The sequence below is a fragment of the Carcharhinus amblyrhynchos genome, chromosome 9, assembly GCF_965287045.1.
Source record: "Carcharhinus amblyrhynchos chromosome 9, sCarAmb.v2.hapA, whole genome shotgun sequence".
Classification (NCBI taxonomy): Eukaryota; Metazoa; Chordata; class Chondrichthyes; order Carcharhiniformes; family Carcharhinidae; genus Carcharhinus; species Carcharhinus amblyrhynchos.
The window spans coordinates 18040116-18112204 of record NC_137332.1 but is presented as its reverse complement, the minus strand read 5'-3'; the positions used below and the strand labels follow the sequence as shown (position 1 = coordinate 18112204).

The 72089-nt window shown below is 44.3% G+C and overlaps 1 protein-coding gene and 1 long non-coding RNA gene across 2 annotated transcripts; one reads left to right on the top strand and one right to left on the bottom strand.

Moving 5' to 3' along the window:
- Positions 1 to 44456: 44456 nt before the first annotated feature.
- LOC145347627 (uncharacterized) lies at positions 44457 to 46013 on the bottom strand. Its single transcript, XR_013887835.1, has 2 exons — positions 45689 to 46013; positions 44457 to 44736 (listed from the first exon to the last, which is right to left on the bottom strand). It is a non-coding gene; the product is annotated as an uncharacterized LOC145347627 (long non-coding RNA).
- A 200-nt stretch (positions 46014 to 46213) lies between these two features.
- Positions 46214 to 67548, top strand: f3a (coagulation factor III, tissue factor a). Its single transcript, XM_080195265.1, has 6 exons — positions 46214 to 46468; positions 47501 to 47612; positions 60052 to 60242; positions 63721 to 63902; positions 64588 to 64732; positions 66842 to 67548. The coding sequence occupies exons 1-6, from the start codon at positions 46396 to 46398 to the stop codon at positions 66985 to 66987; spliced, it is 849 nt and encodes a 282-aa protein (XP_080051391.1). The 5' UTR covers positions 46214 to 46395; the 3' UTR covers positions 66988 to 67548.
- Positions 67549 to 72089: the final 4541 nt, after the last annotated feature.

The following is a 72089-nucleotide window of genomic DNA, read 5'->3' as shown; positions in this document are numbered from 1 at the left end:
GGCGGCATGGTCAAGTTGGGCCAAAGGGCCTGTTTCCATGCTGTAAACATCTATGACTCTAAATAAATTTATCTATAGAAGTTTACAGTAATAAAACTTAAGCAATTTGTTATTTATTATCTTACTGCTGTTCCCAGTCAGCCTTGCTTCCACACAGCTGTTCTAACACAACACAATTATTGTTTAGTGCAGTTGAAAGGGATTTTATAATGAGTTTCAGTCAAGCATTATTCCTGGCTTGTAATCTGAAAATAATTAGGCTTGTTTGGTTAGAAATTCTTGACGTATTATGTTTTCTCAAATACTGGGAAATTTTAGTCTGATTATCATAACCGATAAAATCAACAAAGGCGCAATTACAATTCTTACAAAGCTGACTTCTCTACTGGTAATAAGTTGCTGATTTCACCCTCTCAGATCCCTGTCACACAAAGCACATTGGGCAGGGGTAAGAAAACATTAGCCATATTTGAAAAGGGAAAACATAGTAGAAAAAATCTTAGTGAATTTTAACATTTTAATATACTTTTCTTTCGCTAGCTGTGCTGTTGATATTGGGTGAGGGAAGGATTCATAGAATCATAGAATCTCTACAATGCAGAAGGAGGCCATTCAGTCCATCGAGCTCCACCAGCAACAATCCCATCCAGGCCCTATCCCCATAACCACACATATTTACCGTGTTCATCGCCTAACGCTAAGAGGCAATTTAGCTTGACCAATCAACTTAACCCGCATATCTTTGGAGTGTGGGAGGAAACCAGAGCACCCGGACGAAACCCACACAAACACGGGGAATCAATGCAAACTCCATACACTCACCCGAGGCTGGGTCTCTGGCACAGTGAGGCAGCAGTGCTAATCATTGTTCCACCCTAATTCAGCAGGTTGATGCATGATTTGATTAGTTCTGGACCTGGGAATAAAACTAGCCAAGACCAATGAAAAATCTACCCTCTATGAACTTGGGTGTCAGGAGCTTCTGTTGTGAGGTTGAGTTTATAAAGACGTTAAGAATGTAAAATACTAGCTGGAAACAACAGTGTGTGGTCCCTTTAAAAACTGGTTTTATGTCAGTCCCTTTAAAAGCCGGTTTTGTTCAATGCTGAGTTGTTCAAAATGCAGTTCCAGGCTGGGAGATGTTCCTTGGTGGGAGAGATTCCTGGTCAGCCTTATGATGGAAAGAAAATTGGAGCCTCTATCATCACAATCCATAGCTTTGGAGCGCAACAAGCAGGTTCTGTAGAGTGCCATTTGGTTGGGTTGCTGATATGGATCACATTGGTGCCAACAGCACTGGGTTTGATCCCCGTTCTGGCTGGGATGAATTCGGGGCTGCCCCCTTTGCCCTTCCCATGGTGGAGATCATGGTGCTGTGCATAGGACCAACCTTCAAGCAGAGAACTCAGTAAGACGGACAGTGGTATTAATCTTCTGTATCAATGGCTTGCTACAATACTCAGGTATTTTGCATATCAACTTCCCATTGACTGCTGGCAACCATAACCAGAAGATCATATACATTAGGAAATCACCCATACATATTTTCTAATTGCTTTCGTCAATCAAATTCCCCAGGATATTGAGCTACTTCTAACATTGGCTTAAAATATTTAACCTTCACCTCTTTGTGTACAACTTGTTTAACTGAGAAGAGAACAACCTCCATGAATTAACATGTAAATTGCTGTTGTTTAAATTACACATGCTGGAAACAGTCACAGCGTTTATACTGTAATATAAGTGGTGCATATTTTCCTTCTGAAGAGTCCCAGCTCAATTGACACGGGCTAAACAATTTATTGGCAGATATGTTAGAAGTTAGAATGACTTGGACTGTGTTGGAACAGCTATGGTGTCAGAGTGGCACTGAACTGGCTCTTTACTTCCCAAGATTGGTGAGCACGCTGTCTGGCCATGGATTGGTCACATCTTTCAAAGTTACATCACCCGACACCAAATCAAAACTTCAGCCCCACTTTCTAGGTCAACAACCTTTCATCAGAACATGGGTTGGTCCCGTATAACTTCACATAAACTTTCAAGAAATAACAAAAAAGAAATGTACAGCACAGGAACAGGCAACGTCAGCCTGTACGTGAGATCACACACCAGCCAACTCCAGAACAGCTTCTTCCTTGCTGCCATCAGGCTTTTGAATGGACCTACCTTATATGAAGTTGATCTTTCTCTACACGCTAACTAGGGCTGTAACACTCTATTCTGCACCTTCTCCTTTCCTTCTCCTCTATGTGCTCTATAAACAGTATGCTTCGTCTGTACAGCGCACAAGAAGCAATACTTTTCACTGTATACCAATACATGTGACAATAATAAACCAAATCAAATCAATAGGTGGCATGTGGCATAGTGGTTAGCACTGCTGCCTCACAGTGCCAGGGACCTGCGATCGATTCCCAGCTTGGGTCACTGTCTGTGTGGAGTCTGCACGTTCTCCCCATGTCTGCGTGGGTTTCCTCCCGGTGCTCCGGTTTCCTCCCACATTCTGAAAGACATGCTGGTTAGGTGCATTGAGCCCCAACAGGTGTTGGACTGTGGCGACTGGGGGATTTTCAAAGTAACTTCATTGCAATGTTAATGTAAGCCTTACTTGTGACTAATAAATAAAATTTATTTTCAGATCAGTTCAGAGTCAATCAACATTGTTGTGGATCCGGAGACAATAACTAGCTAAGGATGACAGATACCTTTTCCAAAGGACATAAATAAATCAGATGGGTTTTTTTTGGCAACAATTTGGTACTTACATGGACACCATTTCTAGCTTTAATTTTGATTCCAGATTTTATTTATGAGCTAAAATTTAAATTTCACAGCTGTTGTGATGGGATTTGAACAGCTCTGAGTCACCAGGCTAAGCATCTGGTGTTCCTATAACATAACCACCCAGCTCACAATCCCACAATGACTAAAAATGAGTTTTAAAATAACTCAGAATCATTTATGACTTCCATTGGTGTTCAGTGGGCAGTTTCCTTTTGGAAAATGAAACACGTTTTAATATTTGAAAGCATTTTAAAGTTTCTAGAAGAATTAAAACGGTTTGAAGCTTAAAGAGCCAGTAAAGGCCTTGCCCTGAAGGAAGAATTTAATTTTAAGAGCCTCTTTAAAGGGTTGTGAATTGAGAATAATTAATGCAGACTTGCCAAGGTGGGGGGATTGATCCAAGAGACGAGGTTAGCACTGCTGCCTCACAGCGCCAGGGACCCGGGTTCAATTCTGGCCTCGGGTCACTGTCTGTGTGGAGTTTGCACGTTCTCCCTGTGTCTGTGTGTGTTTTCTCCGGGTGCTCCGGTTTCCTGCCACAGTCCAAAGATGTGCGGGTTAGGTTGACTGGCCAAGCTAACTTGCCCCTTCATGTCAGGGAGCTAGCAGGGTAAACATGTGGGGTTATGGGGATAGGGCCTGGGTGGAACTGTGCTCAGTGCAGACTCAATGAGCCAAACAGCCTCCTTCTGCACTGTAGGGACTCTGTGGTTCTATGACACAATGGTGTGGCCAGTTTTGGGAAAAGGCTTGAGGGGCTAAATGGCTATTTCTGCTATTTTTCCTTTTTTTTCATTAATTATGCACCTCACACCCTAAAATGGATAAATGATGTGCCTGTGTTGCACCCAAAAACTGTTGAAGAATTGGTGGAATAAAAATTTGAAATGGGATCAGGTTATTTAGTCCTTTTAGTCTGCTTGATCTGGAGTCCATGTATGACCATTCTGATACAGACTTCCCACATTGCCTCTTGACATCTTTCTTTATTACTCCTAAGTTTCCTTCCCCAATCTCCCCGAGAATAAAATCAAGCATTGATGTTAAATATCTCTTTGACCCTCACTCTCCTCAACAAAGATCAATTCAGATCCTGATTTAAAGTGCCAACTGATACAGAATCAATTACCTTTTCTTGAAGGTAATTGATGTGGGGGTAAATGATTCTTCTAACAGTTAACCCAGATTGAGACTTAGAAACAGAGAAACAGAGAAATTAGGAACAGAAGTAGGCCACTCAACCCTGCTTCGCCATCCGTGGTTGATCCTCTATCCCAATGCCACATTCTCACTTTCTCCCCTTAACCTTTGATGCCATTAAACTCTACAGGATTATCTATCTCTTTCTTGAATACCTTCAGTGACTTGGCCTCCATAGCCTTCTGTGATAGAGAATTCCATGGGTACATATTCCAGGAAGTCTTCCTTCATTGCTAGTTTGATTTTTCCAATCTATATGTAATATAAAGCCATCCATGATTGCAGTTGTACCCTTATTGCATGCATTTCTAGTTTTCAATTTACATTCTAAATCCCAGTGTTTTACTTATGCGACCTCATCCCTTTGTTATTGATATGTACCAAAATCACTGGCTCTTCACTCTTCCTTTCAGAATGCCCTGCACCTGCTCTGAGACATCCTTGGCCCTGGCACCAGGGAGGCAGCACACCTCTGGTCCATTTGTCCAAACTACTCAGCTTCTCCTCATGTATGCCTTTCATTACTTTGAAGCCTTGAATCGAGTCTTCTCTGTCCTATTTACAGCAAAACAAAATGGAGTTACACCATTATCCTGAGAAGCGATCACTATGGTCATGGAGGAACCCTCATAGTTATTAGGAAATTACTCCACATGGGAAAAAAAAATGACAGTTACTTTCTCAATTGTGCTCCAAGTGTGAGTTGGGCAGCACGGTGGCACAATGGTTGGCACTGCTGCCTCACAGCGCCAGTGACTTGGGTTCAATTGCGGCCATGGGTGACTGCCTGTGTGGAGTTTGCACATTCTCCCTGTGTCGGCGTGGGTTTCCTCTGGGTCCTCCCACATTCCAAAGATGTGTGGGTTGGGTTGATTGGCCATGCTATATTGCCCCTTAGGGAGATTAGCAAGGTAAATACGTGGGGTTACGGGGGTAGGGCCTGGTGGGATTGTTGTTGATGGGTTGAATGACCTCCTTCTGCACTGTAGGGATTCTATGATAACTGGGTCAGTCCTGAATTTTATGAATGACGAGTAAAAAACATATCTGCATTCCCACATTCCTACCCGCCAGGGGAACTGACCTTCAACCAGACTTTGGATTATGCCCACCAGAACTTCATCGCTGTGAACGGTAAGCCCACCTGTGACCCTCCAAACTCCCCCACTCCCAACCCCCACTCACTAACTCTGGTGAATGTTCCTGGGGCAACAAATGTAAATGCTGGCCATTGGTCTTCCAATGGGATTTCCAACTGGTCTTGGGAGTGTGCCGCTAGCTCAGTGTAATTGATTGCACTTACCTGGCTGGCCATGCTAAATTCTCCCTCAGTGTACCTGAACAGGAGCTGGAATGTGGTGATTGGGGGATTTTCACAGTAACTTCATTGCAGTGTCAATGTAAGCCTACTTGTGACACCAATAATGAAACTTTAAAACTTTAAAATGTTTAAGAAGCAAACCAGTCCCTCGACAACATATTCTTAATGCCAAGTTTTGCTCAGACATTGCAGAAACAGAGGTCATATTTCCTCCATTAATACTGAATTTGAATGAATCCACTCAGGTTTGGGTGGATAATTTAACAGAGAAATATAGAAACTTGAAGCAGGAAGAGACCTTCAAGCTTATTCAGCCATTCATTTTGATCATGGCTGATTATCAAATCTTCCCACCAAAATCCCCTGATTCCTTTGGCTGCAAGAGTTACAGCTAATTACTTCTTGAAACCACGCAATGTTTTGGCCTCAACTACTTCTGTGGGAGTGAATTCGACACCTTCACCACTCTCTGGGTGAAGAAATTTCTCCTCACCACAGTCCTAAAAGGCTTACCCCTCATCCTCAAGCCATGACCCCCTAGTTGTGGACTCCCCCAGTATCGGGAACATTCGTATAGAATCATAGAACCCCACAGTGCAGAAAGAGGTCCTTTGGCCCATCAAGTCTGCACCAACCACAATCCCACCCAGGCCCTAATCCCATATCCCCACACACTAATCCTGCTAACCTACGCATCTCAAGACACTAAGGGGCAATTTTTTAGCATGGCCATTCAACCTAACCCACACATCTTTAGACTGTGGGTGGAAACCGGAGCACCCAGAGGAAACCCATGCAGACATGAGGAGAATGTGCAAACTCCACACAGACAGTGACCCGAGCCGGGAATCGAACCCAGGTCCCTGGAGCTGTGAAGCAGCGGTGCTAACCACTGTGCTACTGTGCCGCCCCTAGTCCTTAGTTCAACTCCTCATAGGAAAGTCAGAGTGATAGTGATGACCAGTGGAGGAGACAGTAATAACTAACAGGAAAGGAAAGGTGAATCTAACTTCTCATCTCATCATTCTTTGGCAGTGTTCAAAAATCAATAAAAGGTTAAGGCTGCACGGGTAATTTTTTAAAAAGTTCTGATGGTGAAAGGCAGAATCATGCCATAACTTACATCATGCACTTATGCAAATTGTATGACCACAAATATCATTTTCAGCTGGTGCTACAATATGCCCCAGGGAAAAAAAAACTGGATCCAGCTGCTCCCTGGTCATTTCAGAGGATTTTGCATTTTTACTTTCCCACACCCACACCACACGCACACGCACACGCACACACACACACTCCCACACATGCACACACACACACACACACATGCACACACACCACACATGCACACACACCCACACATGCACACACACACACACACACATGCACACACACCCACACATGCACACACACACACATGCACACACACACACGCACACATGCGCGCGCACACACACACCCCCACACATGCACACACACACACCACACACACCCACACATGCACACACACACACCACACACACACATGCACACACACACACTCACACATGCACACACGCACACACACACATGCACACACACACACACACACATGCACACACACACACCACACACACACCACACACACATGCACACACACACACATACACATACACATGCACACACACACCACACACACACACACACACACACACACACGTTTAGTTTTTTTTAAAGGACGGCTGCTGATGAGAACAGTGGAGTCATACAATACTCCGACAAGTAGTAGTAGAAGTGGATACAGTTATGTCATTTAAAATGCATTTAGACAGTTACATGGGTAAGATTGATGCATGGGCCAAATGAGGGCCACTGGGATTAGCTTAGTGGTAAAAATTGGGCAGTATGGACAAATTGGACCGAAGGGCCTGTTTCCATGCTGTAAATTTCTATGACTCCAATGGAAAAGGACACTGGAGATACCCACAACCTGCACAAAATATCAACAGTAAGAAGTCCCACAACATCAGGTTAAAGTCCAACAGGTTTATTTGGTAGCACAAACCACTAGCTTTCAGAGTGCGGCAGCCAACACCGGCATCTCCACAAAATGTCAACACCAGAGAGATGCATTTTTTTGGCAAAAATATACTTCATTCATATAAAATCTGAAAGACATACAACAAAAGATAGGCAGCATGGTGATTCAGTGATTAGCACTGCTGCCTCACAGCGCTTGGGACCTGGGTTCAATTCCAGCCTCGGGTCACTATCTGTGTGGAGTCTGTGCGTTCTCCCTATGTTGGCACCTCTGGGTGCTCCAGTTTCCTCCCACTGTCCAAAGATGTACAGGTTGGGTGGGTTGGTCATGCTAAATTGTCTCTTACTGCGCAAAAATGTATAGATTAGGTAGATGAGCCATGGTAAATGGATGGGGTTGTGGGGTTTAAGATGCTCTGTCGGGGTGGGGGGAGGAGGGAGCCTGAGATGTTCTGAGTTGATGCAAATGCAATGGGTTGAATAGCTTCCTCTGCACTGCAGGGATTCTGTGGAAATTGTTGTATCAGTGGAATGATGCAATGATATTCACATTTTCTACAGAGATCCAGATGCACTCTGAGGTGCTGCAATTCAATAATGAGAACATGACAAACATTTCAATATTTTCATTACAGAGAGTACAATTATTTTCAATCAATGCCCATTGGTCATGTGGTCCTTCAATCATTCATAAAAAATGCTCAGGTTCATTTCATGCAGAACTCTAACCGCCAACAGATAGAGGATATTCGTATTACATTAACGTGAGATGGATTTGAGCCAAAGACCAGCGCGTTAAATGCTGACATTGAATGTAGCAAGAAGGGAAGTGGAGACTGGTAATTCTGACAGTTATATTTCCACATTCCTCCTTTTTACACTTTAAAGCGTTACAGTTCCGTAGACGACAACTGTTCAATCCAGAAATAAAGACATTCACATTCAGAGTTCTTCTCGTACTGCTGAAACATCTCAAGAGGCACATTTCAGGATATAGTGAATACTATTAAGTGGGTGAGTGGAAAGATCGCTATTGTACTGTGGCACTCTGACAGTAAATTGTGGAGAGCTTTTCTCAACAAGTGGAATGGTCAAATTAGCATTTTCTTTTGAGAGAGTGCAGGAAGAATCCCATCACGTCATTTGACTGAAAAAGCATCAAGCTGAATAAAAACTAGACATTCTGAAAGGATAACTTCTGGCAAATAGAGCCCTTTATGCAAATTTCCATTAACTTGCATTCTTTTCATGACCCAATTAAACAGTGTAAGTCTACATGTCTGAAACATTTCCATGGATACAGGCTTGCTATTATAATGTAAGAACTTACCTCTTATTGCCAAATACTCTGACCAGGTCAGTATTTGATTTGATTTGATTTGATTTAATTTATTATTGTCACGTGTATTGGTATACATGGTTTTTGCACGCTATACAGACAAAGCATACCATTCTTAGAGAAGGACAGGAGAGAGTGCAGAGTGTTGTGTTACAGTCATAGCTAGGGTGTACAGAAAGATCAACTTAGTGAGGCATGTAGGTTCTGCATCAACAAAAAAACAACAACTTGTTTTTATATAGCACCTTCAGAATAATAAATCGTCCCAAAGTGTTCACAAGAACATTATGGAACAAAATTTGACACCAAGCACATTTCTTTTAGCCTGTGCAGTAATCACCAAGCCAGGCAATAGCTTCCACAGTGGCTAAATGGGGCTGTCTGAGCCTCTGCTGAATCTTGTTGGGGGTGATTGTCTATTATGATTTGATTTGATTTGATTTATTATTGTCACATATATTAGCATTGAGTGAAAAGTATTGTTTCTTGCGCACTATAAGAACAGAGCACACTGTACACAGAGAAGGAAACGAGAGAGTGCAGAATGTAGGGCCCAATTTTACCATCAAGTTGTGCCCATTTTCATGCGCGAAAACTTGGTAAAGTCGGGTGTGAGGCGAGTAGCGTGATCCGCGCCCGCCTCCGCGCCACTTCCCTCTTTACCAAGGTCCAAAAATGGCCATGATCGAGACCACACATGAAACAGGCACAATGGCTATTTAAATGCATTTAAATTGGCTTAGTGGACTGCACGCCCAACCTCATCGGCAATTCCCCCTTTACCACTGCGTTCGCCCATCCAGAATCGGCGTGAGATAGTCATGCTCCACATAAGTCTGATTCGGGCACTCCAGTTAGTGAGGAGGTAAGTGCTGAGCGTCTGATGGCTCTCTGCTGGGGATCGGTGAGGGTGGACTGGGGAAGGCGAGTCCGATGGCTGTCTCCTTGAAGTCAGTGGAGGAGAAGGTGGGGGGGGTGGTTCGCTGCCACTCTGTCTGAGATCATTGAGAAGGAAAGGGGGAGGGGCCTGTGATCGGAGGGGATGGGGGGATTAGGGGGTCAGTATTGTTGTGGGGGCGGGGCAATGTCTGTGGTGGCCAGGGGGAGACATTATCTGACCCAGGAGCGACATGCACACACGACACACGACAGCGCAGAGTCGCTGAGCAGAGACTGATATCCAAGTTCCGCACACATGAGGACGGTCTCAACCGGGATCTTGGGTTCATGTCACACTATCTGTAACCCCCATGACTTGCCTGAGTTTGCAAAACCTCACTTACCGTAATGTCTGGAGACAATACACATCTCTTTAACCTATGCCTAATGCTCTTTCCACTCACATTGTCGGCATCTTTAAGACTTGAAAAGCAGGTTAGCTGTAAAGACTCGCATTCTAATCAGTAATCGGTAAACTGTGTGTGCTGTTATACGCTCTGTCTGAGGCCAGAACTCTCCATTCACCTCACGAAGGGGCAAACCCCGAAAGCTTGTGAGTTTACTATCAAATAAATTGGTTGGACTTTAACCTGGTGTTGTGAGACTTCTTACAGGAGCGATGTGGCAAGGGAGCAGCCTTCTATCATTTCCTTCTCTGCATGCACAGTTGGAGGCTCCGATCGGAGCTGCAGGATTTTGGGTGCATTAAGTCCCGCCCACAGGCTGTGCCATGTAATTCGGAATTTCTAATATTTTTTCAGGCAGAGTGTGTATGGGGGCACCTGAGAACAGGTCTAAAAGTCGGATCTGAAACGCTCGCTGTTTCAAGTCCACCCAGCATTTAGGATCAAAATAGGGCCCGTAGTGTTACAGTCATAACTAGAGAAAGATCAACTTGATGCAAGGTAGGTCCATTCAAAAGTCTGACGGCGGCAGGGAAGAAGCTGTTCTTGAGTAGTGATGTGAATCATTGATTGGGAAACAGCTTAAGAACATAAGAAATAGGAGCAGGAGTAGGCCATCTAGCCCTTCGAGCCTGCCCCGCCATTCAATAAGATCATGGCTGATCTGTCGTGGCTCAGTTCCACTTTCCCGCCCTCTCCCCATAACCCTTAATCCCCTCGCTTATCAAAAACCCATCAACCCGCGTCTTAAAAATATTTAGCGAGGCAGCCTCCACCACTTCAACGGGCAGAGAATTCCAGAGATTCACCACCCTTTGAGTGAAGAAGTTCCTCCTCAACTCCGTTCTAAACCGCCCCCCTTTATCTTGAGGCTGTGCCCCCTAGTCCTACTGTCCTTTCTGAGCAGGAAGAGTCTCTCCACCTCTATCCTATCCATCCCATTCATCATCTTATACATCTCAATGAGATCTCCCCTCATTCTTCTAAACTCTAACGAGTACAAGCCTAGTTTATTCAGCCTCTCCTCATAGCTCAACCCCCTCAACTCCGGTATCAGCCTAGTAAACCTCCTCTGCACTCCCTCCAAGGCCAAAATATCCTTGCGTAAGTACGGCGACCAAAACTGCACACAGTACTCCAGCTGCGGCCTCACCAATGCTCTATACAGCCGCAGCAAGACCTCCCTACTTTTATATTCAATCCCCCTCGCTATGAAGGCCAGCATCCCATTCGCCTTTCTGGCCACCTGCTGCACCTGCAGGCTGGGTTTTTGCGACTCATGCACAAGGACCCCAAGGTCCCTCTGCACCGTCGCCTGCTGCAGCTTTTCGCCACGTAAGAAATAGTCCTTCCTACCGTTATTCCTACCAAAGTGGACCACCTTGCACTTGCCAACATTTAATTCCATAGCTTCCCTGTAAAGTCACACTTGTACCAATCTGCTGCATAAGGGCAATGACCAGGGCAGACACGGTTGAGGAGTCCCCAATGTTGATGCGGCAGATTGAAGCCAGGTGGGTTGGCTGCGGGATCTGAGATGAAGAAGTGGGTTTGTAATGGTAGCATGTTGGTCCCACTCCTGCTGCCAAAGAGCCTGTGCTGTTATTCCTTGGCACGGTGGTCTTAGCCGTACAGGCTGGAGTGATGGGAGGCGGGTAGTAGATGGATTGGCAAGGCTCAGGCTTGAGTTGATGCAAACCTTATCCAGGAGCTTCCTTGTTGCAATCTTCCTCCTTATGTGAGGGAGTGGGAAGTTCAGGATAGGGAGCAAGGGGAATGGAGCTGATTGGAGGATACTTGAGAAGAAATGCATTGTTGTGTTCATAGAATCCAGAGTATGCCTACACTGCGGAAGGAGGTCATTCGGCCCATCAAGTCTGCACTGACCACAATCCCACCCGGGCCCTATCCCCATAACCCCATGCAGTTAACCTAGCTAGTCCCCCAACAATAAGGAGCAATTTAGCACGGCCAATACATCTAATTCACAAATCTATGGACTGTGGGAGGAAACTGGACCACCCAGAGGAAACCCACGCAGACATGGGGAGAACGTGCAAATTCCGCACGGACAGTGACCCAAGCCAGGAATTGAACCTGGGTACCTGGCACTGTGAGGCAACAGTGCTAACCATTGTGTCGCCCCGTGTTGAAATGGGTATCCACAAGACTGCTATACCAAGCACATAATGATGCCTTTTAGGGAAGGAAATCTGCTGTCTTTACCTGGTCTGGCCTACATGTGACTCCAGAGCCATAGCTATGTGGTTGACTCTCAGCTGTCCTCAGGTAACTAGGGATGGGCAATAAATGCTGGCCCAGCCAGCGAAGCCCATGTCCCACAAATGAATTTAAAAAACGAGATATTAAGCTAAATCACCGAATGCTTGGTTAATTTGATTTTAACCAGTGACTTAGAAGGAGGAAAGAGAGTAAGAGAGCTGGAGAAATAAAGCGAAAGGTTTTCAGATCTTTTGATCTAAGCGACTAAAGACATGGTTCTTAATGTTTGTACAAACTCCACACAGACAATGACCCAAGGCCGGAAACAGACCTGGATCCCTGGCACTGTAAAGTAGCGGTGCTAACCATAGTGCCAACATGCTGCCCTCTTCCTGAGGGAAATTAGGTGTGGGTAATAAATGCTGGAGTAGCCAGTGACGTCCACATCCCATGAAAGAATACATTTAATAAAAGATAGATTTTTAAGGATGGCCTTTAAGGAGAAAATGGATGTAGAGGAGTATGGTTTAGTGAGGGAATTTCAGACATTAGTGCATTGTCATGGTAAAGTGGGTTTGAGAGGGGAGTGGTGGCGAGACACAAGCCAATAGAATGATTACAATCAGGAATATACAAGAGAGCTGAATTGGCAGACAGAGGTCTAGAGGGTGTTGTAGAATTCAAACAGATGACAGAGATTGGGATCACAGCTGAGTGCATCTACTGCAAAACTTTCATCACTCCAAATAAAGTCAAATAAATATTTTACCAACCATCGTAACTTAAAACCACTTTGTGTGCCTTGGAAAAAGATTAGAAAAATCCATGGGATAATTGAGAAATATGCCATTAAAGCTGGTGTAATTTGTCATTGCAAAATTGAAACAAGATTCTTGTGAAGCTGTATATCAACACAATGGAACAATGTCAAAAACACTTCCCACTTCTCCATGTCACTAACAGATGATTTAACCCTCTAGATGCCGTTGTTGAGAATGAATATGGTACAAGTTTAAATTTATTTATTAGTGTCACAAGTAGGCTTACATTAACACTGCAATGAAGTTACTGTGAAAATCCCCGAGTTGCCACACTCTAGTACACTGAGGGAGAATTTAGCACAGGCAATGCACCTAACCAGTAGGTCTTTCAGACTGTGGGAGGAAACCAGAGCACCCAGACGAAACCCATGTGCGCACAGGGGAGAATGTGCAGACTCCTCACAGACTGTGACCCAAGCTGGGAATCAAACCTGGGTCCCTGGTGCTGTGAGGCAGCAGTGCTAACAACTGTGCCACCAGTAATATGTGGGAATTGCATTTTATCCTTATTCTTACTTATTCAAATCATATTACACAAGTTGTATGTGTGGCTTATCTATGGGGTGTTTGATATAACTATCAGGGGCACTACACTCACTGATCTAAGACGATTATGGTAACCCAAACTGGACTTAGAATTTATCCAGACTGCTCAAACAGATTCTAGAATGTAAGAGAAATAATTTTTTCCATGCAGACATGTTATAATATGAAGACAGAATATTCTGGGAACATCGAGAGCTCTCATAAGAACATAAGAACATAAGAAATAGGAGCAGGAGTAGGCCATCTAGCCCTTCGAGCCTGCCCCGCCATTCAATAAGATCATGGCTGATCTGTCGTGGCTCAGTTCCACATTCCCGCCCTCTCCCCATAACCCTTAATCCCCTCTCTCATCAAAAACCTATCAACCCGCGTCTTAAATATATTTAGCGAGGCAGCCTCCACCACTTCAATGGGCAGAGAATTCCAGAGATTCACCACCCTTTGAGTGAAGAAGTTCCTCCTCAACTCCGTTCTAAACCGCACCACCCCCCCCCCCTTATCTTGAGGCTGTGCCCTCTAGTCCTACTGTCCTTTCTGAGCGGGAAGAGCCTCTCCACCTCTATCCTATCCATCCCATTCATCATCTTATATGTCTCAATGAGATCTCCCCTCATTCTTCTAAACTCTAACGAGTACAAGCCTAGTTTATTCAGCCTCTCCTCATAGCTCAACCCCCTCAACTCCGGCATCAGCCTAGTAAACCTCCTCTGCACTCCCTCCAAGGCCAAAATATCCTTGTGTAAGTGCGGCGACCAAAACTCTCTCTCTCGTATTTTAGAATCCTATGGTTTTCTATAGTAAATCATTCTGAGCATTATTCATTGTTGCATGGTTAACTTGTGAAAGAACAACATGCGTTAAACAGAATCACAGAATGGTTACAACATAGGAAGCCATTTGGCCCATCATGTCTGTGCTTGTTCCCCGAAGGAGGAATTTCCCTAGTGCCATTCCCGATCTTCTCCTCATAGCTCTGCACATTCTTCCTTTTCAGATAGCAAGACAATTCTCTCTTGAATCCTCGACTGGAACCTTCTTCCACCACATTGTCAGGCAGAATGCTCCAGATCCCAATCACTAGCTGCATGATAAAGTATGATAAATTTGTTTTTCAAAGATGTGGCACACAATAAATTCCTCACCCCACAGCAATTGGAACTATTGATTACTAAACTGCGTACAAGGAGGGAGATGGTGGCAAAGTGGCGATGTGTCACTGACCCAAGCTAATGTTCTGAGATATGGGTTCAAACTATCACCCCTCCCCCACCCCGCCCAACCCCCCCACCCCCAAACATGGGATAGTGGAATTTGGAATCCATTAATAAATCTGGAATTGAAAGCTTATGCAGGATTTTCTCATTTTGAAACAAAGTGCGGGATTTTCCAGCCATGCTCATCCCAAAACTGGGAAATCCCACCCGAGGTCAACAGACCTTTGCACGGTCCACCTCCCCTTCCCCCCACCCCCCCTACTCCCTCTCCCTCCCTCCCCCTCGCCTCCACCCCCGCCTGCTACCATTCCCATGGTGGGCAGGGTGGGAAAATTCCATCCAAAGTGTGGTAGTGGCCAGCTCCAGGGACACTTCCGGAATGATGGGACTGTGTGCCAGATTCCACATAAGGAACCTCATTCATTATACACAAGCAAATTTCCTTCTGACTCTCCGGTTGCCATCAGCTGATTCGTCCGCCCACTGTAAGCTGACATGTTTGAAGGTCTTGGCGATATATTTAAACACCACTCCAGCACCCTCAGATTGCTGACTAACAGAATTGTAGAATCATAGAATCCTACAGTGCAGAAGGAAGCCATTCAGCCCATCGAGTCTGCATCGACCACAATACCATCCAGGCTCCATCCCCATATATTTAATCTAGCTCATCCCCCTGACACTAAGGAGCAATTTAGCATGGCCAATCCACCCAACCCGCACATTTTTGGACTGTGAGTGGAAACTGGAGTACCTGGAGGAAACCCACGCAGGCACGGGAAAAAAGTGCAAACTCCACACAGGCAATCAACCAAGGTCGGAATTGAACCTGGGTCCCTGGCGTTGTGAGGTAGCCGTGTTAACTACTGTACCACCATGCCACCCTTAATTGTAACAAATAAGCATGTGAACATTTTATCACAAATGAACTACCAAGCCTAATCGATATAATATTGTGTCAATATGTTTATGTAAACGCCCCCAAGTTTTATTTTAATGCAGAGGTGAATCCTAGTTGTCATGCACAGTTACTAGGGCGGCATGATAGCACAGTGCCACAGTGATTAGCACTGCTGCTTCACAGCGCCAGGGACCCGGGTTTGATTCCCGGCTTAGGTCACTGACTGTGTGGATTTTGCACATTCTCCCCGTGTCTGCGTGGGGTTTCCTCCGATGCTCCGGTTTCCTCCCACAATCTGAATGACGTACTGGTTAGGTGCATTGACCCGAACAGGCGCCGGAGTGTGGTGACGAGGGGAATTTCACAGTGACTTCATTGCAGTTTTAATGTAAGCCTTACTTGTGACTAATAAGTAAGCTCTTTAATTTACTGGAACATGTTAGGCCATGAGAAATGCTGACCTCCATTGTTGGAAACCTAACATGCATTCTTTGGATACTGAGCACTCCTAGCAATCACCACAATTTATACAATGTATTTGCCTATTCGAACTGTCGGCAGCTTCACACTGTTAGATCAGGCACTGTGTGGATCCTATACTTCAGTTCAGGCGAAACGCCCCCCGCTCCCCCACCGAGTTCTGCACGGAAGGGGAACTCGATTTTATTCAGCCTTTTATTGCTGATAAACTGGTTTGTTGTTTGAATTCAATAGCTTTGGAGGCTCGCTTTAACATTATTGCTTCATTGCTGAATAAATCCTTAATCAGAATACCCAAACCTGTCAGTCGCAGCAACTCGAGATAGGCACAGATTAATGGGAAGTCACATTGTTAATCTGTACTAAAAGGAATGGTGATATTAAATTATTTAAGGAATTTGTTCCACAGAAGATATTCTGGAGGTGTGAGATAAGGCCAGACAAAGACTCTCTTGAGAATGGTATTTCTTCCTGGTGCACCAGATCATATTGAGATAATAAAGTTAACACATTCCTGAGAGGAAATTGGAACAGCTCCATACATATGAATACAGTTAAGATTAGATGCCAATGAGTCTGACTGATATCTCCTTTAAGTTGATTGACAGTTGTTATCCTCCATTAATAAGGTAGGGTGTTCCCTCTTTCTTAAAGGGGCACGAACAATAGACTTGTTCAAAAATTTAAAGGAAACTTAACAAATTAAAGTTATAATCTGGTTGAGTGTCGATGAAACCCTTCAGTTCACACTGATTGCTACGGAGTACTTATTGTTCTTTTATGTAAATAACTAATTAGGGACAAGCTTGCCATTATCAATAAGAGTTAACAATTGCCCCCCTTTTAAAGTTACAAACAATAACTTGCAATTTATAAATAAATTAAAGAAAATTTAACAAATTAAATCACAATGTGGTTGGCCTTTTTCATCATGCACTTCAGTCTTCAGTAAAAATAAATAAAATGAAAACAAAGGGGTCAGGGTGGAGTAGAGCTAATAATCTAAGGAGATCTCTTTCAGTACTCAGCAGAAATATATTCTGGTGATAAAGAAGGACTGTAAGAAAAGGGATAACCAGCCGTGGATATCGAACGAAATAAAGGAGAGTATTAAATTAAAAACGGATGCGTACAGAGCAGCTAAAAATAGTGAGGAATTAGAAGATCGGGAAAGATTTAAAAAACAACAAAGAATGACTAAGAAAGCGATAAAGAAAGGAAAGATAGAGTATGAAGCTAAACTAGCTCTAAATATAAAAAATGATAGTAAAAGTTTTTACAAATATATAAAGAAGAAGAGACTGGCTAGAGTGAATGTTGGACTCTTGGAGGATGAGGGGGGAATTTAATGGTGGGTAACAAGGAAATGGCTGAGACAAGAAGGCGAATGGAATGTTGGCCTTTATAGCGAGGGGGATAGAACATAAAAGCAGGGAGGTCTTGCTGCAACTGTACAAGGCACTGGTGAGGCCGCAACTGGAGTACTGTGTGCAGTTTTGGCCTCCTTATTTGCGAAAGGATATATTGGCCTTGGAGGGAGTACAGAGAAGGTTCACCAGGCTGATACTGGAGATGAGGGTGTTAGCTTATGAGGAGAGATTAAATAGACTGGGCCTGCACTCGTTGGGGTTTAGAAGGCTGAGTGGTGATCTTATAGAGACATATAAGATAATGAAGGGGCTAGATAGGGTAGAGGTAGAGAGATTCTTTCCACTTAGAAAGGAAAACAGAACTAGAGGGCACCGCCTCAAAATAAGGAGGGGGGGCTGCAGTTTAGGACGGAGTTGAGGAGGAACTTCTTCACTCAAAGGGTGGTGAATCTCTGGAATTCTCTGCCCATTGAAGTGGTGGAGGCTGCCTCGCTAAATATATTTAAGTCATGGGTAGATAGATTTCTGATAGACAGGGGAATTAAGGGTTATGGAGAGAAAGCAGGAAAGTGGAACTGATCCACTTCAGATCAGCCATGATCTTATTGAATGGCGGGGCAGGCTCGAAGAGCTAGATGGCCTACTCCTGCTCCTATTTCTTATGTTCTTATGTTAGGGGATAGGGCCTGGGTGGGATTGTGGTCAGTGCGGTCTCAATGGGCCAAATGGCCTCCTTCTGCACTGTAGGGGTTATGATCTGAAATTGTTGAATTCGATGTTGAGATCGGAAGGCTGTAAAGTGATTAGCCGGAAGATGAGATGCTTTTCCTCCAGTTTGCATTGAGCTTCACTGGAACATTACAGCAAGCCAAGGATAGACATGTGGGCATGGGAGCACGATCATGTGTTAAAATGGCAAAGCAACCGGAAGGTCAGGGCCCTGATTGCGCACAGACCAAAGATGCTCAGCAAAGTGATCACCCAGTCTACGCTTGGTCTCTCCGATATAGAGGAGACCACATTGGGAGCAGCGAATGCAATAGACCAAATTGAAAGAGGCGCAAGTGAAAAGCTGCTTAACCTGGAATGAATGCTTTGAGTGTTTCTGTAATTACAACTTTCCTGGACATAGAACAGCTGCAATTGAATGAGATTAGATTGTGGTAAATTTCATTCCACACTGTCGCAACATAACGTCTACCATAGGAGAAAAAAGCCACTTCACAGATCGGTGTGGGAGGTGTGAAACCACTCACCACATTAATAATAACACAGAATGAAACAAGTAAAGCAAGGAATGAAGGAAACCTTCACCACATTTAATACTGCAGACACAATATTGCAGAGAATTCAAATATACTATATTGAATTATTGCACTTGTAATACATTAAAGTCTGGATGCTCTTATTTATTCTCTTCCTCTTGGAATACATTCTGGTATCAATGAATTGCTTTTGCGTTTCCTCTATGCTCCCTTCCAGCCTCCCTCATGGTTTCGCTAAATAATATTACATGATTGCTTGATCTTGTGGTTGAGTATATATAGGGAGCTGAATTAAAGTTGCCTGAGATAATTGCTCACGGAAATCTGAGTGACACTAAATAACTTTGGTGATTATGTTCTAAGGAGTGTTAATGCCAAGCTGAATTCACTATGAAAGAGACAAAGAGGCAAGGTGGCACAATGATTAGCACTGTTGCCTCACAGCACCCCGAGTTCGATTCCTGGTTTGGGTCACTGTCTGTGTGGAGTTTGCACATTCTCCCCGTGTCTGCATGGGTTTCCTCCTGGTGCTCTGGTTTTCTCCACAGTCCAAAGATGTGCAGGTTAGGTTGCTTGGCCATGATCATTGCTCCTTAATGTCAGGGAGATAAGGAGGGCAAATACGTGGGGTTACAGGGATGGGACCTGGGTGAGATTGTTGTTGGTAAAGGCTCGATGGCCAAATGACCTTCTTCTATGATTCCACGGAAACTGCTTTCACCCATGAGGTTCAGATAAAGCAAATGAACGGCAAAGTATAATTGTGTCAGAATGCATCTATTCAGTTCTGAGGGAAACTGCTTAAAAGTCACCTAAAGCTGGCACTAATGAATCCTTGTGTTGTGAATAGTCACAAATAAAGAAATATCAAATTGTCTCATATTCAGGAGGCTGCAGTCAGGTATCTTATTAGAGTACAAAAGCAAAATACTGCACATGCAGCAAACCCAAAATAAATACAGAAAATGCTGGAAACTTGCATTATGTCCCTGCATGCCTTTGTAATGTAATGATGCTTGGCAGAGCAAGGGTTAACATAGGACTGGAGAATAGCATTGCCCATGGGATGATGTATCAAGTCACATGGTAATAAACTGAGAATCAGTCTAGAGAGAACACTTTGGAAGCAGCCTACCCGCATTGCAGCAGCACCATGCATGACAGTAACCTGGGATCTCTTTTTGGTTAAAGACTAACAGTGAACGATTCATGCTTAAACATACAAGTCTCAAGATCTCATCATTGAGACATCTAAAGTACCCATATTACAACAATACTCAACCAGTCTGGCAGCACCTGTAGAGACAGAAACAGAGTTAATGTTTCAGGCTGATGATCTTTTATCTGGACTGGAAAATGTTAAGAAATGTAACAAATTTTACGCAACTACAGAGGCAGGGCAAGTAGTGGAGATGCAGGTATTGTCCTCCAGGCCCAACAAAAAAATCTTGAGTCTTTGCTGTCCCAGGGTTCAAACCCACCGTTCACCCCAATGTGTCACCATCACAGGCTAATATTCACATTCCACCAACATTTATAGCTAAACCAGATATAACCTGCTAGATGTGATAGTCTTCCTCATGGATATAATCTAAAGACTGGTGTAAAGGTTACAAGTGATGCGCCTGTGACTATTTCCTTTGTCAGCTTGTTCCATTGTGTGATTGTCCTTGGGAAGAAAGATTGTTGAGACACTGTCTTGGAAACAAATTATCTTTGCAGTTTGTGTGGATGGCTACCTCATGTCTTGTCAATGCCGGAGGTCACTGGGTACTTGTTTCTGTCAGTTCCCACCTGTCTATTCCCTATTTTACAGAACGTAGTAAATCTATTTTCTCCCTCCTTCCCTGGAATGATTCTCATTCCAAATCTTTGATCCAAGACGTGACACTGGTGTATTTCTATACAGATTCAATCAGAATTGGGCAGCATGCCTTTGGGTCATACCAGTCTTATTAATATCTCTCACCATGTAAGGATCACACAAACAACTTGCCCACTCCAGGTTTGGTATAACTAAGCTATAACTCAGATATTTTTGTTGCACAATGTAAAACTCCTCCTCGGAAATGCAAGGAAGCTGTTTGCTTTGGATGTTATTTGCTGAACATGGAATCCCCAACGAAGATTGTTTTCAAGATGACCCCCTCCCCACCCCCTGCCCCATCCCCCTTTGGAGAATCTGATTCGAGACATAAGGCTATCTGCTGGTGGATGCTTTTTTTTGTTGTAGATGCGCCTGACAAGGCATTTTTGGCTTTGGCCGCCATCTCCCATCAGTGCTTTCGCAATGCCAGAAGATCGTCTTGTAGTGAATTAATATGATTTTGAGTTTTTCTCCGCATAAACCACACAGTCATCTTGTTTAACTTGTCAAGAGGATTTTTAAAAAATGTATGTACAACACAATTCCCTGCTGCACTCTGGAGAGGACATCTCTAAGAACAAAAGAACTAGGAGCAGGAGTAGGTTACCTGGCCCCTCGAGCCTGCTCTACCATTCAATAGAGCATGGCTGATCTTTTTGTGGACTCAGCTCCACTTACCTGCCCGCTCACCATAAACCTTAATTTCTTTACTATTCAAAAATTTATCTATCCTTGCCTTAAAAACATTCAATGAGGTAGCCTTAACTGCTTCACTGGGCGGGCAATTCCACAACTTCACAAACCTTTGGGTGAAGAATTTCCTCCTCAACTCAGTCCTAAATCTGCTCCCCTTTACGTTGAGGCCATGCCCCCTAGTTCTAGTTTCACCCGCCAGTGGAAACAACCTCCCTGCTTCTATCTTATCTATTCCCTTCATAATCTTATATGTTATTATAAGATCCCCGCTCTTTCTTTTGAATTCCAATGAGTATGGTCCCAGTCTACTCTCCTGATAAGCCAATCTTCCCAATTCCAGAATCAGCCTCTGCACCCCCTCCAGTAAAAAGTCTGACAACACCAGGTTTCAGTCCAACCGATTTATTTGATAGTAAATTCACTAGTTTTCGGGTTAGCCCCTTCGTCATCCACCAGGTACACGGTAAATACTCTTGCAACTCGGCCAACGTTGTCTACCTGATACGTTGCAGGAAAGGATGTCCTGAAGCAAAGTACACTGGGGAGACCATGCAGACGCTACGACAACGGATGAATGAATATCGCTCGACAATCATAAGAACATAAGAACATAAGAAATAGGAGCAGGAGTAGGCCATCTGGCCCTTCGAGCCTGCCCCGCCATTCAATAAGATCATGGCTGATATGTCGTGGCTCAGTTCCACTTTCCCGCCCTCTCCCCATAACCCTTAATCCCATCTCTTATCAAAAACCTATCAACCTGCTTCTTAAAAATATTTAGCGAGGCAGCCTCCACCACTTCAACGGGCAGAGAATTCCAGAGATTCACCACCCTTTGAGTGAAGAAGTTCCTCCTCAACTCCGTTCTAAACCGCCCCCCCTTTATCTTGAGGCTGTGCCCCCTAGTCCTACTGTCTTTTTTGAGTGGGAAGAGTCTCTCCACCTCTATCCTATCCATCCCATTCATCATCTTATACGTCTCAATGAGATCTCCCCTCATTCTTCTAAACTCTAACGAGTACAAGCCTAGTTTATTCAGCCTCTCCTCATAGCTCAACCCCCTCAACTCCGGTATCAGCCTCGTAAACCTCCTCTGCACTCCCACCAAGGCCAAAATATCTTTGCGCAGGTGCGGCGCCCAAAACTGCACACAGTACTCCAGCTGCGGCCTCACCAATGCCCTATACAGCTGCAGCAAGACCTCCCTACTTTTATATTCAATCCCCCTCACTATGAAGGCCAGCATCCCATTCGCCTTCCTGACCACCTGCTGCACCAGGCAAGACTGTTCCCTTCCTGTTGGCGAACACTTCAGTGGTCATGGGTATTCAGCCTCTGACCTTCGGGTAAGCATTCTCCAAGGCGGCCTTCACGACACACGACAGCACAGAGTCGCTGAGCAGAGACTGATATCCAAGTTCCGCACACATGAGGACGGTCTCAACAGGGATCTTGGGTTCATGTCGCACTATCTGTAACCCCCGTGACTTGCCTGGGTTTGCAAAACCTCACTCACTGTGCTGTCTGGAGACAATACACATCTCTTTAACCTGTGATCAGTGCTCCTTCCACGCACATTGTCAGCCACTTTAAGACTTGAACAGCAGGTTAGGTGTAAAGATTCGCATTCTAATCAGTAATCTGTAAACTGTCTGTGCTTTATATGCTCTGTCTGAGGCCAGAACTCTCCATTCACCTGACGAAGGGGCTAACCCAAAAGCTAGTGAATTTACTATCAAATAAATCGGTTGGACTGAAACCTGGTGTTGTCAGACTTTTTACTGTGTTTACCCCAGTCCAACGCCGGCATATCCACATCATGCCCCCTCCAGTGCCAGTGTATCCTTTCTCAAATAAGGAGACCAAAACTGTACACAATACTCCAGTTGCAGCCTCTCTGGCATCTTATACTGCTGCAACATAACCTTGCTGTTTTTAAACTCTATCCCTCTAACAATGAAGCGAGAATGATCTTCGTCACATATCACTCTGTGTTTTCTATTGATAAGGAAGCATAAAATCCAGTTGAATAATATTCCCCTCGTTCCACAGGAGTGGAATTTGGCGAAGAACTTGTCGTGAAGAATCTGCTGCTCTTCATGAAGAATCTGCTGCTCTTTAGAGGTGTTTGCCATACTTTGAATCCATTCAAATATCTTCATCTCAATCCAAGATGATGGCTCCATATATCAATATTGCATTTTTAAATTCGTTCACAGGACGTTAGCATCTCTGGCTCAGCCAGCAGATAGTGTCCATCTCTAGCTGCCTTCAGAAGGTGGTGATGACCTGCTTTCTTGAACTGCTACAGTCCCTGAGGTGTAAGTGAATCCACTGTACTGTTAGGGAGGGAGTTCCAGTATTTTGGCCCAGTGACAGTGAAGGAATGGTGATATATTTCCAAGTCAGGATGGTGAGTGATTTGGAGGAGATCTTCCAGGTGGTGATGTTTGCATGTATCATCTGCCCTTGTCCTTCTAAATGGGCATGGGTTTGGAAGTGCAGATTTCTTTCCTGCTCTTATTACCATGGGAAACAGAATGATTAAAATATTCGATTACAGTAGTAGAAAAAGTACAGAACATTTTAGATAGCTGATAATAAATAGAATCAAATGGTTTTAATAGGATTTCTGTGTGAGTTTCTCAGAATTCAGACACAAGGACTTGCATTTAGGTGATGCTTAGGTAACTTGTCCTTGCTTCACAGGAGCATTCTGGTAGACAATATTTCACACTGGCCAATCAATATTGAGATAGTTGAACAGCAGGACCCAAGCTCAGTGAAAAAGTTAAGCTTTAAGAAAAAATATAGGGTTGCATTTACACAACCATGGCTCTATCAACTGGGACTAGCTTTGGGGTTTTTTAAAGAAAAGGTGGCATGGACAAGTTGGGCCGAAGGGCCTGTTTCCATGCTGTAAACCTCTATGACCTCGATGACTCTATGAGTCGAGGAATTTCCCTTAACACATTCATCTCAGTATAGGGGACCCTTTTGGACTTAATATTTGTTCTGCAGGGTACAGGGCTGGGATAGAATGGAGCCTACAGATTCTGAGTGGCAAAGTGCCCTGGTTAGAGGCTTCTTGGTTCTCTGGAACCTTGTCCCAGTCGTATTAGAAACCATGAGGTCATCTTGCCCTCACTCTTCCAACATCCTCCTTTTTCACCCACTCCATGCCATCTTAGACCTCCTTGCTCCCCCATCCAACACTTTTGCCACCTCCATTTCCGCTCATCCAGGATCTACCAGGGCCAGACTTCAGGAGCCATGACGAGGCTAAATAAAAGCTTTTAATAATCTAATACAGCTCTCACACATATACTTATTAGTGAAAAACTCCCATTCATGAAATCCATTCAAATCTTTTGAATCTGCTCAAGTGGTAAATCTGTCATAACAATGAACACACCTTTATTCAGTAGTCAAATTAAAGGCAGCTAATCCTTTAATAGACTCTTCAAACTGTCAATCAACCACTGAGTTCATAAATCCTGTTTTGATAGTAGTAGCATTTGAAATTCAGCCACGTATTCATAAGGATATATTAACAGCCTCAATGAAATGTCCAAAAAAATGTTATTGAAAATGTGGAACAGGTGGCCCTATCTTTTTCCTCTACTATGCCAGATGGATGGTCAGTGAAAGGAGTCCAGCAGTTTGTATTTTTTAACTTTCATAAGAACATAAGAACATAAGAAATAGGAGCAGGAGTAGGCCATCCAGCCCTTCGAGCCTGCCCCGCCATTCAATAAGATCATGGCTGATCTGTCGCTGCTCAGTTCCACTTTCCCGCCCTCTCCCCATAACCCTTAATCCCCTCTCCTATCAAAAACCCATCAACCCGTGTCTTAAAAATATTTAGCGAGGCAGCCTCCACCACTTCAACGGGCAGAGAATTCCAGAGATTCACCACCCTTTGAGTGAAGAAGTTCCTCCTCAACTCTGTTCTAAACCGCCCCCCTTTTATCTTGAGGCTGTGCCCCCTAGTCCTATTGTCTTTTTTGAGCGGGAAGAGTCTTTCCACCTCTATCCTATCCATCCCATTCATCATCTTATACGTCTCAATGAGATCTCCTCTCATTCTTCTAAACTCTAACGAGTACAAGCCCAGTTTATTCAGCCTCTCCTCATAGCTCAACCCCCTCAACTCCGGTATCAGCCTAGTAAACCTCCTCTGCACTCCCTCCAAGGCCAAAATATCTTTGCGCAGGTGCGGCGCCCAAAAATGCACACAGTACTCCAGTTGCGGCCTCACCAATGCCCTATACAGCTGCAGCAAGACCTCCCTACTTTTATATTCAATCCCCTTCGCTATGAAGGCCAGCATCCCATTCGCCTTCCTGACCACCTGCTGCACCTGCAAGCTGGGTTTTTGCGACTCATGCACAAGGACCCCGAGGTCCCTCTGCACCGTCGCCTGCTGCAGTTTTTCGCCTCGTAAGTAATAGTCCTTCCTACCATTTTTCCTACCAAAGTGGACCACCTCACACTTGCCAACATTAAATTCCATTTGCCATTTCCTGGCCCATTCGCCCAGCCTATCTAGATCCTTCTGCAGACTCTCCACACCCTCCGCACAATTTGCCGTTCCCCCAATCTTGGTGTCATCAGCAAATTTCGACACTCTACACTCGGTTCCCTCCTCCAGATCATCCATATAAATGGTAAAAAGCTGAGGCCCCAGCACCGACCCCTGGGGCACTCCACTAGTCACCATCCGCCAATCCGAATAGCACCCGTTGACCCCCACTCTCTGCCTCCTATTTGACAACCAATCTTCTATCCACGCTAACACCTTACCCCCAACTCCATGTCCCTCGACCTTCTGCAATAACCTCTTGTGAGGCACTTTGTCAAACGCTTTCTGAAAATCTAGAAAGACCACATCCACCGGCTCTCCTCTATCCGCTGCCCGAGACACATCCTCATAGAACTCCAGTAAATTTGTCAGACACGACTTCCCTTTAATGAAACCGTGCTGCGTCTGCTCTATCAAGCAATTCCCTTCAAGATGACTCGCAATTTCCTCCTTGATGACAGATTCTAACATTTTACCTACCACAGATGTTAAACTAACCGGCCTATAATTCCCCGCCTTTTGCCTGGCACCCTTCTTAAACAACGGCGTAACAATAGCCGTTTTCCAATCATCCGGCACTTCCCCGGAATCCAGCGACGTTTGGAAAATAACCACCAAGGCATCCACTATCACCTCCGCCATTTCTTTCAGAACCCTCAGATGCATTCCATCCGGTCCTGGGGACTTGTCCACAATCAGCCCCTCCAGTCTGTCGAGCACCGCCTTTCTAGTAACAGTAATGTCATTAAGACCCTCCAGTCCTACCACCTTTCTATCGCTAACACCCGGCAAATTATTCACGTCCTCCTCCGTGAAGACAGAAACAAAAAAATTATTCAATACCTTAGCCATATCCCCATCCCCTACCACTAGGTCCCCTTTCTCATCCTCTAAAGGACCAACATTCACCCTAGCCAGCCTCTTCCTTTTTATATATTTATAAAAACTCTTGCTATCCTTTTTTATATTAAGCGCTAGCCCAGCTTCATAGTTTCTCCTACCCTTCCTTATCAACTTCTTTGTCAATCTTTGTTGACATTTAAACCTCTCCCAATCCTCTTCTCGCCCACTACTCTTAGCTACTCTAAATTCCTCCGCTTTTAGTTTAACACTTTCCTTCACCTCCTTTGTTATCCACGGCTTATTACCTCTCCTCCTACTATCCTTTTTGACCATCGGAATAAATTTCCGTTGAGCACCAAGAAAGATCTCCTTAAAGATCCTCCACTGCTCCTTAACAGACCCTCCCTCCAACGCGCTCTCCCAGTCCACATTCGCCAATTCTTCTCTCATCCTACCGTATTTCCCTCTATTCAAACAAAGGACGCGTGTCCGGGAACCCACTTTCTCCTCCTCCATCTGCACCAGAAACTCCACCATACAATGATCACTCTCCCCAAGAGGATCCTTCACCACAAGGTCCCTAATTCTACCCGCCTCATTACATAGCACCAGATCCAAGATAGCTCGCTCCCTCGTCGGCTCCAACACACACTGTTCGAGGAAACTATCCCGGCAGCATTCCAAGAACTCTTCCTCGAGCCCCCCACGTCCAACATGGGTCGACCAATCAATATGCAGATTGAAATCCCCCATAACTACGGCCGTCCCATTCTTGCACGCCGCACTTATTTGCGCGTTAACAGCCCTCCCCATCTCCAGATCATTATTCGGGGGCCTATAGACGACACCCACCAGTGTCTTCCTCCCTTTGCTGTTCCTAATCTCCACCCACAACGATTCCACCCTCTGCTCCTTGGCTCCAATATCATCCCTTGCTACCACCGTGATGCTATCCTTAATCAGCATAGCTACGCGCCCCCCTTTTCCCTCCTGTCTATCCTTCCTAAACACTTGATAGCCCTGTACATTCAGCTCCCAGTCCCTGTTACCCTGCAGCCACGTCTCTGTAATGGCCACCAGATCGTATCCATTTGTGTCGATCTGCGCCATCAGCTCATCTTTCACTGACAGCTTAAGCTACATATTCAAAGTTTAAAGTGCAGGGGTTTTAAAAAATAATTATATCCTCTCACTTAAATAGAGCCTACCCTTCAAGAGTGTTTATGCCTACTCCAACAATTCCTGACACCCGTACTGTAGGTTAAGGCCCTTAGAACAGCCAAAATGAGGTCAGTTTTAATTCAACCCAATTGTGTTTAGGTTTCCCGTCCATGTAAATGATATCCCATCACCTTCTCCTGCTGACAAAAATGGATTTGTTGGAAATGGGGAAAGGCATTCCACATCCACGTCCTCCCACGCTCACCTACCCTACCCTCCTACCCACTCTCCCACCATTTTTAAACGTCGCTGGAACCTTCCCGACCCCAAGGAAATCCAGCTCTTGGACACAAACTGATTTCAGCACCCCACTGCTAATTCTGAAATAAGTTAACTCAGCACGGACAGGATCAAAGCTGTAAACTTCTGGTGTGCTACAGTGAACATTGACCTTATATACTCTGTAACTTGGCAGATAATATTAGGGTACACAAAAAGAAGATGTTTGCTTTGTGGGCAGATGGTTGCATGCACAAGAATTGTTTGCGAATGGCAGGGTTATAACAAATAACAGGTTAACAAACTTGTATATTGACACACATCCTGCTATTCACTGATACAAGATCTAAAATAATGCAGAAGCTGGAAATCTGAAGTAAGAGCAGAATGCAAGAAATACTCAACAGATCAGCCAGCACCTAAAAGTAAAGTTTCTTTATTAGCCACAAGTAAGGCTTACATTAACATTGCAATGAATAGAGAAGCAGCAACATGAAGTTAGAGAAACACTTAAAATAGGAGTAAGAGGAGGCTGTTCGGCCCTTCAGGTCTGCTACACCAGGGACTCGGATTCGATTCCTGGCTTAGGTCACTGTCTGCGTGGAGTCTACATATTCTTTCGGTGTTTGTGTGGGTTTCCTTCAGGTGCTCAGGTTTTCTCCCGCAGTCCGAAAGACGTGCTGGTTAGGTGCATTGGCCATGCTAAATTCTCCCTCAGTGTACCTGAATAGGCGCCAGAGTGTGGCGACTAGAGGATTTTCACAGCAACTTCGTTGCAGTGTTAATGTACACCTACTTGTGACTAATAAATAAACTTTAAAACTTTAACTCCACTATTCATTGCGATCATGATTGTTTATCCAACTCAATCGCCTGATTCCACCTTCCCCGTCTGTTCTTTATCCCCCTCACCCCAAGTGCTATGTCTAACTGCTCCTTGAAAATATACAGGGCAAAATTTTATGACCTGGTCATGCCCATTTTATGGCGGGAAAAAGTCGTAAAATCAGGCGTGATGTGACTAGCAGGAATACTGTAAGTTTTCGTGCCCATTTTACCAAAAAAAACCGGTGCAATTAGAACCCTGCCCAGAATGGGCCAATCATTTTTTTGCATTCATCACAATGTCATTAGTGAATTAAGAATCTACTGATGACCATGAAACCATTGTGGATTGTCAGAAAAACTCATCTCGTTCACTAATATGCTTTAGGATGGAAAACTGCCTTTCTTACTTGGTCTGGCAATGTGGTTGACTCTCAACTGCCCTCTGAAATGGCCAAAAAATTGAAAATGTGGAACAGGTGGCCCTATCTTTTTCCTCTACTATGCCAGATGGATGGTCAGTGAAAAGAGTCCAGCAGTTTGTATTTTTTAACTTTCACTGACAGCTTAAGCTACATTTTCAAAGTTTAAAGGGCAGGGGATTTAAAAAATAATTATATCCTCACACTTAAATAGAGCCTACCCTTCAAGAGCAAGTCACTCAGTTGCAAGGCCAAATAGGGATGGGCAGTAAATGCTAGCCCAGCCAGCGACACACATTTCCCAAAACAAAGGGATCAAGGGATATGGGGGAAGGCGGGATCAGGATATTGGATTTGATGATCAGCCATGATCAAAATGAATGGTGGACCGGCTCTAAGGGCCAAATAGCCTACTCCCGCTTCTATATTTCTGAACTTGGTCTACAGAACAGGCTACTCACACAGATGTTATGTGAAATGTTTTGTCGTTCACCAGAAGTAATGAGTAATCTAGGAGAATGTGGGCGAATGCATGGAACTACTGTGGTTGAACATGATATTGTAACAAAGGTAAGGATTAAATATAGCAGGGCCGATGTAGGACTTGGGCTTGTGAAAATAACTCGAGTGAGACTGAGCAGGGAGCCGAACTAAAAATGAAGACGATCAGAAGGAATTGGAATTCTTCAAGACTACAGAAAATAACAGAACATGAATTCCCAGAGAGACAAGTGAGGAACATGATTGAATAAGGTCAAAAGTAATTGAAATTTATTTTTTATGTGCTAACTGCATCTTAAAGTAATATAAAGCTTTGGTGAAGGTTTTTAGTACAAGTAGAGGTGGTAAGAGGATAATATGGAGGTCAATTATTAACAGGAACAAGTTTCAGTTGAATAAATATTTTAGCTGTTTGAAAGTGGAGTGACAGATGTACAGAGTGGTGAAGAAGGCATTCGGCATGCTTGGTTTCATGGGTCAGAATATCGAATACAGGAGTTGGGATAAGAACATAAGAACATAAGAAATAGGAGCAGGAGTAGGCCATCTGGCCCTTCGAACCTGCCCCGCCATTCAATAAGATCATGGCTGATCTGTCGTGGCTCAGTTCCACTTTCCTGCCCTCTCCCCATAACCCTTAATTCCCTCTCTTATCAAAAACCCATCAACCCGCTTCTTAAAAATATTTAGCGAGGCAGCCTCCACCACTTCAACGGGCAGAGAATTCCAGAGATTCACCACCCTTTGAGTGAAGAAGTTCCTCCTCAACTCCGTTCTAAACCGCCCCCCCTTTATCTTGAGGCTGTGCCCCCTAGTCCTACTGTCTTTTTTGAGCGGGAAGAGTCTCTCCACCTCTATCCTATCCATCCCATTCATCATCTTATACGTCTCTTGTTAAAGTTGTACAAGGCATTGGTAAGGCCACACTTGGAATACTGCGTGTAATTCTGGTCACCCTATTATAGAAAGGATATTATTAAACTAGAAAGAGTGCAGAAAAGATTTACTAGGATGCATCCACTTGATGGATTGAGTTATAGGGAGAAGCTGAATAGACTGGGACTTTTTTCTCTGGAGCCCAGGAAGCTGAGGCTTACAGAAGTCTATAAAATAATGAGGGGCATAGACAAGGTTGATAGTCAATATCTTTTCCCAATGGTAGAGGAGTCTAAAACTAGAGGGCATAGGTTTAAGGTAAGAGGGGAGAGATACAGAAGTGTGCAGAGGGGCAATTTTTTCACACAGAGGGTGGTGAGTGTCTGGAACAAGCTGCCAGAGGTAGTAGTAGAGGCAGGTACAATTTTATCTTTTAAAAAGCATTTAGATAGTTACATGGATACAATGGGTATAGAGGGATATGGACCAAATGCGGGCAATTGTGATTAACTTACAGGTTTAATAAAAAAGGGCGGCATGGACAAGTTGGGCCGGAGGGTCTGTTTCCATGCTGTAAATCTCTATGACTTTATGACTCTATAACTCAGAGACAGGCTATGAGGTTCTAGAGCAAAATGGTGAAATACGAAAATAACTTGATAGATCCTTTAAATGGTTAGTAATATTATGCAGGACTCAGAAACAGCAGATGTATTAAAGCGCATCAGTCATCGCAGATAAAATACAGAGCCAGTCCACCTAGTTTGAGAATCTGAGATTAATATAAAAGTCAGTAACAATTCATGGAGAAATCTATTGGAGTAAAGATTTTCAGGCACCTGGATCAGACAGAAGACACCACCTGTAATCCTTAGGTCTCAGAAATCTGGTTAATGTGGCTTTGGCTAACGGATGTGGGCCTGACGGCATTGTCACAGAATCCCTGCAGTGCAGAAGGAGACCATTTGGTCCATCAAACCTGCACCAACAAACCCACCCAGACCCCATCCCCATAACCCCACATATTTACCCTGCAAATCCCCTTGACATGAAGGGGCAATTTAGCATGGTCAATCCACCTAACCTGCATGTCTTCAGACTGTGGGAGGAAATCAGAGCACCCAGGGAAAACCCACGCAGGGAGAACGTGCAAACTCTGCACAGGCAGTCACCCTAGACCAGAATCGAACCCGGGTCCCTGGCACTTTGAGGCAACAATGCTAACCATTGCATCACCATGCCACCCATTTCATCATCCAAAGTACACATCACAGCGTCAGTATGGAGGCTATAGCTGAGAACTGGAAGAGGTCTCAGTGGTGCTTTCCCAGGTCTGTTTTGGAAGTTCGGACATATGCTGTATGTGGTTACTGACTATTTAAAACAACAGATGTCAAATCCCATGCAGGGTGGGCCTTGGTTTATGAGGTGTACCCACAGTGCGCCAGGTTTTCCACATGCACTGCAAAGACATAAACTTACTCACTTGTATTATTCATCTGCACTGTTCATGTACATTTAATGGGGCGTATGATTGGCATTACGTTGTAGATCTCACAAGGAATATCCAGCTTGCTTTTATAAACAGGAAGAAGATAAAATCACTGAGGGATTACATAAAATTAACCCTTAGAAGGTCAGTGGACAGGCAGAAATCCAGCCATTTTATTCAAAACCCGACACTGAAAAGTTGGAACAATGGAAAGGTTACTGCACAGAAAGAGGCCCTTCAGCCCATCATGTCTGCACCAGCCAAAAAAGAGGAAAAACAAACTAGCCACTTAATCCCTTTATGAGCATCTGGTCTGTACGTAGCCTTGCAGGTTGAGATACAGATCCAGGTACATGTTAAATGAGTTGAGTATTTCAGCCTCATTCAGCAGCTTAGGCAGAGACACCACATACAGGACTTCCAAAACAGACCTGGGAAAGCACCGCTGAGATCTCTTCCAGTTCTCAGCTACAGCCTCTGTACTGACGCCGTGATGTGTACTTTGGATGAAAGGGTTTTTTCTCATGTTCCCTCTAATCCTTCTACCAATCTCCTTAACTTGATTTGATTTTATTATTGTCATATGGATTCGTATACAGTGGAAAGTATTGTTTCTTGTGTGCTCTACAGACAAAGCATAATGTTCATAGAGAAGGAAAGGAGAGAGTGCAGAATATAGTGTTACAGTCATAGCTAGGGTGTAGAGGAAGATCAACTTGATGCAAGGTAGGTCCATTCAAAAGTCTGATGGAAGCAGGGAAGAAGCTGTACTTGAGTCAGTTGGTACATGATCTCAGACTTTTGTATCTAGTGGAACAGAGAATGTCCGGGGTGCGTGGGGTCCTTAGTTATGCTGGCTGTTTTTCCGAGGCAGCAGAAAGTGGAAATCTATCCCCTGGTAATTGACCCCTTAGAAAGGAGAAACATGTCTTGTGTTGTGAGGAAGATTTGGAGGAGCTACAGGAGGATTTGGACAGGTTTAGCGAGTTGGCAAGAGCATAGCAGATGGAAATAATGTGGAAAAATGTGAGGTAATCCGTTCTGGAAGAAAGAATATATGTACAGAATCTCTCCTAAATGGGTTAGAAAGAGAGAGTAGGTGCAGACTCCATGGGCCAAAAGGCCCCTTCTATCTGAGGATTTGGGGTTGACCATTTAGGACAAAGATGAGGAGACATTCCCTCACCCAAAGAATGGTAAGCCTGGAATTCATGACCACAAGAAGTAGCTGATGCCAAAACATTGAATGTATTTAAGAGGCTGCTGGATATAACACTTGGGGCCAATGGGATCAAAGGTTATGGAGAGAAAGCAGGATGAGGCTATTGAGTTGGATGATCAGCCATGATCGTAATGAATGGTGGAGCAGGCTCAAAGGGCCAAATGGCCTCCTCCTGCTCCTATCTTCTATGTTTCTGCATTGTAGGGATTCGATGAAAAAGTATAGATGTACAAAAGAACCTGGGTGTCCTTGTCCATAAGTCACTGAAGGCTAAGATGCAGGTACAGCAAGCAACCAGAAAGGCTAATGGAACATTAGCCTTTATTGCAAGAGGATTAGAGTATGGGAATAGTGAGGTCTTGGTTAGACAGCACCTGGAGTATTGTATGCAGTTTAGGTCCCCCTACCTCAGAAAGGAAATTATTGCCAATCAGGAGTGCAACAAACGTTCACCAAACTTGTTCCCAGCTTGGTGGATCTGTCTTATGAAGGGGGATTGGGCAAACTGAACAAAGAACAAAGAACAACCCAGCACGGGAAACAGGCCCTTTGGCCCAATGAGCCCGCGCCGCCGCATCACCCTACACCTACCCTGCCCTGTGTGTATGCGAGTGGAACCCCTAGTGTAGCCTGTATGTTATAGAGTTTTGAAGAATAAGAGGTGATCTCATTGAAACCGGCAAAATATTTAAGGGAATAGACAGAGTAGATGCAGGTAAGATGTTTTCCTTGGCTGGGAAGTTTAAACCGGAGGCACAAGTTCAAAGGGGTAGCTCCATAGATCCAAGATGAGGAGAATTTTCTTTTATATAAAAGTGAAAATTAATAGCAGGAGTGGACCATTTGGCCCTTCGAGCCTGCTCCACCATTCATTATGATCAGGGCTGATCATCAAATTCAATATCCTGATCCCCCCCACCCCCACTTCCACCCACTTCCCTTGATCCCTTTAACTTCAAAAGATTGCGAATCTTTGAAATTCTTTACCCCAGGGGGCTCTGGAAGCTCAGTCATTGTGAATGTTTAAAGCAGAGATTGATAGATATCTGATTAATAATCATGTAAAGGGTTATGGGGGCAGTGAGTGTAAAAGGCATAGAATTGTCTGATCAGCCACGATTGTATCAAAGAGTGGAGCAAACTCAATGGGCTGAATGGCCTACTCCTGTTCCTATGGTCCTATCCTATCTAGGTCCTTCATCATTTTCTACATCTCAATTAGGTCACCCCATAACCTCCTCTGTTCTAAGAAAAACAGCTCTAGCCTAACATCACCAAAAGTTCCTAATATTATACTAACAAATCTCACAGGCTGCAAATTCTTTCATTAATGTATTCTATATCACATCATTAAATTTGAAAAAAGTAACTCTTCAAATCATATTCCCTTTTCATACTTTCTCTAGCCCAAAATTTTATTATTTTCTTTTAATTGTTGTCTTTGCTTTATATTTTCTTTCCAGGTAATATATCTGAATATCCCATGCTCTTTCTTTGAAAGATGTAGCTTCACCTCTTTCCTCCTGCTTTCCACTCAACACCCACATCAGAAAACTGAATGTAAATTAGTTGAAAACACTTTACTGGTGTAAAATTCAATATTGTTCAATCTTAAGCATCAATGAAGCAAGCGCCATCTCAAAATCTTATCTGTGAATTAGACCCAGGTGCTTGATGACAACCCCATGGGATATTGGCCACATCCCAAGAAAAAATGGAATGGATTGCATTTATCTGGCATCATTCATGACCACAGGGACATCCCTTTTTACGGCCAACGTATTACAGTCACCATGGTAATGTAGGAAACAGGACAGCAAATTTGTGCAGAGCGAGTTTCCACAAAAAAAAATGATGTGATAATGACCTAATAACCTGTTTCATTAAAAATGATTTACTCCATCCTTAATGTTACAAAGCCAATGCTCAGAGTGGAGCGGGCAAACCCAAATCCATTCCTTGCTTACTCCAAAAACCAAATTCAAGATACAATTGAATCCAATTGAGCGACATGGTGGCACAGTAGTTAATGATGTTGCCTCACTCGCCACAGACGCAGGTTTGATTCCAGCCTTAGTTCACTGCTTGTGTGGAGTTTGCACGTTCTCCCTGTGTCTGCATGGGTTTCCTTGGGTGCTCCGGTTTCCTCACACAGTCCAAAAGATTTGCGGGTTAGGTTGATTAGCCATGCTAAATTGCCTCTTAGTGTCAGGGGGTTATCAGCTTAAATGTGGTTACAGAGATAAGTGGGATTGTTGTTGGTGCAGCCTTGATGGGCTGAATGGCCTCCTTCTGCACTGTAGGGATGTGATTCTATGATTCAACTCATGGTCCCCACAAGGGATGCACGCAAGATCCAAGCTGACGAGATAAGGCATTGCATCCCATCATGGACTTGATCTGGCGCTTGAGCTTAGCCAAACGGCCGAGAATGTTGACTGAGGGACAATTATTGAGGACACCAGAGGCCAATGAATCTTTAATGTCTACCTTAGAAAGCAGGTGGGGCCTTGTCAGTGTTCCTGGCAGTATAGCACCCACTCAGCACCTTACCAGCAGACTCGAGTAGAAAGGATTGAAAGCTTCATGTTTTTAGATGTCCAGATCACCAGCAGCCTGTCCTGGTCCCCCCATGCCAACACTATAGTTAAGAAAGCCCACTAACACCTCCACTTTCCCAGAAGGCTAAAGAAATTTGATATGTTGACTATAACTCTCACCAACTTTTATAGATGCACCATAGAAAGCATTCTTTCTGGTTGTATCACAGCTTGGTATGGCTCCTGCTCTGCCCAAGACCATGAGGAACTACAAAAGGTCGTGAATGTAGCCTAATCCATCACACAAACCAGCCTCCCATCCATTGACTCTGTCTACACTTGCTGCTGCCTCGGCAAAGCAGCCAGCATAATTAAGGATGCCACGCACTCCGGACATTCCCTTTTTCCCTTCTTCCATCTGGAAAAAGATACAGAAGTCTGAGGTCACATACCAGCTGACTCAAGAACAGCTTCTTCCCTGCTGCTGTCAGACTTTTGAATGGACTTAGCTCACGTTAAGTTGATCTTTCTCTACACCCTAGCTATGACTGTAACACTACATTCTGCACTCTCTCGTTTCCTTCTAAATGAACAGTGTGTTTTGTCTGTATAGCGCGCAAGAAACAATACTTTTCACTGTATACTAATACATGTGACAATAATAAATCAAATCAAATCCTGTAGTGGGACTTGAACACACAGTTTTGCAAATCAGAAGTAAGAGTCTACGTACTAAGTTACCACTGACACTTAAAGGCAAGGGTTAATGGAGTTACAATTGGTTCTAATGTATCTGCTTTTGCAGTTGCAATGCCATTTTTATAATTTAATTAGTTTCCTGTTGGGATCTGGAGGTTCTTTTCCCAATGTTAAATTCTTGAACTGCAATTGCCACAACTCAGCTCTGATTTGTTGGTTTAAATTCCTGAACTGTTAGTATCTCAGTTTCTCCTTATCCGTGTTTCCGGCACAAAGAATCCCTCTGTGAAAGATTCTCACAAACAACTCCCAGAAATTCACCCAGCGCATTACAAAACTGTCTCCCCAGGTCATTTTGCGGAGAAAGAAATAAAATTATTCAGATGATAAGTTAGGACTTACTTTCAAACTTCTTTATACAATGAGAGCCATGGGTCTTAAATGGAAGTGGGTTGAATCTTTGAATGTTGTTTAATTTGCTGGAACACGCAAGAAGAAGTAACATCTGTGTCAGATTATACATGATGGTTCTCTATCAGACAGCTACAGGGGAGTGTGAAATGATAGCATTCCCATAGAAATAATTGAATTTGTCAAAATGGCTTTAAAAGACAGCAAAGTAATTCTAATGTGAAGTCCACCATTTTTAGGATGTTTTCATGTCTATCTTGCTCTCAAGCACAGTGAAGGTTTATCAGACTGATTGCTGGGATGGCAAATCCATCATACGAGGGGAGACTAAGTCCGTTAGGATTATATTCACTGGAGTTTAGAAAAGTGAGAGGGAATCTCATAGAAACTTGTAAAATTCTAACATGGTTAGAAAGGGTAGCTTCAGAAAGAATGTTCCCAATGGTGGGAGAGCCCAGGACTATGGGTCGCAGTTTGAGGATAAGGAGTAAACCTTTTAGAACGAAGGTGAGGAGAAATTTCTTCACCCAAAGGGTGGCGAATGTGTCGAATTCATTAGCACAGGAAGTAGCCGAGACTAAAATGTGTGATTTCAATAAGAAATTGGATATAGATCTTGGGGCTAAAGGGATCACGGGAATATGAGTGGAAGGAGGGAATCACAATACTGAATTTGATGATCAGCCATTATCATAGCGACTGGTGGAGCAGGCTTGAAAGGCTGCTTCTAGTTTCTATGTTTCACGTCTATTTAATAGTAAATTGTGCAATAGTTATGGATGACGAAGACTTCTGAATCCAAAAAATACCTACAGTCCTCCTTCAGCATTCAATTATTTCTTAACTGGATCTAGGCCTGTTGCATTCACTACCCTACCTGTGATCTGATTAAACAATGCTCACCATGCAGAAAGACTTTCTGATATCAGCCCTAATCTTGCCACTCAGTCCCTTGAACCCATGCCCCTTGTTATATTGGCACAACTTCCTTTGAAGTAATATTCCACATTTGTCTTTTCTGTGCCGTTTAGTATTTTACCCAGCTGTGCAGAGACCCATCTTTCAAAGTCAAAGGGGACATGGTGACATATAGTGTTATTAGTGAGCTGGCAAGTCAAAAACCCGGTCTAATGCTCTAAGGACCTGAGTTTGAATCCAACCACAGTAGTGGTGAAACTTGAATTCAATTAAAAAACATCTGGAATTAAATGTCTACTGATGACCATTAAACCATTGGCAATTGTTGTAAAAACCCATCTGGTAATGTCCTTTAGGACGGGAAATTTGCCATCCTTACTTGGTCTGGTCTGAACGTGACTCCAGATCCACAGCCATGTATGTATTCATTCTGAAATGGTCTAGCAAGCCATCCAGTTCAAGGGCAATTAGTGATGGCCAATAACTGCTGGCCCAGCCAGTGATGCCACATCCCATAAATGAATAAAAAAGAATCAATGTACATCAAGTCTTTACCGATAACTCAGTCCTCTGCATCAGTCTCACAATCATTCCTGCACTACCTCATAAGAACATAAGAACATAAGAAATAGGAGCAGGAGTAGGCCATCTGGCCCTTCGAGCCTGCCCCGCCATTCAATAAGATCATGGCTGATCTGTCGTGACTCAGTTCCACATTCCCGCCCTCTCCCCATAACCCTTAATCCCCTCGCTTATCAAAAACCCATCAACCCGCTTCTTAAAAATATTTAGCGAGGCAACCTCCACCACTTCAACGGGCAGAGAATTCCAGAGATTCACCACCCTTTGAGTGAAGAAGTTCCTCCTTAACTCCGTTCTAAACCGCCCCCCCTTTATCTTGAGGCTGTGTCCCCTAGTCCTACTGTCCTTTCTGAGCGGGAAGAGCCTCTCCACCTCTATCCTATCCATCCCATTCAACATCTTATACGTCTCAATGAGATCTCCCCTCATTCTTCTAAATTCTAACGAGTACAAGCCTAGTTTATTCAGCCTCTCCTCATAGCTCAACCCTCTCAACTCCGGTATCAGCCTAGTAAACCTCCTCTGCACTCCCTCCAAGGCCAAAATATCCTTGCATAAGTACGGTGCCCAAAACTGCACACAGTACTCCAGCTGCGGCCTCACCAATGCCCTATATAGCCGCAGCAAGACCTCCCTACTTTTATATTCAATCCCCCTCGCTATGAAGGCCAGCATCCCATTAGCCTTCCTGACCACCTGCTGCACCTGCAGGCTGGGTTTTTGCGACTCGTGCACAAGGACCCCAAGGTCCCTCTGCACCATCGCCTGCTGCAGTTTTTCGCGCATAACCATCTCCCCTGTGCTCAGGGTCAAACTTGACAGAGTGCTTAAGGTGTAGTCTACCCAGAGTGGTGCTAAATAGTTGAAATGGGACAGCATAGTGGTTAGTATTGCTGCGTCGCAGCACCAGGAATCAGGGTTCAATTCCTGGCTTGGGTCACTATGTATGCGGAGTCTGTAAAACTTAAGTAAGCTCCTAAGCGATCAGAATCACAGCCTTGTGCTGTTAGTCAGCAGAATCCAGCTCTGTTTAAGAAGCATTGCTGCAGCGCCAACGCGAACAACTTTATAACTAATTCTAATTATTTATGACAAGCATCTCAGACCTCTACAGGAACAAAGGGAATTAGGGTTCATACACATCAGTCATTAAAAACTAGTGCAATGTTTCAGGAAGAGACCAAAAGATCCAACAGAATATTGTCCAGTATGTCAATGGGATTGGATTGTGAAGTGAGTAATTGATTGTTGGTTAGATCAGGAACACATAGTTGATACAAATCTCAAATTCACCCAACCCACCTTTGATCCATTTCCTTCGATATTCCTACCCAATAAATATCTGCCCATCTCAGTCTTAAATTTGATGCAGCATTTTTGGGGGAAAAAATTGTTGATTTTCACTGAACCTTTTTTGTGGATAAGCCTTTGTCATAGTAATCCTTGACTGTCCCAACTCCAATTTAAATTTAATTTGTAGGGACAGATTGAATAAACTAACCTTATCGGAATTTAATTGGTGCAGGCAATTTAATTGAAATGATTAAAATAATGAAGGCATCCAGTGATTAGATGCAAACTATTGTCTGGGACAACGAAGTACCATATTAAAATTGGAGGCAATGCTACCTTCCCAACTGCAACGTGTGTAGAGATGGTCAGATATGGTCAGATGGTCAGGGAAAATTGGCTTTGTGCATCACAGATCCATCAAAATGATACGAGGCCTAAACGGTTAACCCTATAGACCCTTCTTTCATTCTGATGGATCTGTGATGCACAAAGCCAATTTATACTAAGCACAATATTCTAGATGAGGTCTGACCATTGCTCTCTGTAATTGAAGAATTACTTCCTTCCTCATGTATACCAGCCTCACTGAGGTAAGAAAAATTAATCATGATAGTCTTTTACCTTAACCCCTTTTTGTATCTGAGCACTTGCTTCTGGCTCCTGTCCAGATACACTGAGGGAGAATTTGGTACGGCCAATGCACCTAACCAGTACATCTTTCAGACTATGGGATAAACTAGAGTATCCAGAGGAAACACATTCAGACATGGTGAGAATGTGCAAACTCCATACAGATGGTGACCCAAGTCAGGAATCAAACCCATGTCCCTAGAGCTGTGAGGCAGCAGTGCTATCCACTGTGCTAACCATCCTAATTATAGCTATCTGTGGTGAGGTTGCAAATATGATTATAGAGGTTTCTTTAGTTCAGTATTTCTATCAAATCTGTAACTTGGGCTGGAATTTTATCGCCTCGCCATGGGAATCAGAGCAAGCGAGGAATGGACCACAGAAAGGTCTGTTGACTGTGGGGTGGAAATTCACAGTTTTGGGATGAGTGAGATCATAAAATCCTGTTGGTTTTTCCTGTTGCAAATGGAGAAACCTTCACAAGTGTATTTGCGATGTCAATACACAAAAACGTCATTGGAATTCTTACCCCACAGTGGGGTAAGAACAGTTGCACAATGGCGATGCTACCTTCCCAACTGCAACATGTTTGGAGATGGTCAGATATCTGTTGACAAATATGCATACGTGAAATATGAATAATGGCTGTAAACCTTCCTGAATCTGCTGTGGTGTTGCAATTTCCACATGTAACAGTTCTAACTATGTCAGCAGTATTATAAGCTTTTAGCACTTCCTGCTTCAGGGAACCTCTGTGAGGATTCCCAAGTGAAACTTGGTCAAAGTTACTAGCACTGTAAAACTTAAGTAAGCTCGTAAGCGATCAGAATCACAGCCTTGCGCTGTTAGTCAGCAGAATCCAGCTCTGTTTAAGAAGCATTGCTGCAGCGCCAATGCTAACAACTTTATAACTAATTCTAATTATTTATGACAAGCATCTTGGACCTCTACAGGAACAAAGGGAATTAGGGTTTATATACATCAGTCATTAAAAACTAGTGCAATGTTTCAGGAAGAGACCAAAAGATCCAACAGAATATTGTCCAGTATGTCAATGGGATTGGATTGTGAAGTGAGTAATTGACTGGTTGGTTAGATCAGGAACACATAGTTGATACAAATCTCAAATTCACCCAACCCACCTTTGATCCATTTCCTTCGATATTCCTACCCAATAAATATCTGCCCATCTCAGTCTTAAATTTGATGCTGCATTTTTGGGGGAAAAAATTGTTGATTTTCCCTGACCATCTGACCATATCTGACCATCTCCACACACGTTGCAGTTGGGAAGGTAGCATTGCCTCCAATTTTAATATGGTACTTCATTGTCCCAGACAATAGTTTGCATCTAATCACTGGATGCCTTCATTATTTTAATCATTTCAATTAAATTGCCTGCAACCAATTAAATTGCAATTAGGTTAGTTTATTCAATCTGTCCCTACAAATTAAATTTAAATTGGAGTTGGGACAGTCAAGGATTGCTATGACAAAGGCTTATCCACAAAAAAGATTCAGTGAAAATCAACAATTTTTTCCCCCAAAAATGCTGCATCAAATTTAAGACTGAGATGGGCAGATATTTATTGGGTAGGAATATCGAAGGAAATGGATCAAAGGTGGGTTGGGTGAATTTGAGATTTATATCGACTATGTGTTCCTGATCTAACCAACAATCAATTACTCACTTCACAATCCAATCCCATTGACATACTGGACAATATTCTGTTGGATCTTTTGGTCTCTTCCTGAAACATAGCGCTAGTTTCTAATGACTGATGTATATAAACCCTAATTCCCTTTGTTCCTGTAGAGGTCCAAGATGCTTGTCATAAATAATTAGAATTAGTTATAAAGTTGTTAGCGTTGGCGCTGCAGGAATGCTTCTTAAACAGAGCTGGATTCTGCTGACTAACAGCGCAAGGCTGTGATTCTGATCGCTTACGAGCTTACTTAAGTTTTACAGTGCTGGTAACTTTGACCAAGTTCCACTTGGGAATCCTCACAGAGGTTCCCTGAAGCAGGAAGTGCTAAAAGCTTATAATACTGCTGACATAGTTAGAACTGTTACATGTGGAAATTGCAACACCACAGCAGATTCAGGAAGGTTTACAGCCATTATTCATATTTCACGTATGCACGTTTGTCGACAGATATCTGACCATCTCCAAACATGTTGCAGTTGGGAAGGTAGCATTGCCATTGTGCAACTGTTCTTACCCCACTGTGGGGTAAGAATTCCAATGACGTTTTTGTGTATTGACATCGCAAATACACTTGTGAAGGTTTCTCCATTTGCAAGGTTATGCTGAAAAACCAATGGGATTTTACAGTCTCACTCGTCCCAAAACTGTAAAATTCCACCCCGCAGTCAACAGACCTTTCCATAGTCCATCCCTCGCCTGCTCTGATTCTCATGTCAGGGCGGTAAAATTCCAGCCCAAGTTACAGACTTGATAGAAATACTGGACTGAAGAAACCTTTATAATCACACTTGCAACCTCACCACAGATAGGTACAATTAGGGCAGTTAGCACAGTGGTTAGCACTGCTGTCTCACAGTTCCAGGGACCCAGGTTCGATTATTGTCTGTGCGGAGTCTACAAGTTCTCATCGTGTCTGCACGGATTTCCTCTGGATACTCCAGTTTCACCCATTGTCCGAAAGATGTGCTGGTTAGGTGCATTAGCCACGCTAAATTTTCCCTCAGTGTACCCAGGTTGGTGCCGGAGTCTGGCGACTAGGGAATTTTCATAGTGACTTCACTGCAGTGTTAATGTAAGCCTACTTGTGACACTAATAAATAAACTTTACATGTTGAAGGAGAGCTGTACCAAAAGTGGCTTCCGTCATTTAACAATACAAATTATTAATACTGTGTCTCTTATAGCATTAATGTTTCCTTACCAAGATCAAGCTCTCTCAATAAAAAAATAACAGGCGCCCCATTGTGATTAAATGAAGTAATAGCAAGTTGAGTGTCGGCAAAGCAAACCATTCATTATAGATATGCTTATAATTCTAACCTAGTTAATCCATGCTCTACTAAGTATCCGTTCACTTTCTGATGAAAGTTTAAATAAACAGGGGGAGGCGATGGTCTAATAGTGTTATCACTAGACTATTAATCCAGAAAGTCAGTTAATGTTCTGGGGACCCAGGTTCAAATCCTGCCTCGGGTAGAATTTGAATTCAATTAAAAGAATATTGGAATCAAGAATCTACTGATGACCATGGAATTGTTGGAAAAATCCTTTAGGAAAGGAAATCTGCCATTCTTTCCTTGTCTGGTCTACATGTGGCTCCAGGGCCACAGCAATGTGGCTGACCCTCAAAACTGCCCTTGGGTAATTAGGGATGGGCAATAAGTGCTGGTGACACGGACCAGTGATGCCCATGTCCCATGAATGAATCAAAAAAAACATACGGGCTAGGGAAGATTGTATATTGTAAATCTGGGTGAATGTATTTACTAGATATGGTCAAAATCCATATATATTTACCTGTATTTCCCACATTATTTGTACCTGAATCTGTCCTTCCAAGGTTTGAAAAACGTTCCAATATTTGGTGGGAGGGAGGAGGCTGAGAACACTCCTGCAGTCTTCAGGATTGCAAAAAAAACAAACAACTTGAAACCAAACTCCTCAACGCCACTGCTTGGTTTATTTAGTCTTTTCTTCCTTGATGGCGTTCCACACAACAAGACTTCCCTTTCTCCTGCTGTAACTCAGGAATTCAAATCATTAAAAGTGGGAGAGCAAGATAAGAGAAAAAAAATGTGCACGTGATCCTTGATTTTATCAATCAGAATAAATATACAGAAGAATAAAAGCAAAGGACTAACGTCAAATCATTGGTTTGAGTACATTGGGATGCAACGTCCAACTTGGAGAACGTCAAGGTCCTGGAGAGAGTGCTCCACTACAGAGGAGAAGGCCCAAGGGGCTGAATGGACTAATTCTGCTCCTATTCCCTACATACAGATGTTGAGACGGTTCAGTTATGAAGAGAGACGAAGGAACCAAAAGTGCTGAGAATCTTCCTCAGGTCTGGCAGCATCTGTGGAGAGAGAAACTGGAGTTAACATTTCAGATCTGTGACCTTTCATCACTCTGACCTTTTATTATAAAGGTCATCAGTTTTAATCATTAAAACTCTTTCTCTCTCCACAGATGCTGCGGAGGCCGACCTGCTGAGTTGTTTACAGCATTTTCTATTCTTATTTCAGACTTCTAGCATCTACAATATCTGCTTCTGGGTTAGAGAACCCAAAAGTCTTTCGACAGAGGAACCGAAAAGATCGGATAAGAGTTGTTCAGAGTAATGAGATGGTTTGGATAAGATGGATGGGTGAGAATTGTTACAAATGACCAGTCAGTAATTAGAGGGAATGCATTTAAGATAGTCATCAAAATATGGGAGGTGGGGGGCGGCAGGTGGGGGGTGGGGGGCAGAAAGCATTGAGAGAATGTTTTGTACTGAGATTTATTGAGACGTGGGTTGCCCCATCAGAGGCAATGGAGGAAACAAAACTCATAATAATTTTCAGGGAGGAAGTACACTTCACATATACATCAATGGCTGTTAAAGCACTTTGGGGTGTGCTGGGAGTGTGGCTAATGCTACATAAATGCTATTTTAAAATAGTTTATAAAAGATTGCGCAATAGAGCAGGAAAGAGCAACACCAGCATAATGGACTGAATGTCTTCCTTAGAGGTGATTTGTGTTCACAAAGAAAACACATCTTAAAACCAGAAAATGCTGGAAAATCTCAGCAAGTCTGACAGCATCTGCAGAGAGAGAATAGAGCTCTGATGAAAGGTCAGCCTGACTGCAAACACTGGCTCTATTCTCTCTCCGCAGGTGCTGTCAAACTGCTGAGCTTTTCCTGCATTTTCTGTTCTTGCTTCAGATTCCAGCATCCACAGCGTTTTGTTTTTGTCTTAGCGTATGACACGTTTAAAGTCTTTTTTTCTATATAGATGATTAGCACTGCTGCCTCACAGCACCAGGGACACGGGTTCAATTCCTGGCTTGGGTCACTGTCTGTGTGGAGTCTGCACATTCTCCCCATGTCTGCGTGGGTTTCCTCCAGGTGCTCCGGTTTCCTCCGAAAGACGTGCTGGTCAGAAGCACTGGCTATGCTGAATTCTCCCTCAGTGTACCCGAACAGGCGCCGGAATGTGGCAACTAGGGGATTTTCACAGTAACTTCATTGTAGTAATACTTGTGACACTGGGTTAAAGTCCAACGGGTTTATTTGGAATCACGAGCTTTCAGAGTGTAGCTCATCTCTGCTGTCAAGTGGTGGAAATGGATTTGTAATTCACCTTCAGCCCAGCTCAGTCCCAGTCTCCCCAGCAACGCCCCAGATAGGTGAGGTGCGCTGGGCTGCCTGGTGTCTGCACAGACAGTGCCTCTCTGTGTTATCCGGGAGGGGCGGTGCGATTGGTTATTGTGAGAGAGGGAGGGAGGGGACAGCTTTCGTAACACTGGTTTTTTTTTGTGCGTTTGGGTGGGTGGCAATGGGAAGAAAAGGAGTGGGACTGCCGGCGTGAGAACACAGTTCGCTGAAGTGCGGAGAACTGACTTGAGCCGCTGATTGTATCTGTGCAGCCGAACAGGAGGCAAAAGAATCTGCGTCCCGACACCGAGAGGGAACCGCGACAGTCCTTGCTTTGTTGTAACAGTGCCCTTTCTGCACCTTGTTCTAAACATGGGCTGTGGGGCTAATGCAATCATCACTTTGGGATTTGCCATCCTTTATGTCCATTGTGGACGAGCCGCAGGTAATCTGATCAATTACTTTTAGTTAGATTGCTGAGATCTCTCTGTACCAAGCGACACTTTAATTATTCCACCATCTGACACAGTTTCAAACACTTTAAATCAAAGCACAACAGAAACGATTTGTGGCAGTATAATTCTGGTATGATTTATACCTGCAACAACTTTCCACTGTTAATAACTAGATGGTGTCTGGCTAATTGGTATCGTGGTCACGTTGCCTCTTGGTTGAGTGTGAAAGAGTGGAGAGAGTGGTTGACACTGTCAGCTCCGTTTCTGTCTCACACCTAATGCATGAAAATATCACCGTGTTCGCTGATCATCATGTGGCCAAACAGATTGTTCGTAAATCATTCCAGAACGCCTATGGTCAGGGACTAAGCTTCCCTGGCCAGCCTTGTTTGATTGTTGAATTGCGCTCCTTAAACTTATAGAGGCTCCTGACCTGTGCCAGGAAGAAGCAGCCATGGGAACAGATACAAGAACCAACTTCGTCTGCCTCGCTAGCCGAGGGAAAGTCCTAAATCTCAGTAACTTATTGTTAGAAAACGGCACAGTCAGTGATAAATGGCATTACTTAATGTCTGATGTTACTCTAGGTTATAGATTTGTAATTCCTTTTAAAGTTTATTTATTACTGTTACAAGTAGCCTTACACTGTTACAAGTAGCCTTACACTCCAATGAAGTTACTGTAAAAATGCACACATTACACATTGATTACACATCCTTTCTTTGGGTTTATTGTCGCCCAGTTGTGTTACAGAATAGTAATACTATCTGACAACTTGATGTATATATTTCATGTTAAAGTTACCTTTAGCAGTGTGAATCTACAAGATCGAACCTTTGGGGTTCGTCATCAAGCTGATTTTATCCGAAAATTCTCCAGTATCTCTGATTTTTTTTAAATTAATGTACACCAATATTGTAAAGTTAAACAATTACTCCAATATGAGCTGTTAAGAGACGATTGTGAAAGGTGTTCTTGTTGGTTGGAAAATTAAGACTTGTTTTTAAAAAAAATCTTTTCAGGAACTTCACTGCAACCTGCCACTGATTTACAGTGGATATCATTCAATTTCCGCACTACACTACAATGGAAAACAACCTCAAGAGACTCAGCCTACACTGTGAGAATCCGTGGGTGAGTGAACCATTGGTATATTCTCTGCAGGATAGGGCGCAGCCAGGTCCGGGCAGCAGAGTGCAATTAAAGATAGCCAAAGGTTTGGGTGTGATAGGCAAACAATCATCTCAGCCTTTCGGCTAAGATCAAAACCAAGGTCAGGGGCAAAGGCTTTTCTCGTAAGCTTGGGTCCTGTTTAGGTTTAAATATTAGTGTCACAAGTAGGCACAGTGGTTAGCAGCACTGCCTCACAGTGCGACAGACTCGGGTTCAATTCCGGCCTCAGGTGACTGACTGTGTGGGGTTTGCATGTTCTCTCCATGTCTGTGTAGCTTTCCTTCTGGTTCTTCAGTTTCCTCCCACAGTCGAAAGATTAGGTTAGGTGTGTTGGCCATGCTAAATTGCTCCTTAGTGTCAAAGGGGCTAGTAGGGTAAATACGTGGGGTTATGGTGGGATTGTTGTCAGTGCAGGCTTGATGAGTTAAATGGCCTCTTTCTGTACTGTAGGAATTCTATGAAAAGCCATCAGGCTCACAACCGAGTCATGTTAAGCAGATTTCTAAATCTTAAGGATTACAGGTGATGTCTTCTGTTTGATTCAGGCACCTGAAAGTCTTTACTCCAATAGATTTCTCCATGAATTGTTACTGACTTTTATATTAGTCTCAGATCTCAAACTAGATGGACTGACTCTGTATTTTGTTTGCGATGACTGATGCGCTTTAATACATCTGCTGGTTCCAAGTCTTCCATAATATTACTAACCACCATATCGTTTAAAGGATCTATCAAGTTGCTTTCCCATTTCATCTACTTCTCAAACAACTAAAATATTTTTTCAGCTCACACTTGTTCTTGTTACTAATTAATCTCCATATTATTCTCTTACCACCTCTATTTGTATGAGTTTATTTATTATTAGTGTCACAAGTCAGCTTAAATTAGCACTGCAATGAAGTTACTGTGAAAATCCCCCAGTCGCCACACTCCAGCACTTGTTCAGGTACACTGAGGGCCTAGGCACCTAACCAGCATACCTTTCAGACTATGGGAGGAAACCAGAGCACCCGGAGGAAACCCAGGCAGACACAGACTTGGTGACCCAAGCCAGAAATTGTCCTGGCAATGTGAGGCAGCAGTACTAACCACTGTGACACCATGCCGCCATAGTCTCTCTTGTGGGAGCCATTGGATTCAATTTGAATTGTTTTTTGGGGCAAGCAAAGAGGTGGATTAAGGGTTTGCCTCGTCCACTCTGTGCATTGGCTTTGTAACTTTAAGAATGGAGTAAAAAATTTTTCCAAAAATCTTGCTGGTAAACTCACCGAGACTGAATGTCAGCAATTGTGGCAGGAGAATTGTTTCAAACAGGGAAATGTAAATCGGTGCGTTATAACGAGTGTCTCTCCCCTCACCCCCCACAAGATTTTTGCATTGTTTCCACACATTGGCAATCAGTACAGTCCTAGGGCTCACATAAACCTCGAGTAAGCTCACTGAATGTGGTGGCTTAATGGTGAGAACAAAAAACTAATACCTGAAATGGGTTTCAGGGTAGTCAAGCACATTCCACTGACCTGGTTTAGCTGGGGTTTCAACTTTTGTTGCTTAGCAATCAATGAAGTCCTTCATAAAACTTTCAAACCGTCCTGATGCAGATAACCTCTATCTATAATAAGCTATTGCATTCATAAGTTGATAAAAAAGAACAGGAGGAGGTCATCTGGTTCTTCGAACCTACTCCAGTTAATGACAACAGGATGTTGTGACGCAGGAGTGACTGAAGTTGAAGTTTGTGCGCAATTCATAATCTTACTTCATGGAACTGGACTTGCCGTTTAAAAAAAAGCCCGATTAAAGTGGTCAATGTCCTCCAGTGACCACACAAGCGCCATTAACCATGGAAATTAGGAAGTTGTTGTCCATATTTCCTAACTCTCCAGGAAGCTTTGTTGCACCAGTTATGTCACTGAGAGATCTGGTGTTGAAACACATGGAACAGATTGAAGTAGCAGTGCCTAAGTGAGAGACACCCACGAAACTTACGAGAAAAAAGTTGGAGCTTATACATTCCAGCGTGAGTTAAGCTTTTTAATCGCACAATGAATCTTAAGTATTGCCGAACGGCCTTGCTGATGCCGAGTGTTGATTCTCATTCAGATTTAATTTATTAGTCGAGAATTCTAAAAATTAAAGTAATTATTTTACTTGTTCTTGGGCATCACTGGCATGGCCAGTAAATCGGTTGGACTAAAACCTGGTGTTGTCAGACTTCTTACTCTTTTTTTCTATCTCTCTCTCTGCTTTCCAACTTTCTTTCCCACTCTTTATTTCACTTCCTGTACCTGACTTGATGTTGAGTTCCATATCATAACCTGGTTCATACATTGCGCAGCTCACAAATGACTCTTCAGCCTGATGGACAGCTTAAGGAGATACAAAGCTGTTTACCCTGATCAGATTGGTCCCAGATGCTCCATAGAAGGTACGGCACCCTTTGGTTGAGGGGAACATCTTGTGCTTAAGCTGGACATGTTGAGCACCAAAACTGTTCAGAAAGGAACAATAGAATTCCTGCAGTGCAGAAGAAGGCCATTCAGCCCATCATGTCTGCACCGGCCGTCCAAAAGAGCATCCTGCCCCCATCCCCCTAACCCCATGTGTTTACCATAACTGATCCATCTAATCTGCACATTTTTGGACTGTGGGAGAAAACCGGAGTACCCAGAGGAAACCCATGGAGACACAGGGAGAATGTACGAATTCCACACAGACAGTGACCCAAGGCTGGAATCAAACCTGGTTCCTTGGTGCTGTGAGGCAGCAGTGCTAACCACTGTGCCACCATGCCACCTAGGCCTAATTTAATGAAAAATGTAGTTGCTTCAACAGCACTAAAGCTGCATATCATTCCTATCACATACAGCTAACTGGAGATCAATGCTTACATTCTAGATCATTGCTTTGTCCTGTTGATCTGCTTCCCTTCGCAAAACACTAGAATGACCAATGCGCTAAATGATTTGAGATTAATTTGCAGTTGCACTGAATCATGTGGAGATGCTGAACTCATCCAGCCACTCTATAGCTTCACTAATCTGCCTTCAGCATTTCCTTATATGGTACTTCCTTCTGACTGTGCCATGGGCAAGAGGCCACAATGTTCTAAATGACTGCTGGTACACTATAACGAGATGGAGCCGGACTCGTAACCACAAGTCCTGGACCCAGCTTTTATTAGATCTGAACTGTGGAAAATATGAGCTTTTTGCCTCATGCTGGTTCCCTATCATCATGGGCTGGAGATGGTGCTGGCCTGAGGCTCAGCATCAATAGAGGAATGCATACAGTGCGTATGGAATTGGAGAAGCTGCAGTGAGCAGTTATTGAAAAGAATAGGAATCCGCAGCACCCACCCTTTTAAAAAGTGAGGTGGCGATGAGCAATGGCTGAAAGACAAAGTTAAAAAGGGAGATCAAAGACCAGAGTGAGAAACGGCTGAACCTGAGGAATTAAAGCTGGATGTTTAGTTTACCAGCTATATTCAGATAAGTAAAGACCTAACAAAGTTAAATAGACTGAATAAATGAAACCAGGAAAAATACACAAAGTGGGTGGCACCTTGGATAGGATTGCTGCCTCACAGCACCAGGAACCCGGGTTCGATTCCCAGCTCAGGTCACTGTCTGTGCAGAGTTTGGACATTCTCCCCGTGTCTGCATGGGTTTCACCCAAGTGCTCCAGTTTCCTCCACGGTCCAAAGATGTGCAGATTAGGTGGATTGGCCATGCTAAATTTCCCATTAGTGTCAGAGGGATTAGCAGTATAAATATTTGGGGTTACGGGGATAGGGCCTGGCTGGGACTGTGGTCAGGGCAGACTTGATGGGCTGAATGGTCTCATTCTGCACTGCGGTGACTCTGAATAAAAGGGAGTAAATTTGAGTTAAATAAGTGTCAGCTGTGCATAAATAATTAGGGTAATTAATTTCAATTCAAACGAATCCACCAGTTAATTAACACCAGACCTCAAGTGCTTCTCAAAATAGATAACTACTAATTAACAAATAAAGATTAAATATGACAGCGCAGACAGTGTGTCAGGATTGCCACGCGTGGGCGTGTATCTCACTTCTGCAGGAAATGTCTCTGCCTTGACTCACTCCTGCTCAGCGGCTCCGAGTTGGTGACATGTTGGAGGCAACCGCCAGAGGAAGCATCGGATTGGGAAGGAGAGAGTGTGACTGTCAGAAGGGAAGGGGAAACAGAGAGGAGGAAGCCCTGCAGATACTGGGGCTTCTCAAATCTACTTGCTAACTGTGAGGCTAAGGGTGGAGACTGCGGGGAGAATAGCCAGAACGTCAATATGGGCAGTGTAGAGCAGGAAAATGTCCATGGAGAGAAGCAGAAAAGCAGAGTTGTAGCCATGGGGAATTCAATCCCCATGTAAAACAGGCAAGGTAGAATCCTCTACAGTTGCGAATGAGAGTCCAGGTGAATGCGATGCCAACTGGTGCAATGTTCCTCAAATCCCTATGGTACAGAAGGAGGCCATTCAGCCCATCAAGTCTGCTCCAACCTCCAATGGAGCATCCTACCCAGACCCTATCCCCGTAACCTCATATATTTACCCCACCAATCCCTCTAACCTACACATCTTGGGACACTAAGGGGCAATTTAGCATGGCCAATGTGTCTAAACTGCACATCTTTAGACTGTGGGAGGAAACTGGACGAAATCCACACAGACTCAAGGAGGATGTGCAAACTCCACACACTCACCCAAGGCTGAATTGAACCCACGTCCCTGGCACTGTGAGGCAGAAGCAATAACCTCACTGCGAAGTTAAAGGATATCTCTGATCAACTAGAGAGGAATTTGGAAAGAGAGCGAACGGCCATGGTGCAGGTGGGGCTGATGACATCAGGAGAAAAGAACTAAAGGAATATCAGAAATTTGGAACTGAATATTATTTTAAAAGGCTGTATGTGCTGCCAGCCTGAACCAAACTGACAGGATTGGAAGTTCAATTATAATTGCATTAGATGATATTAATTATGAGGAGAGATTGGAGAGGTTGGGATTGTTCTCCTTGGAGAGAAGAAGGATGAGAGGAGATTTGATAGAGATGTTCAAAATCATGAAGGGGCTGGACAGAGTAGAAAGTGAGAAACTGTTCCCGCTCGTAAAGGGATCGAGAAGGAGAGGATACAGATTTAAAGTGATTTGCAAAAGAAGCAAATGAGATGTGAAGAAAAACCTTTTCATACAACAAATGGTTGGGGTCTGGAATGCACTGCCTGGAAGTGTGGGGGTTGGGTAGGTTCAGTCGAGGGGGAATTAGATGATTACTTGAATAGAAACAGTGTGTGGGGCACGGGGAAAAGGCAGGGGAATGGCACTAAGTCACAATGCTCATTTGGAGAGTTGGTGCAGACACAATGTGGGCTCTAATTCTGTGATTTAATTGAAAAATGGGAGCAGGAAAGCAGATGAAGCTTAATTTGAATTTTACCCTAGCTCCCTAATAGCATTGAGACACGATGGCATAGAGTTCCAGTACCTCCTGCAGGAAAGCATTTCTTTTGAGTGCACAATTATGTCAAATATGATTGGAAAGAAATGGGAAATGATGAATTAAAAGCCTGTGCATGAATTACAGGTTTGTTTTTCTTTGAAGAAAACTAATCTTCAAAGCCTGTTTCAAAATGATTTCAGGAAGTATATCAATAAACCACCCTGAAACTAAACCCATATATCTTGTGTACTTTATCCATCTTTTGTACTTATGAGGGCAATGCTTCTGATCTGCTAAGTTCACCAACAAATGCTGAATGTATTACATTCCTTGTGGTTATTTTCATGGAATTGCTTAGTTCAGATGGGTTGCTGCCTGTGCAACAGGATGACTGGAATGTTAAATGTCAGGACATGAACTTTGTCTATCAGATAAGTTATGGTATTGAGCAACTGCCAAGTACAGAAGTGAATCAAAATGGTTTTTCTGTAATTGATATGAGCATTGTGAAGCTAACAGTTTGAGCTGGGGCTGAGCAGCAATCAATAGGTTTGCATGTTAATGTACCTTTTAAATAAAGTTTTGAAAATAAATAGGTGAATGTACTACTGCAGGCAGTAAAGAAGACAAATGGTATGTTGGCCTTCATAGTGAGAGGAGTTGAGTATAGGCCTAGGTATGTTTTACTGCAATTGTATAGAGCGTTGGTGAGGCCATGTCTGGAGTATTGTGTGCAGCTTTGATGACCTTGTCTGAGGAAGGATGTCCTTGCTACAGGGGGAGTGCAACAAAGGTCTACCAGGCTGAATCCTGGGATGGCAAGTCTGACATGTGAGGAGAGACTAAGTCGGTTAGAATTATATTCACTGGAGTTTATAGTGAGAGAGGATCTCATGGAAACTTATAAAATCCTAACAGGGTCAGACAGGGTAGATTCAGAAAGAATGTTCCCGATGGTGGGGGAGTCTAGAACTAGGGGTCATAGTTTGAGGATAAGGGGTAAACCTTTTAGAACTGAGGTGAGGAGAAATTTCTTCACCCAGAGGGTGTTAAATGTGTGGAATTCACTGCCACAGGAAGTGGTTCACACTAAAACACTGTCTGATTTTAAGAAGAAATTGGATATAGCTCTGGGGGCTAAAGGGATTAAGGGGTATGGGGGGAGGGGAGATCAGAATATTGAATACGATGATCAGCCGTGATCAAGATGAATGGCGGAACAGGCTCGACGGACTGAATGGCCTACTCCTGCCTCCAGCTTCTATGTTTCTACTGTGGTTCCAACTGTTGCTGCAATAGTAGGTTAAGCAAGAACGGCAACTAAATTAAAAACAAAAGCTGGAGATCAGAAATTAAAACAAGATGCTGAAAATAGCCAGCAGAACCCCTCAGCGTTTGTGGAGAGAGAAACTTAAGTTTAATGTTTCGAGTCAAATGTGACTTCTGCTAGAACGGTTTTTTAAAAAGCTTCTTAATACTCATATCTTTGTTTCCACACGCTTATCATTCAGTGCAGTTACAGCAATGTTGACTGTCATGTAAACCTGTGGAAATAAACTCCACATCAAAAGTGATAGTTCACCTTCAGCATTCCAATTCCTCTAGTACTGAACCCCACCCTAGGTGTGGGTTCCGCAGCAGCAAGGCAGGGTGAGTGAGCTGTACAAAACACCAGGGACCTGGGCGGGACTGGAAGATCCCACCGGCAAGCCTCCCCGTTACTGAAAAACATGTCATGGAACAGGACTGGAAAATTCCACCAATGTTTTTATTGTCTTTACGATATTTTAGCACAGGATTACCAGCTTTCTAAATGTTCAAGTAACAGCAAAGAAAGATTTTCTCCGTACTGTGTAACAAAAACTCAGGCCTTCCTTCTTTGACAGAAAAATGGAAATCTCGGCTTAGTATGTTATTGAGTGGAGATCTCGGCCTAGTAGGCTGGTCAGTGGAAATCTCGGCCTAGTAAGCTGGTCAGTGGAAATCTCGGCCTAGTATGCTCTCAGTGTTAATCTTTGTCTACATGCTGTTCAGTGGAAATCATGGCCTAGTGTGCTAATCAGTGGAAATCTCGGCCTAGCGTGCTGTTCAGTGGAAATCTTGGCTTAGTATACTGTTAACAGAAATACAATGATACATAGACAACTATTCGATCATCATTAGGTCGGACCGCAGATAGCAGCAATGACGAGACACTGCAGCTAAGTGGGTTGGATGGGCTAGTTGGGAGTGTTCTCCTTGGCTGAGATGGTTATGGCTCTGACAAAGGGTCATGCAAACTCCAAACACTGGCTCCATTCTCTCTCCACAGCTGCTGTCAGACCTGCTGAGACTTTTCCAGCATTTTCTCTCTTTGTTTTGGATTGCATTGTCTGCAGTAATTTGTTTTTAGCCTAGCGGTTTGTTAAGAGCTGTAAAGGTCTTAATAAAATAGATGAGAAATAGGAAGACATTTCACACTGCAATGGAGTTACTGTAAAAGTCTCCTACACCCTGGTGCCTGTTCGGGTACACTGAGGGAGAATTTAGCATGGTCCTAACCAGCACATCTTTCAGACTCTGGGAGGAAACCTGACCTCCTGGAGGAAACCCACCCAGTCACAGGGAGAATGTGCAAACTCCACAGAGGCAGCGACCCAAGCCTGGAATCAAACCTGTGTCCCTGGTACAGTGAGGTGGCATTGCTAATCACCGTGCCACCGTGCCAGAGGATATAGATTTGAGATAACTGGTAAAAGAAAATCAGAAGAGAATATTTCAATTCAGTGTTATTAAAATCTCTAATGCACCGTCAGCAGAGTTGCCGAAGCAAATTCAATAGTGACTTCTAAAAGCGGATTGGGCTTCCGCTTACAAAGAAAACATTTGTCTGATCTGATAAAGAATAGGGGCTTGGGGCTGATCCGGTAGTTCTTTCAGACAGCTGGCCGGGACCCGATGGGCTGAATGACCTCCTGTACTCGGAGTCTAAAAATTGACAGTAGAAATAGGGTTAAGTCAATTCCTGCCTCGGTGTTCTCACTGCACATGATAGCACTGGAGAGAGAAGTTGGAAAGTTTGGTCAAGTGTCTCGCAGCAACATAGTTAATCTTGAGGACTGACACATGGCAAAGTTTCAATACAGGTGCATGGATAAAATTAAATTCTGGCAAGAGTTGCAGAATAACTAGATTTTCTATGCATAACATTGTAGCCTTGGGCAGAATTTCACGCCGACGGCTGCGGGAATGTTTTAAAAAGTAGAACAATTTCATTCCCTGCTTCTAATTTCAGCTTCTGGCTGAGCACAGAGACGTGAATGGTAAAAATCTTTGAGACTCGAGAGTTTAAAACAAAACCTCTCTGATCTGAGCCGAACTTGATGGCAAAATGAAAGCCGTATTTTCAGAAGGTCTCAGCGGGGGATCCTGGTGAGTGAGGTTCATTGGCACAGTGCTATCTGTTGAGTCAGCTCCGGGGGGCACATCAACTCTTCACTAGTCCAGCTCAGCCAAGCTGATGAAGTTGGAATGTTTACATTCTACTCTTCCTTTCCTGTTGAGACACAGTGGCATCGGGTTCCATAGTAAGCTGTGTGGTACCTCCTCCTAGTTCATAGTAAACTGGGGAAACGTATTGGCAGTTTAACTGACTGAATTAAGACTTGTCCCAGCCCCATCCTACAATCTCACTCGGGCGTACGTTGTTAAGCAGAAGCAAAATAACGCGAGTGCCGCTCAGGAATCAAAACAGAAACGCAGCAGGTCTGTCTGCATCGTTGGAGAGCGAGAAGCAGTGCTTCGAGTCAACATGACTCTTCTTCAGCTTTAAAGAGAGGAGGAAATGTGAAAAATGATATACTGTCTAAGATGGGGGGGGTGGGGCTGGAGCCAAGGAGAAAGTCAGTGATATGTGGGAGTTAGGAGAGATTGCAACACGTTTTAAAGGGCAAAAGGCAGAGGGAATATTAATGGCAGCTTAAAGGACAATAGAAGGTGCAGATAGTGGTATAAAGGTAAGATAACTGAATGTTATTCAGAGAATCCTACAGTACAGGAGGCGGCCATTCAGCCCATCGATTCTGCACCAACCAGAATTTCACCCAGCCATATCTCCACAACCCCATGCATTTACCCTAACTAGTCCCCCTGACACGAAGGGGCAATTTAGCATGGCCAATCCACCTAACCCGCACATCTTTGAACTGTGGGAGGAAACCGAAGCACCTGAGGGAAACTGACGCGGACACGGGGAGAATATGCAAACTCCACACAGTCAGTGACCCAAGCCGGGAATCAAACCCGGGTCCCTGGTGCTGTGAGGCAGCAGTGTTAACCGCTGTGCCCCCCTGCCATCTATTAGGAGGGTAAAGGTCAGTGCTTAAGTGAAAACAAAACTTGAGCAAAAGACACAGGGTGGGGTGGGTGGGTTGCTTTGGGGCACAATGTTTTGAATAAAAGTGGTCAAGATGGAGGAGAAAGGTCACAGTCAATGTTCAGTGTCGAGGGCTGCAATGTTCTGAACCGGAAGATGCAGTGCTGATCCTCCAGTCTGCGTTGGGCTTCACCGGGGCAGTTGCAATAAGCCAAGGACTCTGAGAGCAAGGTGCTGCGTTAAAATGGCAGAGAGATTGGAGTTATGCTTGCAGACTGAGTGAAGATGTTCCGCAAAGCGATCACCCAGCCCGCACGTTCCTGAGCTTTGCCTGCAGGATATTGGCCAGGCATAGTTACTCTGTCAATTCCATTCGGAGGTGTGAATTTTATCTGGTGGTGCCACGGAAGCCTTTTCTCGTGGGACTTGGCACTGCCAAGCGCTCCTGCTACAGCCAGGACAGGCACCTACAGCTTCTGTTGGAAATCCCCAAAGGAGCTTTATCCGACTCTTGCACAATGCACTGGCTGTTGCGACATCAGAATGTCTGATTTGGACTCTACAGGTCCAGACAAAAAATAGACAGAAGAATGGAGTTGAGACCGCATCAAGATCAGCCATGGTCTTATTAAATAGTGGAGAAAGCTTGAAGGACTGAATGGCCTATGCCTGCCCCCCTGTTGCAGTGTCCTTTTATAAGATGAGTCATGATGTCGTGTCAAGGCTCATAGAATCATGGAATCCCTACAGTGCAGAAGGAGGCCATTCTGCCCATCGAGCCTGCACTGACTTTTAGCCAAGAATACCCCATAACCCCACACATTTCCTCTGCTAATTGAGAACTCTTGGGACCTTTGGGCGGGGGGGGGGGTGAATTTAGCATGGCCAATCGATCTAACCCGCAATCTTTGGACTGTGGGACGAAACCGGAGCATCCAGAGGAAACCCACGCATACACGGAAAAAACATGGCTAACACCGTTGCATCAGGGACATCACAGTGTCAGGGACCTGGGTTTGATTCCCGGCTTGGGTCACTGTGTGGAATTTGCACATTCTCCCCATGTCTATGTGGGTTTCGTCCAGGTCCTCTGGTTTCCTCCCACAGTCCAAAGATGTGCGGGTTGGGTGGATTGTCCATACTAATTTGCCCCTTAGTGTCGGGATGGGGAGGGGGTGTCTAGCAGAATAAATACATGGGATTGTGGGGATAGGGCCTGGGTGGGAATGTGGTTTGTGCAGATTCGATGGGATGAATGGCCTCCTTCTGCACTGTAGGATTCCATGATTTTATGAGCGTTCAAGCTCCACAAAAACAGGCTGGAATTGAACGTAGGTCCCTGGTGCTGTGAGGCAGCAGTGTGCTCAGCAGTGTGCCACTGTGCCAAACAAATACGGGAAAATCCATCACCTCCACCCTTGTGCCTGGCAGCTCAACATTTCTGGGCTCTGAAGGAGGAGGCTGGGGTTGGAATCTGATATCATGTCCTGACTCATTAATTACCCCTATCGGGAACACTGATGGCGTGTGTTCAGGAAGCTGCCAGGTAACCCCGGGCGTTCTGGAAAGAGCAGACAGCCAAAACTCTGTTATAAAAAAAAGGTCTATTGCTCAATCTCCCTCTACTTCACTGAAGAAGAATGACGGAGCCACCATCCCTGTTTTTATAACTGTGTTTCCATTTACCTGATTTGCAAAGTGTCATTATTGAGAGGACAGTTGAACGGGGTTCGTACTAAATCTGGAAATAAAGTCTGCTGCCCACTGACAGTCAGTTTGGTCCTGTGATCATGAGTGATTTGAACTTGCCTCGTGGTATTATTTGCTAGACTATCAATCCAGAAACTCAGCTAATGTTCCGGGGATCCGGCTTTGAATCCCATCACGGCAGATGGTGGAATTTGAATTCAATAAAAACTACCTGGAATTAAGAATCGACTGATGACCATGAAACTGTTATCAATTGTCGGAAAAACCCATCTGCTTCGCTAATGTCCTTTAGGGAAGGAAATCTGCCATCCTTACCTGGTCTGGCCTACATGTGACTCCAGAGCCACAGCAATGACTCTCAACCTCCCTCAAAAAAGGCCGAGCAAGCCACTAAGTTTCAAGGGCGGCACAGTGGTTAGCACTGCTGTCTCAACAGCTCCAGGGTCCTGTGTTCGATTCCCGGCTTGGGTCACTGTCTGTGTGAAGTTTGCACATTCTCCTCGTGTCTGCGTGGGTTTCCTCCGGATGCTCTGGTCTCCTCCCTCAGTCCAAACATGTGTGGGTTAGGTGAATTGGCCAAGCTAAATTGCCTCTTAGTGTCCTGGGATGTGTAGATTAGAAGGATTAGTGGGAGAAATGTGTGTGGTTAGGGGGATAGGGCCTGGGGGTGGGATTGTGAAGGGTGCAGAATCGATGGGCCGAATGCACTGCAGGGATTCTATGCTTCTATGCAACTAGGGGTGGGCAGTGAGTGCTGGCCTAGCCAGCGGTGCCCATGTCCCACAAATGAGTAAAAAAAGAAGCTTAGTAAATGAGATGCTTTCTCAGCTTCACTATTAATAATAACACATATTCTTTTTTAAATTTAAACACAGTATTCAAACTGACTGGAAGACAAAACCTGAATGTACCGTCATCAAAGGTACAAGCTGTGACCTGACCAGCCTGATGCAGAATGCAACGGAGAAGTATATAGCTGAGGTGCTTACCTACAGCGCCAAATTCCAGGAGGAAGATGATGAACCCCCTGTTGCTCAGTCTGCTCCATTCCAGCTGTTAAGTCAAAGTGAGTGTCGCCAACATGGATCTCAGATCTTGTTTCCTGAAGTTTACAGCCACAGCTGTTATACCTTGTGTTTGCACAGCGCTTTGGTAAGATGGTGAAATGTTCCATGGCGCTCGGCGGGAGTGTTTCCTGGTGAAACCTGACAGCCACGTGAAGAGAAATGAGGAGGGCGGCGGATCGAGAGTTTGGCCGGGGAAGCTTTTAAGGAGAGGCCGTGATGGGGTCGTGAGCTGATGATGTTTGAGGAGGGAATTGCAGAGGGTCGGGGAAGGTCTGACCACCAGTGATGGGGCAATTAAAATCAGAGGCACAAAAGGAGGTTGTCCTGGGGAGGCCATGGGGGAATTTGAAGCTGGTATCACATTTTTTAAAATCAAGACATTGGCTGGCAATCAGTGCAGGAGTTCCTCAAGGTTGTGTCCTAGGCCCAGCCATCTTCAGTTGCTCCATCAATGAACCTCCTTCCATCATAAGGTCAGAAGTGAGGATGTTTGCTGATGTTTGCACAATGCTCAGCATTTACAACTCCACAGATACTGAAGCAATCCGTATCTAAATGTAGCAAGACCTGAACAATACGCAGCCTTAGGCTGGCAAGTGGCAAGTAACATTTACACTGTATAAGTGCCAGAAAATGACCGTCTCCAAAAGGAGAGGACTAACTATCACCTCATCACATTCACCGGCGTTACCATTATGAGTCTCCCATTATCAACACCTTGGGAGTTACCATTGACCACAAGCCGAACTGAACGAGCCATACAAATACTGTGACCCCAAGAGCAGGTCAAAGGCTAGGAATCCTGCAGCAAGTAAATCACCTCCTGACTCCCCAAAGCCTGACCCCCGTCTATAAGGCACAAGTCAGGGGTGTGGTACAATACTCTCCGCTTGCCTGGATGAACACTTAAGAAGTTTAACACCACCCAGGACAAGGCAGTCCTCTTGATTGCTACCCTTTTACAAACATTAAACCCCTCCACCAATGATGAACAGTGGCAGCCCTGTATTCCATCTACAAGATGCACTGCAGGAGATTACCAAATTTCCTTCAGCAGCACCTTCCAAACTATGACTCCACCACCTAAAAGGAGAAGAACAGCAGATACCTGGGAACAGCACCACCTGAGGGCTCCCCTCCAAGTCACCCACCATTCCGACTTGGAAATATATCACTGTCACTGGGTCAAAATCCTGGAACTCCCTCCCGACACCTACCTGTACCTCAAGGTAGTTCAAGAAGACACCTCACCAGCACCTTCTGTAGGGCAACTAGGGATGGGCAATAATCGCTGGCCTAGTCATTGATACCCACACCCAATAAATAAATATTAAAGAAATCTCTAAATCAGTGAGCACGGGGGAGATGGATAATTGGGATATGATGTGCGATTGAATGTGGATAATAGAGCTTTAGATGAACTGATGGAGGGTGAAAGGGGGATAGCAGCCAGGAGGGAATAGTCTTACTGTTAACTTTGACCTGTCATCCCTCCTTTCTGCCCTCATCACAAAAAATAATTTTTCAGGAAATGCCCCGCATTGGGCACTGACTGTGAACAGAATATTCATGATGAACTGGAAGTGGCTATTTTCATAGTGGCATGGAATCCTACAGTGCAGAAGGAGGCCATTCAGCCCATCGAGCCTGCAATCCCACCCAGGCCCTTTCCGCATAACCCTATGTATTTACCCTAGCTAGTTCCCCTGACACTAAGTGGCAATTTAGCATGGCCAGTCCACCTGACCCGCACATCTTTGAACTGGGAGGAAACCGGAGCACCTGGAGGAAATTCACGCAGACACGGGGAGAACGTGCAAACTCCACACAGACAGTGACCCGGGCCGGGAATCAAACCCAGGTCCCTGGCACTGTGAGGCAGCAGTACTAACCACTATGCCACCGTGCCGCTCTCTTCACAAAGGGCAACAGACTTTTTCATTTGCTGCTGTTCTCTGACCTACCCACTGGGGGTCAAGTTAGACTGTCAAAGGACATATTATCCAAAAAACAATACGGTGGAATGCACCAGGAGTCAGAGAAAATGGCGCCCAAGGCGAGTGAACAAAACATTCAAAAAGGTCTCTATGTTCTATTTGCTCGTCCCGAATTTGCAGTTGTAAAGATAGTGGAACAATCTGTGCGCTCCGTCATGACTTTGTGCAATTACTGTCACTCTAAAAGCACAGTTAAATCCGGAAATTTCTGTCAGTGGTGCCCTGCTGCAGCCTTTGCAGATAGAGGCCCAGATTGGTCTCACCAAGTCAGGTGATTTCCCAGTTTGGCCAAACCTGCACTTTAAAACATGGCCACTGGCAGGTGAGATTTTCAGTCAAGGAGTGCGGGCTAAGGCAGGGGTTAAGATGGATGACCCTAATGCGTGCAGAGGCTGCTGGGTACAGAGGCGGGCTCGATGCAAGGCCTTCCTCCTCACCTTTGCACTTTCAATAAATAAAGAGTTATAATCAAAAAAAAAACCATCCAGCCATCGCCCGCGCGGTGGCACAGTGGTTAGCACTACTGCCTCATAGCGCCAGGGATCCAGGTTCAATTCCCAGTGTGGATCACTGTCTGTGTGGAGTCCTCCTCATGTTGGTGTGGGTTTCTCCCAGATACTGCTGTTTCCTCCAAAGATGTGCTGGTTAGGTGTTATGGACGTGCTAAATTGTCCTTTAGGGCCAGGAGGACTAGAAGGGTAAATACGTGGGATCGAGCCTGATTGGGATTTTTGCCGGTGCAGGCTCAATGAGCCAAATGGCCTCCTGCACTGTAAGGATTCTAACTGCTGAAGAACATCACTATCTCTGAAAGGTAGAGCATCATTCCTGCCCTTAAAATAGTAAATACTTTAAAAAAAAAACCAACATTGCTTTTAGTGTATTTATCATAGTAGAGCCACTACCTTAAACCTCCTATGTATGTCATAACCTTTATTTTGCTTTTTGTAAACTAATTCTGAATTGAATCAGAAGCCGTGCTTCGTAGTTCTTGCTTTGCTTTCTGTGAGAATTCTTTAACCTGATTGGTTGCTCAGCTGGCTTGATGACGTCACAGTTACTGGACTCAACTGATTTGCCAGAGCTGGCACCAGATTCAAACTCCCGCCAGCCTGTTTCCGCGCTGTGTTGCTCTATAACGCTACGGCAACGTTAACAGAATTTGGATCCGTTCATGGAAGGGAAAGGATTGGAGGGATATGGGCCAAACGCAGGCAATTGGGACCAGCTGAGAGGTCAGCATGGACCAGTTGGGCCGAAGGACCTATTTCCATGCTCTATGACAGGCAAAATTGCGCAGCAGCCTATTAAACCAGGGTGGCAGCTTCCTTTCGTGGTTAGCCGTGAGTGCCAACTCTAATTCAGAGTTTGTGTTCTTTTCCAAAGATACCACGTTCTATCATTCTGCAGCGTAAAGGAATACACTTGGTAGGAATGATGTGCTTGAGTTTAACGCGGGGATATTTTAATCATTTTCTAGCTGACATTGGAGAAGTCAACTTCCATCTTATCCAAAACAGCAGCCGTGAACTACAAATTCAGATAGAAGACCCAATTACCGGCATCAGATTTTCAAATAACACTCCAAAGACACTACGTGATATCTACGGATCAAACCTTCAGTACAAAGTGAACTACTGGAAAGATGGCACAAGCGGCCAGGTACCTACGATCATTCAGCTGAGTTTGTGTTTACCGTTTGGAATCATCAAATTGCCACAGTGCAGAAGAGGCCATTCAGCCCATCTCTGACAGAGTAACATACACAGGCCCTCTCCCTCACCCTATCCCTGTAACCCACCCCCCCCCCACATTTCCCATGGTTCATCCATTTAACCGACACACCCTGGGACACGGAGGTCACCCCACCTGCCACGGGAATCGGAGCGAGCGAGGGGCGGAACATGGAAAAGTGCATCGACGTCGGGTGGGGATTTTACAGTTTTGGGACGGGTGAGGCTGTAAAATTCTGCTGCAACTCTCTCTGACAAGAGTATCTTACCCAGCCCTCCCCCCCCACACCCCCCCCGTAACCCCACACATTTCCCTTGGTTAATACATCCAACCCACACATCTCTGGACACTAGGGCGCAGTTCAGCGTGGCCAGTCCACCTAACCTGCACATCTTTGGAGTGTGGGAGGAAACCGGGGGACCCGGAGGAAACCCACTCAGACACAGGGAGAGAACGTGCAAACTCCACACAGACACCCAGTTGAACCCAGGTGCCGTGAAACAGAAGTGTGACCACTGTGCCACCCTAAAATTCTCAGGGGTGGGTGGGGGGATGCGGGAAACAACGTACCGCTGACAGAAAAAACATTATTTCAAAATTTCTCCCCTTGCAGAGATCGGAATATACGAAGAATCAGAATCTACTAATTAAGGTGGACGAGGGAGTCAATTACTGCTTCTCTGTTCAAATCAAGATTTTATCACCATACAGATTTGGTTCAAAGAGTCAACACAAATGCACAAATGTTGAAAATACAGGTATGCCCTTTTATTTTACATCTGAAACTATCTTTAATGTCCTGGTTTCTAAGGGATGCTCACCCTTCAAGTTAGTCCATTAGACGTTGGAGCAGAAGTCGGCCATTCGGCCCATTGAGTCTGCTTTTGATTTTGAATTGATTTGATTTACTATTGTCACATGTATTAGTATACAGCGAAAAGTATTGTTTGTTGTGCGCTCTGCAGACAAAGCATACCGTTCACAGAGAAGGTGCAGAATGTAGTGTTACAGTTATAGCTAGGGTGTAGAGAAAGATCAGCTCAATGTGAGGTAGGTCCATTCAAAAGCCTGATGTCTCCCACCGTTCTGTGAGATAATTGAGCTCATAAAGTACGGCCATCAATCTGTGGGGAAGCTATTAGTAATCGTTTTCTGTCCAGGGAACTTGTTTTAAGAAAATAAATCTAAGTAAGGATTGTTCCAAGGAACCTCTGGTACCTGGTAACATCCGTTCTCTTTGCTCATGCGCATTCCTTTTAAGAGGTAGAACAAAGAGCAGTACAGCCCAGGAACAGGCCCTTCGGCCCGCCAAGCCAGTGCTGATCATGATGCCCTAACTAAACAAACAAAAACCTTCCGCTCTTACTTGGACCGTAACCTTCCATTCCCTCCCTATTCATGTACCCATCCAGATGCCTCGAAGGTGCCTGCTTCCGCCACCTCCTCTGGCAGCACGTTCCAGGCACCCACCAAACTCTGCGTTTCAAAACTTCCTCCCATTTACACCTCCCTTAAACTTTCCCCCTGTCACGTTGAACCTACGCCCCCTTCCGCTCTGGGGAAAAGCCTCTGACTGTCCACCCTGTCTATGCCTCTCAGAGACCTCGATCAGGACTCCCCTCAATCTCTGTCTTTCCAGTGAAAACAATCCTACTTTATTCAACCTTTCCTCATAGTCAACTCCCTTGTGATCCTGGTGAACCTTCTTCACACTCTCTCTAAAACTTCCCCATCCTTCTGGTAGTGTGGTAGGCCTAAATGCGGCCTAACCAAGGTTTTATATAGCTGCATTGCACTCAATGCCTCGGCTGATGAAAGCAAGCATGCCATATGTCTTCTTAATCACATTAGCCATCTGTGTTGCCACTTTTAGATGTTGATACAAGGGGAGAAAACCTTAATGGAAAGGGTGCAAAAGAGGTTTGCCAGTACAGCGCCTAGCTTGAGTCACTTCAGTTAAGCAGAAAGCTTGGATAATCTGGTTCCCTCACTTATAGAGTCAAAACTCTGGAACTCCCTCCCTAACAGCGCTTTGGGTGAACCTACACCACATAGTGGTTCAAGCAGGTGGCTCACCACCACCTAATCAAAGGCAATTAGGAATGGGCAATAAATACTGGGGTTTTGTAGGACGCTGGGTAGCATCCCTGTCTCTGAATCACAAGCTCCGGGTTCAAGACCCACCCCAGGATTTGATGGCCAAGGAAGATACATTCATAACAAGGTCAAATAGGCTGAGTGTGTCAACCTGTAATTCCTTCCAAACAGGCCAATGTGAAAGTGAGAGTGGGAAAGACCCCTGGTCAGCCATGCTCCATGTGGAGTGGTGTCCATCAAGCTATAAGCCTCCGGTGATAGGCTAACGGCCTATGGAATAACTCGCCACAGAAACGGACAAAAGTCTATCTTAGTTCACCACAAGGTGCAGCCAGAGAATTGGAAGAAATGCTGGCCTAGCCACAGGAAAGAATAAAAATAAACTGGGGGGGGGACACGATTTTCCCAAACAGAAGCTAAGCACCCAGGGAAACAGGGGATTTTCCCACCTGTTTTTTGGGCATACTTAGTTGGTTGAATTTCCAGCACTCTGTGATTCACACCAGTAAATCCCGTCTTGGGTCACTGTCTGTGTGGAGTTTGCACATTCTCCCCATGTCTGTGTGGGTTTTCTCCAGGTGCTGCGGTTTCCTCCCACATTGTGAAAGACGTGCTGGTTAGGTGCATTGACCTGAACAGACGCCGGAGTGTGGCAAGTAGGGGAATTTCACAGTAACTGTTAATGTAATGTGACACTAATGTAATGTAATGTAATGTGACACTAATAAGTAAACTTTAAACTTAAATAATTTCATACTTTTTTCTTTCAGAGTATGGACTCGGCTTCTATGCTTTGATAATAATTGGGACTCTGGCCGTGATCAGTATTATCATTGGGGTGACGGTGTGTTTGTGCAGACGCAAGGTTACTCACAGCAGTGCTGAGGCGAATCCGCTGAAGGTGGTTTCTGTGTAGTTTTGGGAAGGGGATGTGTTTCGGGCCATCGGCCCCTGCCCCAACTGCTGGTTTGGGTTTGTGAAAAGCCTCTTCGCTGACAATAGGAAGTGAACGATCCCTTGTGCCCCAACACCTCACGGTCGTGACTGGTCGCTCACCAGTGAAAAGGAAGGTTTGTTTCTGTGAAACAGTTGGACTTGCCCACATATCAAGAAAGTGAGGAACTTTGTTTTAAATCTCTGAGCACTAATTGCAAAAACTTCTCATCGATTGATAAGGCACTTTCATATTTTGTTTCATGCTATCGGTTTCTGAGGATCATTCTAAAATGCTGTGAAAGCATGAAGCTTATAAATGTACGCTATTTATTTAGTGACTAAGTCTTAACTATTCTTCTTTTCACTGTGCACCTTAAGGGATCTTTTGTATATTGGGTGTTTATTTTCTTGATTGTTTATTAAAGGGGAAATATCTATCTTTTTTAATTATATTTTTAAACTATTTTAATGAAAGTAAACTGACAATATTTTAACAAATGATGGTGGTTGGGAACAAATAAAATGTTATGGTTTTTTTAAAGTTGCGTATTCCATTATTATTTCTATGTGAAGTTGGCAATAATTTTTTCTCCAACTCTTTGAACCAAATGTTATGTCCTGCCAGAGATTGGGGTATTGCTGTTAATACCATGTATTATCAATGACTGCAAGATCATGGAGTCATAGAATTTTATCTTGCAAAAAGAAGCCCTTCGGCCCATTGTGTTTGTGCTGACCATCAAGCACCCACCCATTCCAATCCCATTTTCCACCACTTGGTCCATAGCCTTTTGACTCTATGATAAGTGAGGGAACCAGTTTATCCAAGCTTTCTGCTTGACTAAAGTGACTCAACCCCGGCGCTGTACTACGGTGTTTCAATTGCACATCTAAATGCTCTTAAATGTTGTGAGGGTTCCCGCTTCCACCACCCTTTCAGGCAGCGAGTTCCAGATTTTCACCACCCTCTGGATGAAAAAGATTTTCCATAAGTCTCCTTTAGATCTCTTGCCCATTACCTTAAACCTACGTCCCCTGGTTATAGGCCCCTCAAGGGGAAAAGTTTCTTCCTATCTATGTGCTTTATAATTTTGTACCTCAATCGAGCCCCCCCCACCTCCGAATCTGCAGTGATAACAGCCCCAACCTAACCAGCCTGTCTTCACTGCTGAAATGCTTCAGCCCAGACAATATCCCGATGAATCTCCTCCGCACCCCCTTCCGTGCAGTCACATCCTGCCGATAGTGTGGCGACCGAAACTGCACATTACCCCAGCTGTGGCCTAATGAGCATTTTGTACAGCTCCATCATAACCTCCCTGTTCTTATATTGTATGCCTCAGCAAATAAAGGCAAGTATCCCCGTTTTATCCACCTTATCTACTTGTCCTGCTGCCTTCAGGGATCTTTGGATCTAAGTTCCGTCTGGACCTTGTACTTCCTAAACATCCTACTGTTCACTATGTGTTCCCTTGCCCCATTAGTCCCAAAATGCATCACCTCACACTTTTCAGGGCTAAATTCCATTTTCCACCCATCTGATCAGCCTATCTATATTGCCCTGTAACCTAAGGTTTTCCTCCTTCAGTGGTCCCCAGAATCTCAGATGGCAGTCTCCAGGGAATTCGATATCAAGAAACGATTGGAGGCACTGGATATTGCAAAGGCAATGGGCCCTGGTAACAGTCCGACAATAGTACTGAAGACCTGTGCTTCAGGACTTGATACTTCCCTAGTCAAGCTCTTCCAGTACAGTTACAACACTAGTATCTACCCAACAATGTGCCCAGCTATGCCCTGTACACAAAAAGCAGGGCAAATCCAACTCAACCAATTACCGCATAATCAGTCTATCTAGATCATCAGTAAAGTGATGAAAGGAGTCATCGACAGCGCTATTAAGCAGCACTTGCTCAGCAATAACCAGCTCAGTGACGCCCAGTTTGGGTTTCGCCAGGGTCACTGACCTCATTACAGCCTTGGTTCAAACATGCAAGGAAGAGCTGAATGGCAGAGGTGAGGTGAGAGTGACAGCCCTTGATATCAAGGCTGCATTCAACAGACTGTGGCATCAAGGAGTCCCAGCAAAACTGGAATCAATAGGTATCGGGGCAAACTCTCCGCTGGCTGGAGTCATAGCTGGTTCATTGGAAGATGGTTGTGCTGTGGAGGGTCAGTCATCTCAGCTCCAGGATGTCTCTGCAGTAATCTCTCGGGGTAGTATTCTCGGCCCAACATTTTCAGCTGCTTCATCAATGACCTTCCCTCCATCATAAGGTCAGAAGTGGGGATGTTCGCCGATGATTGCACAACGTTCAGCACCATTCACAATGCCTCAGATACTAAAGTAGTCCATGTTCAAATGCAACACGATCTGGACAATATCCAGGCTTGGGCTGACAAGTGGCAAGAAGCACTCGTGCCACACAAATGCCAGACAATGACCGTCACCAATAAGAGACACTCTAACCACCGCCCCTTGACAGTCAGTGCTGTTACCATCACTGAATTCCCCCACCGTCCTTGAGGTTACCATTGACCAAAAACTCAATAAATACAGTGGCTACAAGAGCAGGTCAGAGGTAGGAATACAGCAGCGAGGAACTCAACTCCTGACTCCCCAGAGCCGAAACATCATCTACAAGGCACAAGTCAGGAGTGTGATGGAATACTCCCCGTTTGCCTGGATGGGTACAGCTCCAACAACACTCAAGGAGCTTGACATCATCCAGGACAAAGCAGCCCACTTGATTGGTACCCCTTCCACGTTCAATCCCTCCACCATCGATGCTCAGTAGCAGCAGTGTGTACTATCTACAAAATGCACTGCAGCAATTCACCAAAGACCCTTAGCCAGCACCTTCCAAACCCACAATCACTTCCATCTAGAAGGACAAGGGCAGCAGATACATATGAACGCCATCACCTGCAAGTTCCCCCCCAAGCTACTCACCATCCTGACTTGGAAATATATTGCCATTCCTTCGCAGTGTCTGGGTCAAAATCCTGGAATTTCCTCCCAACTGCTTTGTGGGTCAATCCACAGCACGTGGACTGCAGTGATTCAAGGAGGCAGCTCACCCTCACCTTCTCAAGGGTGCTCAACTAGGGTTGGGCAATAATTGCTGGCCAGCCAGCAACGCCCATGTTCCACGAATAAATTTTTAAAATTACCATACGTCATCTGTGAATTTACTGATCATGCCTCCCACATTATCATCTAGATCATTAATGTTTTTTTTCTCCTTTCCCTGTGCTGCCAGTTTTCTCTTCAATCTCTTCCTATCGAAGCTGTTTCCTGTATTTACTCTTGCACTCCGTAAAAACAGCAGAACACTTTTAAAATAGGAGCTCTCAACTGTACGCCCATTTGGAAAAGTTTGCAGAGGAGAGCTACAGGAATTATTCCCAAATGAAAGCTTTGTTTATTTGTCCTATTTGCTTTACAGCAACACAGTCTGAAAGGTAACCGGTTAGATGTGTCCATAAAATTATTAAAAGGGAGACATGTAAGCAGCACGGTGGCACAATGATTAGCACTGCTGCCTCACAGCACCAGGGACTCAGGTTTGATTGCTGGCTTGGATCGCTGTCTGTGCGGAGTCTGCACAGTCTCCCCATGTCTGCATGGGTTTCCTCGGGCTGCTCCAGTTTCTTTCCACAGTCTGACAGATGTGCTGGATGTCCAGATGCATTGGCTGTGCTAAATTCTCCCTCAGTGTACCCGATTCCAGAGTGTGGCAACTAGGGGATTTTCACAGTAACTTCATTGCAGTGTTAATTTAAGCCTACTTGTGACACTAATTAATGAACTTTAAGCTTTAAAACAGTAGTTTAAACTGTGCAAGATTAGAAGTAGATTGAGTGTGAAGAGATTCTTCCTGTCCCAGAGAGCAGTGAGTCTCTAGAATGTAGAAGGCGTATGGTGTACTGGCCTTCATTAATCAAGGGATTGAGTTTGGGAGCCGGGAGGTAATGCTGCAACTTTATAAGACCCTGGTCAGACCCCACTTGGTGTACTGTGCACAGTTCTGGTCGCCTCATTACAAGAAGGATGTGGAAGCTATTGAGAGGGTGCAGAGGAGATTTACAAGGATGTTGCCTGGATTGGGAGGCATGCCTTATGAAGATAGGTTGAAGGAGCTAGGTCTCTTCTCCCTGGAGAGACAAAGATTAAGAGGCTACCTGATAGAGGTTTATAAAATGTTGAGAGGAATAGATAGGGTGGATTCTCGGAGGCTATTTCCCAGGGCTGAAATGGTCGCTACGAGAGGACACAGGTTTAAGGTGCTGGGGAGCAGGTACAGAGGAGATGTTAGGGGTAAGTTTTTCACTCAGAGGATGGTGAGTGAGTGGAATTGGCTGCCGTCGGTGGTGGTAGGGGCAAACTCACTGGGGTCTTTTAAGAGGCTTCTGGATGAGTACATGGGATTTAATGGGATTGAGAGTTATAGGTAGGCCTAGTAGGTATGGATATGATCGGTGCAATTTGTGGGCCGAAGGGCCTGTTTGTGCTGTAGTGTTCTATGTTCTATGTGTGATACAGTGGGTGCTGACTGTCTGTGTCCCTTTAAGAGGAAACTGGACTGGTTCAGTCACGATCACCAGAAGAACATCTAGTGGGCAAACTAATGGGATAAAGGATTGACAAGTCCCTTGGAGCTGACGGCCTGCATCCTAGGCTCTCGAAAGAATTGGCTGCAGAAATAGTGAATGCAGTGGCTGTGACCTCCCCACATTCCCCTGATTCTGGAAGGACCCAGTAGACTGGAAAACAGTCAATGTAACACCATTATTTCAAAAAAGGAGGGAGATAGAAAATAAGCTATGCATGGTTAACTGACCCTTATTTTCCATCTCCCCCCTTTCCTGGAAGTGCTGGAATCCGTTATTAAGGAAGGTGTGTGATGACTTTCTGAATATCATAATACAATCAAGCAGAACCAATGGAGTTTTGTAAAAGGGAAATGATAGCTCATGAATCAGACACATGTTCTTTGAGAATGTGACCAGTAAGATGGGTATAAAGGTGAACAAATACATGTAGTGCGATTTCCAAAAGGCGTTTTGACAAGGTGCCAA

Coding starts and splice junctions, on each gene's coding strand:
- f3a (XM_080195265.1), top strand. CDS start 46,396: ATGGGCTGTGGGGCTAATGCAATCATCACTTTGGGATTTGCCATCCTT. Junction 46,469..47,500: donor CCATTGTGGACGAGCCGCAG/GTAATCTGATCA, acceptor AAATCTTTTCAG/GAACTTCACTGCAACCTGCC. Junction 64,733..66,841: donor CACAAATGTTGAAAATACAG/GTATGCCCTTTT, acceptor TTTTTCTTTCAG/AGTATGGACTCGGCTTCTAT.